The sequence below is a fragment of the Centrocercus urophasianus genome, unplaced genomic scaffold (assembly GCF_019232065.1).
Source record: "Centrocercus urophasianus isolate 14NV4802_14NV808 unplaced genomic scaffold, USGS_Curo_1.0 seq_46, whole genome shotgun sequence".
NCBI classification, from domain to species: domain Eukaryota; kingdom Metazoa; phylum Chordata; class Aves; order Galliformes; family Phasianidae; genus Centrocercus; species Centrocercus urophasianus.
This window is the reverse complement of record NW_024885044.1, coordinates 1,760,339-1,822,591: the sequence shown is the minus strand read 5'-3', so window position 1 is coordinate 1,822,591 and position 62,253 is coordinate 1,760,339. Positions and strand designations below refer to the sequence as shown.

Here is a 62,253-nt window from a genome sequence, read left to right as displayed (position 1 = left end):
TTCTCTTCTCTTCTCTTCTCTTCTCTTCTCTTCTCTTCTCTTCTCTTTCTTTTTTTTTCTGTACAGAAATACTTTATTTCAACTTCCAGCTTAAGGAATGTACGCAGACCCAGGAGAAAAGAAGCAGTCCAGCATTGTGGGCTCGGCTGCGGATTCGATGGGGGATAATACTGCAGCAGCAGCACTTGTGTGAGGGCTGCGTGCTGAGCATCCCTAGGTGTCACCCTCGAGTTGAATTTAGCTTTGTGGTCTCGCACGCTTGTCAGTTTTCATTTAAAATCATTAATCTTCCATTCATCTCCCCACCTCCTTTATTTTCTTGCACGTAACGCGCAGGGGATCTCTTGGATCAGGGGAGCATCATCTGTGTGCATAAATATTTTTCTTGCCTTAAAGCAGGATCAGAATTGGGTCAAATAGAAATACCTAAAACTTGTCACGCCACCAATTTCTGTGCTGGGTGCTCACTGGGGAAAGAGGAAAGGACAAAAAAAGCTTAAAAAAATGGTTTCCTTCTGAAATGGTGGGTTGGTTTTCCAGTTTAATTCAGTGCTTTCTGGCACAGTCTCTCCATCACATCAAATGAAGAGGAGAAACACTATTCCACAGGAAAAAAAAAAGAAAGCACCACTTAAAAAAGATAATTTTAGGCTGGTTTGCTCATCCCTGTTGGTTCAAAGCCCTTTTCTGTACTGTATTCCTCCTCACTGGAGAGTGGCTTGTTTAAGTGAAGGATGTTCCCATGTGTTTGCTGCAAAACAGGATCCTGGCATGTTCGAATCAATTAACTTAGAAGAAAGAAAGAAAGTTACTCCAGATCCTTTATTAAAGAAAGGTGTAATTAATGACTTCAGATTAATTAAAAACGTTTGCTCTGAAAGTGGCACTGGGCTCTGATCTGGTACTTTGTAACCGCACAGAAAGTGCTGTTCAGCAGAGAGCAGGGAGAGCAAGACTGCCCGGTATCTCTGCAGAACCTCCCAAAAGAAACCTGCCATTTTCCTATTCTAAAGTATTCTGCACTGCCATAATCCCATCATATAAAACAAATTCCTCAATTCTTTCATTTCAAAAGAAAATGGTCGTTCCTCAAGGACTGAAGTCTCTAAGGGGGAATAGGCTGACATTACAAATTTCATTTTGGATGAATTAGTTGCTATTTTATTTTAACCAAATGGCCTCAGATAGCTGTCAAAGAAACTGCTTCCCATCATTTCACTTTCCAGTTTAGTGGAAAATTTCCAATCTGTCATGCATGGCACAAACCAGTCAGAACTGAAAGCATCAAAGGATTCACAGTCCTTTTTGGAATATTTCTTTGGAAGGCCTGGATGTAGTTGAGCTGTGCTACTTTTTTTGCCCTTCATTAAGCTAACATTCTTTCAGAGAGTAGGATGTATTTTTTAATTAGTTCAAATGTTAAAAAATTGTTTTTATTACGGCGTATTGACCTTTCTTTTAATTAATTCTTTAATTAATTCATGCAGTGATGCAAGTGCTGGGACAGCCTGGATTCACAAGCAATCTCTTGGCAGCCCATTCTGAGCAGAGCATCTCAACTTCCTCTCCTCCTGCTTCTAAGGTTATTTCTAGCTCAGTGCAGAAAAGTGAAATGAGACCCATCATCAGAACAAAACTTCTTTTTTCGGTTGCTGGCACAATTTTCAACATATAATTTGTTATATATATATAGATAGATACAGATATTTGATTTTCCTTTTTGCCCGCTGTTAGAGCACAAGCAATTCCAAACTGTGGTGAATCTCTCTCTCTGCTGTATCTACTCAGACCTTTTAGCCTCTAAATTAATTTTCATATTTCTTGTGTCTGGATAGAAGTCACCACATAGAGGTGGGGAAACCAATGTGCATTTTGTCTGTACCTGCTAAGCAGTGCCTGTCGGACGTGTGGTAAGGTGCCAGGAATGCCTTCCTGATAATTCACTCTTCCAATTGCTAGATTTTCCCCTCCAATACAGATCACAAAGGCATAGGTTAAAGTGCTGCTGATTTTTACAGCAATCTTGTGAGAGAACCTGCAGGTGTGTTTGTGCTTGGATCCAACACGCATGTATTTGTGCTGGAGTTTGAAGATGTATGCTGATGGTGACTGCTGTGCACAGAGATATGGCTGTGAAGATCAAGGTTTGTGTTTGCAATTCTTTGGGCAGACTTTTTTTCACTGAGTGTGGAATTTGCTTTGGTAAGGAATGTGTTGGCTGTTCAGAGAGATGCACCGTGCAGCAGTAGATCAGAACGTTGGCGTTCATGGCTCAGCAACTTCAGGAAGCCCCTGGAACGTAAATATCAGTTCAAGAAAAGCAAACAACTTCTACTTTTTTGTCCTTTCACAGAGCTGCTGTAAGGAAGTAATGTTTCTTTCAGTTCTCAGCACAAAAGGAAGTAAGGCTTAATAAAAACTGTGGGCTGCAAGATTTCATGAGAGAGGCAGAGAAAACAGAGGAGAGTGGTGCTGGGGAAAAGCAGGTGTGGTTAATGAACAGTTTGTAACCCAATGGGATGCTGGTGAAACAAAGAGAATCTCCACAGCCATGGATAACACCAGAACACAAGATGCTTTTTCACAGGTAAAGGCAGAAGCGGTGATGGCTCGTGTGGAAGTGCTCTCTTGTGCATAATGGATGAGATTTGTATTTTGTTGGTAGGAAATCTGTAGTGATTGCTCAGTGTAACTGATTATGATGTGGTTTGAGCTTAGGCTGGTTTAATAGCTTGGAAAGTGTTTGTGGATGGTGGGTACAAAACAGTGTGCTTTTGGACTGGGCACATGTGAAACGTGCAAGGGTTTTCTGATGTGAAAAGGGGACAAAGGGAGAAAACCAGTCTCTCTGCTGCAGTTAGAGAGGATTTATTAATACTGTATATTCTCTGCACTAAGAATTTCCATAAGATAATTGGAGAGTGGGAAAAAAGTGTTTTGCATTGTAGGTAAAAGCAGTTTTTGATAATCATATTGGTATTTGATAAGATTGATATGCTAGAACTGAAAATACATCAGATTGCAGCACTGCTGAATTTGTCACAGTGTTCCTGCATGATTTATAGTCTCTGTAGCATTCTGCTTGTTGCAATACTTGTATGTATGAAAGTCTGCTACCTGGTGAAATAAGTGGTGGAAAGTTCTCCTTTCAATGGGAAGACTGATAGCACATACTGGTGGAAAGTCCCTGGGGTAAAGAGCAATTGGTGGAAGGAATGTGTTACGTGAAGGCTGAAGGTGATGGAGTGCTTGGTTCTGAGCAAGTTCCTGTGTGCTTTGAGAAGAACGGGAAAGCTGAAGAGAATCCTGTCCTGTTTGTACAATCCTACTTTTCACTGAGAAGTGTGAGATGTTCAGGGAAAGATTTGCGAGATGAGGCTTGAGAAAAACCCAGGGCATAAATGGCATAAATGAGAACAAAGCCTTTTTATTGCTCCCGGGGCTCTCACAGAGGAAAAAGGGCACAGGCCAAGTTTCTGCATTTGGTTCCCTCCCTGCAGCATCAACGTGGCTTTGGAAGATTTTGTAGAGGGCAGTGCAATGGGTCCTGCAAAGACTGAGTCATGTAGCTTGACAGATATTAGTGGTTTCACCTGAAGTAATAACAACTGAAATGCAATAGAATTGCATGTCCTGTCTTGCACTGCTTGTTATACTGACATGCAGAGGGACTGGGGTCTATCTGGAGAAGCTGTTGGTGACAGTGGGGTTGAAAGGACACAGATCCAGTCCTTTCCTCACTGTCTACATACCCACGTATTTATCCTTTAGCACTCATGTGCTAAGCACAGTCTGAGGTGCAGCTTACAAATCATTGCTTTTGTTTCTTACTTCAAGTACTGCTGGGGGGATCAGAGCAGAAAATGGCCAAATATTTGCTACCAGAAAGGGCTCACATCAGTGAGAATCACAGAACAGGAAACCATAACCAGGTGTTGCTACTTTTTCCTTTCCTTCCCTCCACAGTGGTTCTACGTTCACCAAAATATTTGCAAAGCCGAACTGAGCCTGAGAAAAACATCTTGAAGGGTTTTTTTTTGTGAAACCTTTTTAAAACTTGATTATACATCTCCCCTGAGACTTTTCATCTAAGTCTTCTGAGGGCTGATAGTTCCATGGAACAGTTGTCAGCCCTTTAGATTTTCCTCCTCACTTTGTTTTTATCAACCACCTTAAAGTTCTTCATCCCCACGGCTTTCCATCCAATTTGCGTTAGAATTTTAATTAAGGGCCGTCTCTCTTAGACGATGTTTTCTTTTTCAGGTCTTTTCTAAGGTGGCTTAAAGCAGATTTTCACTGGCTATATACATACATATTTGTCAACAGATCAATTCCATTTAGATAAGGATTCTGTATCTTCTGATCTATTTATTCATAGACATGTACACAGGCTCAGGACGTGCTCCTGTAGCTTTGGGGATGGGCTATTTTTATTGGACAACAAAAAGGAAATCTGATTTTCTCTGGACCTTGTAGGTCCTTGAAATCCGCTCCTTGCCATGGCAGTGTTGGTTGGAGCAGAGGATTTGCAAGGCAGTTCAGCGTCCTTGGTTCTGTTATTTTGAATTAAATGCAGGTTCTGCAGAACTGAGTGTTGAGATGTGCCAGTTTGTGTTGCATGCTGTACTGCATGCATTTCACTCCATATATTCATATTCTAGATTCCTACACATTTTTGAGGCTAGCTCTTTAGGATTTTTTTTTGTTAGGGTACTTAATCACTAATGCATAATATAATAAATTGAATTAAAGTATGTTTGAGCTCCTTTATAACCTACCGAAAGTGGCAGAATTTCCATTTTTGTCTGGAAATCAAGCTACTATTTGATTAATACCTTCCTTGAATAAATGTTGACAGATATTATTCAGACAGCTCTAGATCTGAACAAATAATGCAGAACATTATTACAGATGCATAATTTATTTGATGGATAGCAGCGCTGTATGACAAATAATATTAGTGTGTCGCTATGACTGGCTACAAAAGAAGGTATTGCCACACATAAATGTCACATCAGTCATCTTTATTGATACTGCGTGGAAATTACAAGTGAAGGTTTTTTTGGATAACCCCAGTTATCATAGAATCACGGAACGGCCCTGGTTGGAAGGGACCTCAAGGACCATGAATCTCCAACCCCCCTGCTACATGCAGGGCCACCAACCTCCACATTTAATACCAGACCAGGTTGCCCCATCCAACCTGGCCTTGAACACCTCCAGGGATGGACGGGGCATCCACAGCCTCTTTGGGCAGCTGTTCCAGCAATAAGAGGCCTGTTCCAGTTGCAAGAGACAGCCACCCCCCTGCAAACACATGGGACCACATGGTACATTTTGGGCCAAGTTCGAATGTGGTGAAAGTGAATCTGTAAGGCGATGAAAGTCTGAGCTGGAACTCTTAAGGCAACCTAGATTGCGTCTGCTGTCTTTACAATCGTGTAAGTGACACGATCAGCATGCAGGCAGTGTTCTACATGGGATTGTAAAGAAGGCAAAATGTCCCCAATAAAGTAAACCAGTGCCTTTGATTTAAATAGAAAAAAAAAAAAAAAGCAACCTGTTTTCTTTAGAATCACATCTCAGAGAAGGAAACTGCTGCTTGAAATTTCATAAGAGATCCATTACTGCATCATATCCTGGCACTTATTAAGTTTCTCCACTGTATTTGGTTTGCAAAAGTGATGTGTGCTATAGCTGGAAGGCACTAAGTGAGCAGAAAGCCCTCAGAGGCTTTACCTCTGAGCCTCTTCAACCTGCTTTTGTAGATGAAAACCAAAATCTGTTATTAAATTCTACGTTTAAAAACCTAAACTTCAAAATGAATGAAAATATCACTATGCTGGATCAAAAATACATCAGGCATGTGAGTTGAAGCTGCATGTTTCTTGTGTGGACAAACGGCTTTCAGTCAGATGAATGCCAAGAAATTCATGAAATCTCTGTAAAGAAATACACACAGTCATGACTTGGATCTCCCTCCTCGTTCTGAGTCCCCTTGGCTCTTGGAGGGCTGATGTTGGCAGTGCTGATGGAGTGCTGCTTCTGTGCAGTGCAGACAAGGGCCCTCAGTGCAGCAGCAGCCACAGCTGGTTTGGCTCTTACTCCTTGTAACAACCAGAGCAGGCTGTTTCACAACGTTAATGTTTAATAAGGACAAGTGTAATGACTGCTTAGCAATAGCAATGAAAAGCTCGACTGGGTTAGAATGGAAACATCTCCTCGTTTGTACCGAGAGCAGGATTTCTGCATGACTTGGCTGTGCTGTCACGGGAAGTGATAGAGCTCAGTGCATGTTAGGTGTGACCTCCACCTAAGTAAACTCACAACAAGGTCTCACTGAGTCCTGTGTGTATGTAGCTGATTGACAGCATTGCATCTCCATGGGTGTTTGAGTCTTCCTGCAATTCCTTAGATTACTACTGTCATATCATTGAGATTCGGGTAGTATGGTCCATGGAATAAGAGTAAGCTGAGCAAAAATCACATAGCACACATTCCTCTATAGGTAACAGAGAAAAAAGGTAGGTCTTACGATGTGCTGAATTGCCACCTACAGGCGTCCAGGGGTCTCTGCTGGCTGCTCAGGAGTCATAGTGGCCCTCTGGTCAGCTGGGGGAGGTGTGTATGTGCACAGCAGGGTATCAGCTTGTCCTATGCCTGAGTGGTTTCCCATGCTCTGCACGACTTCTGCAGATCTGTTCAATGAGCTGTAAATGACTCCTCACCGCGTGGCTTTAACCCCACTTTCTCGGCTGATGCTCGGGAGATTTGGAGACCTTTCTCAAGTCTTTACACAAATATATGCTGTGGCATTCAGACTACCTGCAGCACGTTCCCCTTAGGGCCTCCCTGAGGAGAGGAGTGGCAGGAAGACCCAGAAGGGGTCAGTTAAGTACTGCAGGGGCAGCTGCCCAAGAATAAGCTAGAAATCTCTTATCTTGCCACTGAACACATTTCATACTGTATCTGGGCCAAAAATATGAACACTTGACCCTGCAGAGTAATGGGTGTGCAAACAATTCCTGGAGCCCCACACTCTTCCTGCAATTGTGGGCACTGATTTTTCTTTCAAAGCAGCTGAGTGGCCACGCTGAATTTTGGGTGAGTGATGAAAATTTAATCTATATTAAACAAACTACTTTAACCTGGCAGGCAAAAGAATATATTGTCAGTGCAATCCCAGGTATTTCCTTAACGTGAATGTTTTATAACAAAGAAGTAATTTTCCTTTTCTTAGCCTTGTTTTTTTCAGTCTAACCTCGCATAAAAGCGTTCTGTTTGGTTGCACCAGTCACCTTCTATTAGGCAATACGACACGATCTGACTTGGTGGCATTTTGGTGGATAATTTGACAAAACTTACTTCTTTGCAACAGAAAAAAAAACATCGAAAATGAACACAAAAATGAGCATTATAAAACTTGCGACGAGCTTAAAGAAAAGCCCTGCAGGCACAGAGCCGTAAAGGTCAGGATCTGTTGCTCGAGTCTCTCCACACGTAAAATACCGCGCTAACACGTGGCTGCCAAAACCCTGAGCAGGCCAGGCAGATCTCTGACAAGCAATTCTGACTGATCTCATAAGCTGAAATGTGCCTCCTTTATTTTTACCTCTGTCATCTTTTGATGTCCCCCCCGCCGCCCCCCATCACTTACAGATGTGCAGAGGGAGCTAACAGAGACAGTGAAACCACAACAGTGAAACTGTTGAAAATAGCCTGTACCAAGCACTGTGCTTTGTGAGCTCTCTGGGGAGTGCATTAACTGCCAGCAGTCACACTGAATAACCCACCTTCCCGAATCTGCCATATGCAAAAGGACTTACTTCACTTTTGCAAGCATTTATCTTCATGTATTATTAACAAAATTAAAAGATGTTAAGCAGAACTTCATCCTAGTGTGAAGGAGACCTTGGTGAACGGCAGCAGAATGAAGAGATGAATATTTTGTAGAGCTAAGAATGCGCTCATTTCGGCAAATTGTACGTGATAAGAAAAACCTTTTGAGAATTTTCAACAACACAAAGCAGAAACAGAGACATTACAAGAGAATGTCAGTGTTTGGGGCGTGTTGTGGCAAGGTTCCTTAGTCCAGGATAGAATATTTGCCAGAAAGATGGGCCTTGAAGTGCCCAGTGCCCAGTGCACTGCAGAATGGAGCTTGCTTGCCAGAGGACAGCTTGGAAACTGAAATTGCTGTGTCTTTTTGTCTTCTTAGGAATCATTCCCAAAGATACACACAATATGTTGTGTTGTTGAGCATCACAGTGAAATTCAGGTGAAAATTGTGCTCCTCCATTACAGTACTTGTGTGCTGAAGTGAAGGAGGTGAATTCTTCTCTTGTTTAGTTGAATCTGATCATGTCTTTTTTGACACAGGGCTATGATGTTCTCTTTGTGTTATCATTTTCATTGTGGTGCAAAGTCTTTGAGTGCTTTATCTTACAAAAGAGTCCAATGGTGGCAGAAAATACCATTCACCTTTCTGCCAGGAATTGCAGTCCTGTATGAATAGGATCTTGCACTTTGAAGCTGGCAGAATTTAGCCCTAAGGAAACCATATTTTCCAACTCGCATATATATCCACATTCTTGTTAGCTTACACAGAGCCTGTCCAATAGGGAAACATCTTGTTAAGATTTAATCATATACAGTGTAGGTGTGGAGCAAATATTTGGCCTGTTAAAATTCAGATACAGAATGTGGAGGTAACTGTAGAAACCTTGTGTCCCTCAGCATGCACGAAGGAATTAACAAACTGCTTTTTGGCTTTCCTAACTGTTCACATTGCAATTTGCTGCCAGGAGCTATGCCATAAGTTACCTTGATATTAGCAGTGAAAATTCCGAGGCTTTAAAAACAAAATATTTCTCCTTTACTCCTGGTTTTATCTGTAGGCTGTAAAATCATTCAGATTGATCAGAAACAGGTTCACATGCTGGAAATCGGGTAAGTTGAACTGTGTTTGTTGTGGTGCAGCTGGGAAAAGGAGAACAGAACGTGGACTGATGAGTCACTGATGGCAGTGGTGGTTTTTACATCACCCACCAGACTTGTGGCAGTACCTGGATGGGTGCAGAGGACCTTGTTTGGCTCCAAGGCTGAGGCAGAGAGCTCTGTGCTTGTGGAGCTCTAGATATAGGCAAAGTGTAGGACAGGCAGGGCTGTGTGCCACGGAGCTGCCTCCATTTCAGTCATCCCCTCATCCTGGCAGAAGGGGGGGCAGGGAAGACCTTTTCCCTGTTCTTGCTTCAAAAAGAAAGGGGAAGCATAATGTCTGCTTGTTAATATATTTAGATAAGTTCATGTGATGGCTGTACCTGGTAGTAGATATCAATTTCTCCCCTTTTCACCTTTCTAATTTCTAATCAGAATTTCTAATGGTCTGATTTTGTTTTCATGTTCTTTGCGTACAGTCCTTTATGCTAAGGACACTGAGACACTGGCAAGCATGCAAAATTGATGTTTTCACTTCTTGCCACATTTTCTAACTCAGATTTCCTCCTGGCAGTTTTGTCTCCAGATATTACCACCCATCCTCTAAAATCGTATAGGCCTCTGGGTATTTGGTATTTTGTGGATTCTCACCAGGTTTCAAAGGAAGATTATATTTACTGGGTAGGTTGTGGATGTAAAGCGCGAGCGAAATTGTAACTTTATGGCAGATGGTGCAGCTGTGACTATCACAAGCAGTCTGTGTCCTCAACAGCCAAATGAAAACACAGTCTCTAAATACATCTGATCGACTTTTTTCCAGTTAAGCCAGGAAAAAATCCTCAAAATCATGAACATGGTGAAAAACAAAGAAGTGAGCATTGAAGGAGCTTTGCATTTGGCACAGAAAGAAGTGTACACCGATAAGGTAAGGTCACTCTTATATTTATTTTGCAAGCCATTCAGATGTACAAGCATGTTCTGGAAAGCCTGGATGAATGTTAGGAGCATGTCTGTCCTGCTTGCAAAGCTGCAATCTCCCTTTGTGCAAACACTGCAGTTTATGACCAAATATGTCTGGCTAAAATCTGCTGCTGCAGTCAGGTTAGCTGTGTTCTATCCTGTGGATGTCTCTTGTAGGTGCTGTGGGTGCATTCATGCCATTACGTGGATGAAATAGTTTGAATCTACACCAGAAGTGTCCACAGGAGCTTTATTATCCCCTGAATTATAGTTCTGTACATTGATAAATCAGCCCTCTGTTTCTCTACTTATTCTCAGTACAGCATCTCTCTGGTTGCAATCTCTCTCCATCATCACACCACAGAAGGGTCAGCTGAGAACTCTTTGCAGAACTTTTCATTATTTCCTTTTCTAGCCCGTGTTTCTGAGCCACCCTCCTATGGGATCATCTCCTGCAAGGAGTCAAATCTTAGGATTTTTTTGCACAGTAGAAACTAGTGGTGATTTTGAGATAAATTTGGTGATTTTTGAAATTTTTGGAAATCTCTAAACTGCTCTTTAACTTCTTGGCTGGAAAGAAGTAGAAAGAGAAGCAAAACCGAATACAGATAAAGAAGTGGCTGCATTTTACAAAAAGGCAACAAAAACGTTAAGCTCAGTGGTGTAGAACTATGTGGGCATATCTTCTCAGGATAAGAAGAGGAAGGGTTCCTTTTCTATGTCTGCTGCTTTGATGTTTTTGTGATGATTAATCACAAGAAATAAACGCATTTTTATGTGTCTGACTCATAGCCCTCTTGTCATTGTGTTTTCCTGAAGATTAGAATTGTAGTCCCCATCCAAGCAAACCAGACAGCTAGTGCAAGAGATCAGATAACAAACTGGGTAACCCTCACACAATGGCAAGGAACAAAGATCTGCCATTTCAGTGCACCACATTTGAGGGCATGTAAATAAGTTTCTTTAAATCACAGACTGCCTTTCTTTGCTACTGCATCCAATAAATGGCTTACAGTCATGTATTTGGAAATGTCCCTAGTGCAACTGCATGCACGCTTTTCTTCTTCATCTTCCTCTTCTCTGCTCTCTTTTTTATTTTCCACCCAAATCTGTGATCTCTTCATTAGTTCAGCAGGAGCTGTGGGTATTTTTGTTTGTGAAATCAGACCAGGAGGATGCTTCCATCAGTCTCCACATGGAGCACTTCTACAAAGCCTGCTTTGAGCAATGCTCACTGATGGAGATTTCACCTGACAACATGATTGTATTTGAGTGGACAAAAATAATAGAGTATGGACCTCGTGCTGATTTCTGTTCTGCTTTTTCAGGACTCACAGGATTTGCTAACCGGCTCGCTGTTTAACTACAGTATCTACAAATACAAACACTATCGGTGGCAGAAGCGAATTTTGCAGGTAATGCAAATAATTCATACTTCTGGAGAAATATCTCCAAAAGAGATGCCATCCATCTTGTGTTCCTGCACCAGGGCCTCTGCAGGTGGGAACTGGAGAGGCTTCATCGACTTCAGTGCAGTCGTCCACTTAACTTCATTCCAGTTGAAGATGCAAAGCATTGTGTAAAGGATTTAATTTTAAAATAGCACTTAATTTGGTGTAGATATTTGCTCATCACAGACTGCATAGTATGCGTACTTCACAAATTACACCCTTCTCTTCTAGCAGGGTTATGTGACAAGACTAGCAAAAGGAGGATCTTCAGGTCTGCATTTAAAGCTTCTGATAGGGCTTTTAAGGAAACATGCAGTTTTGATCCTAAATCTGTACCTCTCTGGTGTATGGAGAGAGGACTGCAGTTTTCAGAGCTGACAAGTCGGGCTGTGTGGGGAGCACTGCATTTCCTGGTCTGGCTGTTTGCTCAAATGCAAACACACCTGGGAAGGTGAATACCTTGCTGACTGACTCTGCTCTCAGGATTTTTAGTTTTACTGTGTTGATGACTATCTTTCCACAGTTCTGACAAGCAGACTTTCTGTTTTATTGCTTCACTGAGGCTGTGTGAAGCATAGTAAAACATTTTTACAGGGAAAGTTTCATTTGGCAGACTGTGCATTTCATCTCTCTTTGCTCTGTCCTGTGAGTTCCTTTCTTCTTCTTTTTGTTTATTTCGACATTATGTACCTTCATATGAATGTGCTAAATGGTGGTTTTTTTCTTTTTTACTACATCTCAGCTTTGAAAGCATAATATTATTTCTTGCAATATCCACAAATGTTTAGAGCTAGAAGATGACTTGGTTAGATGTAAGCTGATGGAAAACTGGAGGAAGCTGTAATAGCCATGGAGCGTGTCATTTTGGAAACTTGGAGTAGTTTAATTGCAGTCCTTTAGTTAACCAGCAGCCTTGAAAAGTCAGAGATAATAACAAGCATGGTGCTGCTTTGGAGGTTTCCAAAGATAATGGAAATGGAAATGAGGACAAGGCACTAGCATTGGGTTAGCATGGTCTGCATGATGTGAATGAAAGATACTGGAAATTATTCATGACCACAGGTAAATGTCTGACTTGGGCAAGATCTGAATTTCTCCTCTGTAGGCCAGATGTGCTGGTGCAAAGCACAGAGATAATGTTCACATCTTATTGATGCACAGAGCTGTTTCTGCTCAGCAGGGATGACCACACAGAAAAGATACTGGATCTGTATCAACAAAGCTGCACAGTGGAGTGATGATAATCTTATTTAAACAACGAATTTTTAATTGTTATAGCTGTGGCAGCAAAAAAACCCCCACTTTATTGGCTAATAATATTGTTCCAACTCTGAATGCATGTGTATGTACAGAAGCACAGGCAAAAATCTTGTTAGATCAGATCTCATAACAGTAATGTTTGTGTCAGAAGGTAATCTCCAAAGATTGCCCTGTTTGCCAGCTTTTGTAACAACAGCTCGACACAGAAGCTGTTGTTACAAAAATAAGCACCTTCACATCATTGAATGGGTCAGTAAGTGAGTCTCTGCTCAGATGCTACCAGTCGGGAAGCTTTTGCACTGGGGTTTATAAGGCAAGGAGAATTTACAAATAAATAGTTCAAAGTGATAAATTGATGTATATTCATCAAATGAAATAGGGAAACACAGTTACAGTGAGTATCTGTTTTGTAAATAAAAGAAATACAGTGCATTATCTCGGTAAGGCAATGCCATTTTTTATTCTAATCATTGGCAAAACAGCTATGTATGCTGGGCTAGTCCATGGCTTGCATGCCCTTGTGTGATAATACTTGGGATGACCTCTTCTCTTTCCAATGAAGAGAAGCAATGGAATCAAGTAATGAGAACTTTCTATTCCAGATTGATTTCAACACAAAGACAATTTTTAACATTGAAAAAGGAATTATTAAGAAGCAGTTCCCTTTCTCACAAGTCAAATCCTGTGAAGATGCTGAAAGAAGACGTTTCAGCATTGTGTTTCATGGGAGACAAGACTATGAGCTGGAAGCAGTGTCTCTTGATGACAAAAGGAAGGTAAGGTTTTTACACTGCCAGAGATAGATTGCTATAAATAACAGCTAATATTATGCTAGCACCTGGCAGGATCCAGACATTAATGGGAATTGTGTTGTGCATTGTGCAATCAAAGAAGTAGCATGTCTTTATTCTATAGATGGTGGTACATAGAACAAAGGAAATGTGAGTTCAGGATAAAGTTTGGCCATTGAAACTGCAGATGTACGGCCAGCCCAGGATGTGGGATGAAAACGGATGCATTTTTTTCAACACTTTGGCTGCAGTGGGTTTGAGACTGCAGTAAATTGAGGAAACAGAACTGATCCATACACAGTTGAATTTTAATTGATGTTTTCTGAGAAGTTTCATTTTGAGGTTTCAACTCCTTTAAATGTTCCAAGTAATTTGTGTAATTAAGTTCAATTGAGACTGGAGAAAACGAAGGGGTGAAATGAACATCAGCCTTCTGCACCAAGTGCAGGTGTTGCCTGTGCTTGGAGGTGAGCAACTCTTGGAGTTCATTTCATCCCACTGCTGAAGAACTGAAGTCATCTGCACGGTTCTGGTCAGGACTCTTAAATGCATGAAAGAGTTTGTGCCCAAGCTGCTGATGTAACCTACTTGTAAGAAGCTTTTTGCTGAGGGATTTGTCCTTTGGGAAGCTCAGAGCTCAACACGGGCAGGAACTTGCATTCCAGATGAATGGCACCTTATGGTTGATCAGATTAATTTTCAAAATAGATTAAATCTAGCAGAAGGACTTAAAAAGGGCACTTGTTCTATAGCAGTAGCACTCAGATAAGGCACTGTATAACCAGAGGGCTTTAAATTCATACTCGCTTTTATCCATGTAACTTTCAGACATAGGCATGCTTTCACTTTTCTGCTGGGTTCATTCCAGATTCCACAATAAATCAGTCAGGTACTCCTTGGGCTGGCACTGAGCTTAACAGTCTAGATTGCCTTAGATTGCTTTGTACACAAGTTCAAGAAGTAAAACTGTGTTTCACAGGAGCCTCTCCAGGGCAAGATGTGTTCTCCTTGCACTGATAGGGCTGAGGGCAAAACAACGACTTGCAGTTAAGCAGCTCAGCATCATAGAAATACCTATTTATTCTACATAAATGAATTTTGCCTGTTTGGGTGCTTGTTATAACACTGCCTATCATTTTTATAATAGAAAAACCCACCTGCTAATGTCTGATTAGAGGGAGTTAATATGGAAAATACACTCTCTCTGCCTCCTGTTCTACAGATAATGTACCTGTTGAGCAGAGTGATGCAGAGTAACTCATGCAGGAGGCCGGGGGAGCCCTGCTTGGAGAGAGCTACAGAGTATGATGTGGTGCATGAAGGAGTGCTGGATTTGCAGCAGAACGCTTTTATGTCCTCTGAATGGGTGAAGTATGAACCATATCTTCTTCTCAGCCACCTTCTAACACAGTTGCTCTGTTTGTCCGTGCTCTGACATGAGAGGAGAAAAAAAAGCACATCTGGAAAAAAAACTAATTAAAAAAAAAAAAAAAAAAAGGCCTTGTAATTATCTGCACAGAGCAATTATTACAAAAAAAACCCAAAAAACTTCACAGTTCACATATAATGATTTAATTGTTTTCAAAAGGCTACTGCTGTATGTCTTGTGAGCACTGCCCCCAAGTGCGTCACGGGATTTGTCGCCTTTCAACAGTTAGTAAGTTCATTAACAAAGAACAACTGATTTTTATTTATCTCATGAAGCAAAGTCCTTGTTGCTTTCCGCTTGGTATTTAGCCTCTCTTTTTTTTTTTTTTGGCAAAGTAAATAATGGTGGAAACATTTGGAGACGCGTTTGAACTTTAAGTCCCTGTTTCCAAGAAGGAGAGGTTGATATAATGGCCAGCTCTGTTAACAGTTCGTATCACTTTGACTGTGTGGGAGTAGATGCAATTCATATTGTATGTTTAATTGTTCTGGTGCTGCAAAACTCATTTAAATTCCTCATATAAACCTTAACCAACTAGCCACACCTTAGAGAGAGCGGAGGGAAAGGAAGGCCCGATGGAACTGCCAGAATGATAAAGAGATGCAGTAAACCTCAGGGAAAAGAAGAATGCAAATTCTGAAATAAGAATAAAATACATATATGGTAAAGCCCCACACTTGCTGAGAGTGAGGCCTTTGCCATAAACAGCAGAGCTGAAACTTAGAAGAGACTGAAGCAGGAGATTCTGCTGCAAAAGAAAGTGTGTGTGGTCTGGCCACTTCTGCAGGGAATAATTTAGCATTAGAACAGGTAATGCCCATGTTTGGGCGCTGTCACTTCTGATGGAAACATTTCAGTGGAGAGCATTGTGCCTGCTTTCTACTCAGTGAGATGTGGGAATGAGGGGGAGCAGGATCAGTTCTTCATGGAGGAATGTGACAGAAAAATGTGAAGGTTTACTGATGATAGAAAGGGCCTTAACAAAGACAATGACTGTATAAACAAGTAGACAGCACCAAATGAACTGTATATTCATTCCCTGCCCTTCAGGTACTTGGTACAACTACGTGAAGGAGAACTGACTTTATATTGCATAGGGCTTGGAGCAGAGAGCAAGAATGCATGCCCTGCGATGAACATAATTCATTTGTCAGGTGGTAATGTGAGTGTCAGCAAGGAGAATGAATGTGGTACCTTTTCCATCCAGACCAAAGGACACAATTATTTGTAAGTATAGTTGGTAATTAATATTTTGATAAAGCAGAACAATTGAAAACAATGTCAGGCAACAGAGAACCTCAGTGCCTTGGAACAAAATACAGCAGGGGAGAAACAGAACCATCAGATTTTTATAGGTAACTCCTCCCATCGCCTTGTAGTGGTTTGATAAACATTTTAATGAGGAATCACTAGTACTACGTTGAGAAAATGCATTGAAACAATGTCCACAGACTCATCTAGTCATCTTGTCAGGAGCCAGTGGAGAACCACATCGCTTGATGGATTAGACAGATATGTGAGCAGGTTCTGACCAGCTTGTGCAGCAAGCTTGGTAAGACTGAGCACACTGTTCACCTTCCCCCAAGGTGGAGAAGAGGAATTAGGAGGTAACTGCATCGCAAAGTCAGTGTATAACAAAACTTCAGCTCTGTAACCTCAGATATGTAAGCAATTAACTCTGTCTGAAAAGGTCAGAATCAGCAGCACCGGGCTCCTTTGGCAAGTAAAGGTGCTGAACATCATTCTGCTTAAGAAATGTCTGTGGCTGTATTAGTCAGCATGTTATTTAGACTTCCGTATGTTTACAGAAGCCATTCTTCAATTTCAGGTTTCGAATTCCCTTTACTATCCAAAATTACAGGACACAGGATGTTGGCAAGCTCCAGAATGAATGGGTGTCTCTCATAGAAGGGTACTGTCAGCTGTGCAAGGGTGGCTTTCTGTCCCAGGAGGAATCCCAAGGAGATGCCTCCTCTGAAGCTGATTATGAGAATGTTACTGTAGCTCTGAATGAACAGAAAGAGGAGGCCCTCCATTTCGATGTGAGTGCTGCAAAACTCAGTCTGAACAAGCCTTCAAGCTCACAGACAAAGCCTGCAAAGGGAGATGTAGCCCCAGCATCAGCATCTACTCCAGTTCCCATAAGTAAGGTGGAGGTGCCACCAGCCCCACCTGCATTCTTCCAGTCCTGCAACCTTTCTCCCTTGGCAAAGAGAACGAAAGCCTTTCACTGGGATGTTGTTCCTTGTGATAAGGTAAGGGTGAAACTGACAGTAACTGCTTAATAATAATAATAGTAGTAGTAGTAGCCTGGATTATACATATAGTTAAAATTCAGCTATGCCAGAAAAGGACCTGAATGCCCTTTATACGCTCAGAATAGAACAAAGTGACCCTGTTCTTCTGGCTTTTTCTTTTCCCTGTCATTCCTATGTTCTTAGATTCAAAAATCCATTTGGGGTTCTTGTGACCCAGGCAAGAAAAAGATAGATGCATCCAGACTCTGTGAGCAGTTCCAGATCCAGGACGTGGCAGTGTTTTCAGGCAATGAACCTTCAGTGAATCAGCCCATCATGTTGGATCGAAAAGTTGCACATAACTTCAGTAAGTAAGAACTGTGTACTCCCATTTGTATGCATTTTCTATTCATAATTTTTACCAGTTGGTGGTAAAAGAGGTAATCTTGTGTCGAAATCACCGCTTGACTCAGTGCCACTCATTTGCGAGTGCAGACTTGGTTCAGTTCTCTAAATGTGATCCTTCATGATGCAGGGTAGAAATACCACATCTCTCTTCCTGTGTGAAACATCTGAGTGTGCCCTCCTGCTGTGATGCTGCTGTGATGCTGCTGTCTCAGGGCTGGCGTTTATCACCATGATGACACCTGTGAAATCACTGTTAGAAGTGGGACTTCAGCATCTAGTTCTGCTCTTACTGATGGCGTGATGTGAAGTTCTTTCAGTGACTCTAATGAGAAGTAATAGATACCAAAGAAGCAGGGGTAGAAAGACAGACTCATAGTATGATAGAATGGCTTGGATCGGAAGGAACCCCAAGGATCATTGAGTTCTGGCCCCTCTACCACAGGAAGGGCCTCTAAGAACTTGGTAACTGGTCTTCAATGACTGCTTCGATTTTTTGCAGAGATGGCTTTCGAAAAATGAACTACATAAAATAGTGCTGTTTTAAGAAATGTTACATGTGTAAAAAATGTGTTCATTTTGAAGCCATGTTGATTTCAACTTTATGAATATTGATAAGAAGGAATTTGGAGATTGTGGAAAGTTTTAACTGGGAACTGTAAATGGAAGTAACTTGTTGGAATTATTGCAATGACAGACTTGAAGGATTAAAAGGAAGTGAGTGATACAAAAGTCCTGTTTCAGATAAAAAGAATCCAGTAATAGCACTTCTCTCTGCAAAATTATTCCAGTTTCTTTCAGGAAATTTCTTTCATTTGGTTTGCAAATAGCACCATTCTCCCTTTTGATCCAACTGCTCTCACAGCTTCTTTCACTGAGACATTCTATGTCCATTTCTTAATCTTATCCTTAAAGTCCCATCAATGAGATTTTTGACATGTCCTTATTTCCGTGGACAGTTCTCAGATCAAAAGTTATTCCTATTCTCAGAACTCTGATTAATCTTCCTGCAAGAGCTGCAAACCACAGTTCTTAAACTAATGACTAAAAAGATGAAGCTCCAAGATGCCGGCTGGAGAAAATCTCTTCAGTATTCGAGTGGATGTCCAAACTCAAAAGAAAAATTAGAGTTCTGGGCACAGATCTACACACTAAGTTCAAACCTGGTGTAGAAGAGAAAGCAAATAAAAGCTAAGTTATCTCACACAGAGAACAATGTACCAGAAACAGAAACAAGAAAACACCTTGCCTTTAACAAAGGAAAAGATTTGGGGAGGTGGGCATTAATCCAAGACTGACTTAGGGATCAAAACATCAGCTCCTGTGACTTGATGGGTGCTTGTTTCTCTGTGTGAGAACCATTTTTTCCATGTCAAATCCTTATTTTGATAAGAAAATACCTTGAACCTAAGATGGCATGGTAATTTGGGGGAAAAAATTAAAGAAATGAGTAGAAATTGAGGAGTTGATGATCTTGCAGGTCGTTCCAACCTTATGATTCTATGATTCTTCCATGTAATACGAGGATCTTTTTTTCCCAAGGCATTTTTCTTAAAAGTTTCCGTATAAAACCAAAGGAGCTGAAAGAAAAGCTGTACATCATCCATGAAGAGAGTGGTGGACTTACAGATGAACAGATCACAACACTACGAAGGTAATCTTCTGGTTTCAGTTGTTTATTTACAACAAATGCCTTGTTTTGGAGAAAGCGAATTGTTCTGCAAATAACAGGAAATTCAGGAAAGATGCTATTGAGACATCAGATCTATCCTGACCACAGATAAAATGTGAGGGCTGCACACAGAAGGAAGCCCAACACGTGTTACAGAAACTTCACTGTAGACTATCAGTATTTCCGAGTGACCGAGGCTTGCAGGTTTGAAGCCACAATTAAAATTAATTAAATTAAATTTTGGAAACTTTAAGTTTAAAACCCACTACTGCCAAAATAATAATGATGCAGAAAGGAATCAGTTTCAGAGGCATGTGAAATTTGGATTGTATCTATTTGAATGGTCAAGAAAGGAGCAGCTCAGAGAGGTTTCCATTGCACTTTTAAGTCCCCCTGCCAGGCATGCGATAGCTATGCCATTTCATTGCATGCATTGTTATGAAAATATGGGGTGAAAATAAGAAAATTGAGTGTTTTGCTGAAAGGGATCTCAGAAAAAAAAGGTGATACTGGCAAAGAAAGTGAAAAAGCAAATATGTATTTTTTAACTGTTGATGTGCCTACTTGTTGTGGAGTGAGTTTAGTTCTGGCCTCACAGTTCTGGCCTGATCCTCATTGGTACAGTAGTGTTAAAGTTTGCAGAACTGTGTTTGCACTTAGTAATGAGAACAAGCGGAACAGATGTGAACATATGGAGTTAATGTCATTGTGTGCAATGGCTTGGGCACAGCTTGCCTTGAGCAAGCCACCCCATAACACATAACACAGCCTGCTCTTCCCTGCTCATTCTTCCAAAGTGTTATTGCTGGATTGAACACAGACAAAATTGCATAAAAATCTGCATTGTCACCAGGTGCTTCTGAAAGGTTGTCTGATGGTTGTTCATCCAATATATGAAAGGAAGGCACATATGCATCACACACAGAATTAATGAACCTCTTTGGAAGGTATAGCATTAATTCCTTTCTGCTACAGTTTTTCCTTCTTCAAAAGGTAAAGGTACCTTCTCCACGGCATTGTAAATTGTCTGTAGATCTGCAGATGAACACTGCTGACTTATTGTCAAGCCTTGTGCGTGTATAAATGTTTCCAGAAATGCAGATCTAGCTGCAGACCATTATTTCTATTGCATCTCTCAAATATCAATAAAGTACAATTGGCTAAAGAATAAATGCAATGTGCAATAATAACATGCAAATGTGCAATATGTAATACAAGGAACTGGAAGAAGTTCTGACATGTGGAGTGGGATGAGTGTTTGGCATTGTGGCATGTTCAAGGATGAGGACATCTGCTGTTTGTTTGCTGTTTTGCAGATACATGCTAACACCAAAGGATGCAGAGAAGTACCAGTCGTTCAGGGGGTGCCCCTCAGAGCTGCACATAGTTGATCAGTTTATGTTGGAGGTAGGAAGGCACAGTGTTAAAACACGTTACATGCTGTTTCTAACAGCCTCTTCTGGATAAATCACTACAAAGAACTGTTCTTGGGCACTGAAATTTAGTCTTACCAAGAATAATTATAAGAAGGTTTATCAGAGAAAGAATTGAGACAGTAAAAATGTACAAAGAGATCTGTAAAATCCATTTTGTATCTCCTACTAACATGCCTTCCACTCCCCCCAAAACCAGTTACTCTGAAATACGTTTCCAAAATCTCTAGACGTAAAACTGTACACATTTAACTGTTCTTGCTCATGAGAAATGCTTGTCATTAACTTTAATGGTGTCTGGCCCTACAAACCTTCTCTGTTCAATTTTGTGCAGATGTGTAAAATCCCCCACTTAGGCCAGAGGTTGGATCTCCTGCTTGCCATACGTGAACTCCCCGTGAGCATGGGAGATCTGGAGCCCGTAAGTAATGACAGCTTCATCATTCGTTAACATAATCTGTCAATTAAACATTGGAAGCTTCGGTGTGCCTTTCAGTGCCGTGTGACTGGGGATCTTTTTTTTCCACTATAGCAAGATATTTCACTGTTCATAATGTGAACAGTTAATAGTGTAATGACCCAGGCAGCCTGATTTCATGATACTTTTCAGATGTAAAGAGCAAAATGGCTAAAAAATAATGATCATAGACTTCTTAAAAATAGATCATATCTTTGATGGAAATAAATCCACCTCCTGTGTCTGTTGCCCCAGAAGGGAGGTGACGGTCTGGCTAAAGCAAAAGCTGATACTGAATTTGATTGCAGGGAAAATGTACCAAGAATTCTGATTAATCTTCAGCTGGTGTAAACAAGAGAGAGGTGAAGGACGGAGAACCTTATGCTGCGCTTTGGGCTATCTGCTTCCCCCGATGCTTGGCATTTGGAGCAATCTGGTGCATTCAAACAACAAAACACTTTTTCTTCTGAAGCATTTTGAAGGATGAGGTTGAAGTTCTTTTGGCAGGGCTAGTTTGGTAGCCACGGAGGATCTGACCTCCATCTCAGGCAGCTGTGCTAGCACCAGCTTTGCTTGCTTGGGAACAGAACCTGACAGCCCCTGGCCTTTCCCAGAGGAAGCTGGATGGGAAGGTAGCAATGTGACTTGCTTCGGGTGGGGACAATGAAGCATGGCAAAGAACAATTACAGGCGCCATTGTTCTACTTGCATATTTGTGTTTCAGCTAATAAACCAGAAAATCCAAGCAAGTAAGCAGCTGCATTCCAGCCAGAAATTTATTGCTGTCTTGGAGTACATTTTAGCCATTGGAAACCATTTAAACGAAAATGCGGGAAAAGAAAAGGCAAAAGGATTTCGATTGTCATCTTTGGCCAAAGTGAGTAAATATTTTTCTTTTCATTAAGTCATCATATTGTAATGTATGTTAACCATTAGCATTACCTCAGTTTTGCCCTGAGTGCGGAGAAAGGCAATCATTTTTAATGAGAAGCTAACATTTTAACATCTGCTCTTGGTTACACCAGAAACAAACTCCTGTTTAATAATGTATTCTGTAATGTGCACTGTAACAAGATGCATTTCCCCATTTCAGACAGTGGTGCTGGCTGGGTGGGGGGCACTGCGGTGTTGGATGTGTTGTTTTTCTAATGAGGGAGAACATCAAAATGCTGACGGCCTCGATATTGAGATCCCCTGCCTGGAAGAGACATCTGAACTGCAGGCCCTTGACTTACAGAGTGTTTTACATCTTCATGCAGTGCACTGTCATAGGGACTTTCATTATCCATAGGCTGTAGCTGCAGCATTCCTTCTGCAGTGGAGTGCTGCTTTCTGCTCTAATGTAAAGCTCTTCTGCAGCAAGTGGGCCCATGTGATTTTAAGTCTCTAAAGTAGAGTGTAAATAAATGAACAAATGCAGAGGGAGGGAACTTTGCCTGGTTTATGGTTCGGACACCCCCCACCCCACCACTGCTCTTCTGGATGAATGGATGGGGAGGGAGGTGGCTGCTGTGATCCTTTGTCTCTCCTGGCAGAGATATGCTCTGTGAACAATCGTCATCTATGCCTGCTCTGTAAGTAGAAGAGAGGAGGATTTTGTTTATTTATTTATTTATATGTATATGTGTGTGTGTGTGTGTGTGTATATATATATATATTTTTTTTTTTGGTAAGGTATCTTTTCCATCTGATCTGGAGACTTTAATATATGAGTGAGTGATTTATAACTCCAGTGGCAATTCTGAGACACAACCCTTTTTTTTCTTTTTTAATAACAGTTGTAGTGCTGTATCAATCATAATGAAAAATGCCAACGAAATCATTTTCTGCCACAGCACATCTTCCCAGATTCAATTAAGGAAGTTTACTGCCTTCATGAACACAGCACACTGCTTTTACATGAAAAGGAATGATGACTCTGTTTGGAGGACCAAAATGAGTTGCAATCACTTAGGACACCTTAAGTTATTACGAATGTGTGAATAAGAAAACAAAAAAGAACACAATGAAGGTGAACGGATATGAAAGCAAAAAGTTTGATCTTAATCAAGAATGTCTGAGAAACTGCAGATTGATAAGGAGATATTTGATTTCACTGCACTTTCTATTCTTGTCAGATCCATCCAGAAGCTCTCAGCATCTCTGCTGCTCCTAAATTTTTTAAAGAAGTGTAACAGCTCAGTCTGTCAGTTACTGCTCCATTCTATTTGCAGTTATCCCTGCTGCGGGGCAAGGAGAGGACGTTCACCTTGCTTCATGCTCTTGTGGAACAGATCTCCTTACATGAGCCTGATCTGGTGAAGTTTTCTCAGGAACTGACAGAATTTGAGGCTGTTCCTGATGGTAAGAGGAGGGAGGGGAAGAAAGCCACCAAATAATGGAATCCCTCAACTTCTGTTGGAACTTCCATCCTAAAGTGCGAATGATATTTAGTGGCACGTTTTTCCATCTCTCTTCCTTTCCAGCTTCCATGAAGGGCCTAAGTGCTGAAGTTGATGGTATGTAAACGTGGTTTCTAAACTCAGAGAGAGATTTTCATACTTTGTGCAGTCGTTTGGAACAGGTTTTCATTGTACTTCTGTAGTTTGTAAAGAGAGGTAAATATACAAATATTGAGGTAAGGTGTTGCTATGGTGATATTTAGCCTGTCATTTTACTATGAAGAATTTTAAAAAAGAAATAATAAAGTGTGCCCAGGTGGTTCAGAAATACCAAAAATATATACTGCTCGTGGTAAATAGAGTTTATTTTAAGCTAGAGATGTTAGCAATATGAGCACTCTGTCCCAGTTACTGCAGTAAGATTGTCTCAGAGCAGCCAGTGCAGCAGGAGGAACCTTTGCACGGTTCAGCAGAGAAGTTCAAGAATGTCTCTGAACCAAACTGGAGTCCATCTCCAGAAAGGAGTCCTACACCACTGAAGTCAGTAGGAGAGAACAGAATAAAGTCACTCAAATGTAAGACAGATTTTGGGAGACATTTACAACTTTGAACAGCACAGTAAGGTGACCAGCAAAGCCAGTGGATTTTAGAGTGAGCTCTTTGAGAGCTGATAGAGAAGGTACCTGCATGGATAAAAATAACTTACATTGTGTTAAACATTTATAAAAATCTGTCTTTTGAAAATGTGGCATGGACATTGACCAAATGTCACCACAGACTAGTAATTCCCATTTCAGCTTCTTGTAACATAATTTAATGACCATTGCTCTCAGCTTTTGGCTTGAAAAACTCTTGTTCCCATTTTGTTGGGCTTGGGGAAGCAGACAGGCATCTAACTCAAGGCTATCAAAGACAGTATTTTACTTTGTTCCGAGAAATACCAATTGAGTTTTTAGGAATATGTAAGTAGCTAGATATATGTACATACAATCACTGTTTACCTTCAGTCACTCGTGTTCTCCAGAGACCACGTTGGTACAGTTGAGTAGTGCAACAGGCATGGGAGCTATGGTGTAGGTGCTGGGAGCTGAGCTATCAAAGGAGAGGAGTTAAGAGACCTGGAGGAGACTGACAGTCCTCTTTCCTCCTGGATTTCTGATGGGATCACTGTGGAGCACTCTCTTATCTTCCAAGTACTGCTCTCCAGAGCAGACAGGGAAAGAGATTGGACAAAATGCTTTTGATCCAGCCTTTCACACAATGTTGTTCAAGACATGTCCTGGGACTCATGCAGAGTGTATATGAGCAGCCTGAGTCAGTTCAGGACTGAGTCACTGCATCCAAAGCTGTGTCCTCTCCTCCCATTCCATACAGCCAAAGCTCTCATGATGGCAATCTGCTGTAGGAATTTCTGCCATCTGAGAAGATTTCTTATTCGTTATAAAGAGAATTTTTGTTCCTTTATCTTTAATAGAAGCCTGAATTTTCTGTACAAAAAGGTAGATTGGAGGAATGTTATTTTCACAGATAATTCCTAAAGCCTAAGGAACATCAGATTTACAGTTGCTGCATAACCACTCTATTGACCTCTTCATTACTCTGCAGTTGCTTGTGGAGTGATCACATACTATTTCTTTCCCGCAAAATCCATGCTTCCTTTAGGATTTCTATTTTAAAACAGAAATTAAATATTCCTAGATGAACATATTATATAGATCCAGAGTCTCCTACATTTTATGTCTCTTATAAATAAGACATTTGCATTCCTTTGGACACAACTGCATGCTCATGAAATTTCTTATTTTCTTTCTCCTTTGTTAGTTCTAAAAAAGGAATTGGAAAATGTTACTCAGTGCAGGCGTCTTATCAAATCCAGGACAACCAAGGCAACACCCCAGGAGTCACAGTTCTGCAGAGAACTAAAGGTAACATTACCCCAACCTTATCGTGGGCTGGAGATAAAAGATAAGTAACCTCCTTGGTTTGTGCTGAATCCTGCCCTGACAAGTGGATTGGGAGCATCTGAGGAAAAGCAGACTTTTATTTCTCTCTGACAGCGTTTGATGAGGCATGGGAATGCCTTTTCAGAGCTTCTGTATCTCTTGCTTTTGCTTCACAGGCTGGAATGGATGAGGAGCAGATAGCTTCTCAGTCAGCCGCAATAAGCGCTTTGGAATAACAGCAATTTCAGAGCATGTATGGATTTGTAGCAACTCCTTCTGCCCTCAGACAGCAGGGAAAATAACATGGAGAAACAGCATCCAGGAGCTAGACTGAACTGTGATTATAGGTTGGCCTAAGATGATTCTGCCCATGCTAATGGCAGAGTGAGGTGGGCAGGGGAGCACTGCAGAAGGCAGCTGAGGACGTGCTGGTTGCTCAGTATGCTTCTTGAATAAATATACATCTGAAATGTGTGTGATACAAAGGAGTAGTGATTAAGATTTTTTTTTATTTTTTTGGAAGCTTAAGGCTTTGTTTTTCACTCAGTGAGAACCGGTGAGTGGCTGCCTTGTTTAGAATAAGGCTGGGCAGTGCCTAATGGGTTTTGTTTTTTTGTCTTTGATGCCTTCATATTTGCAAGGCAACATATGTGCTTGATGTGTGTTTATCTTCTGTGAAGCGTGAAATTGTTCTGATGTGAAAATTTTGACTTAAATTCTTTTATTTTCACTATTTGATATCTGCTCTAATATTACACTCCTTTGCCAAATTAAGAATTTTTACTTTATTACAGGATTTGATTCAGAAATATGAAGGGGATCTATCCCAGCTGTCAAAAAGATGTGAAGAAATGAAGAAGCTTTATAGCAGTGTGCTGGTACGTCTCATTGTAAAATGCAGTGAAAGAAATCTAAATTTCTTAAGAAAAGAAGAAAAATGCAGAAGTTCCCATGCTCCCATGTGCCTTGCAGTAATACTGTCCACATGATGTGGATGTGGATGCAGTGTTTTGAAAGACATTGTTTTTTTATTCTTAAGGATTTATAATTCACTTTTTAAAATGTTGATTGTCCGAAAGTACAAATGTGAAAAAGTAGATGTTCAGAATCTCAAGTTTTCTCCCAGCTGCTTTTTCACTCACTTCCCCTTGCTTTCTGAAGGTTGGCATTTCATATATTTTCTCCCACTTTGAATGGATTTATTTCTTCCAAATAATGCTCTTGCTGGGCAGATCCTTTTGTATATTTATGAGGCAGCACAAATGTAAAGCAAATATAAAACAGGATGGGTGATCAAAGCCCAGACCATCAGCTGAACAGCGCCAGGAAGGAACGGCCCTGCTCACCTGGGATCTGATGTGGAAACGGGCTGCATGTAGCCATGGAAATCACACTGCTCATGAAACAAAATCCACAGGCCTACCTTTGTGATTTCATATTCTGCTTATAAAATCAATAATGACCTTGGCATGTGATGCTTCTATGGAATTAACAATGAATTGGAGGTAACTGCCTGTGGAATAGCTGTGGGCTATCAACTTCTCATGGATGGTCGTTAGCTCCAGGAAATGCTTCTCTAATTGGTGTTTAATTGACGGTACGCCATAGGTGAGTGTGAGGTGTGCCAAGGATCAAGAACTGGAGCCCCCAGGAGGTGCAATTAGGAACACAACAGGCCAAACCATTAATCAGGTATCGCTGGTTAATGTGCAAGTTTTTGTGGTTGGATTATATGTGAGTTTCCAAGTTCTCAGCAGAGGGTTTGCTCCCAAGAGCATGTTAGGTGTGCAGGTAATGATGGATAGCTGTCCAAACCCTGTGGAAATACAACTACACTGCTGCTCAGCCTTGGGAGAGCTGTACCTCCTGGTTATCTGGTAGCTCTCTATTACGGGCAAGACAAGAAGCAACATAAGGTGTCTTTTTTAAACCTTTCATGGAAACCTTTGGAGCACGTTCTCTATGTCTTCTGCTCAATTAGAAAACCGTTTTAAATGCAGTTATGTTCTTTAACTCATTGATACCATTAAGGAGGACCTTTGGAAATGTCGACAAACCTTTTGAATTAAACCTCAGCAACAATTTTAAGACTAAAATTACTTTTCTGTCCTAGAACCGGAAAATACACATGGGAGTGATTTTAATTAATGCAGAAATCCCTCTCCTAGCAATTAACTTTGTAGTATGATTGCCTTTCACCTCTTGTTTTGCAGCAGAGCAAACGTGATGCCAATATTTGAGTTGCTTTTGAAAGTCTTCCAATCTCTTCAGCTTTTTCGGGTAAAAAGAAAAGAACAGGGAAAGGTGACTCCTCTGTGGATTAACTTTTCTTCCAAAATACCCATAATAATGTAAACATGACATTTTTTGTTTGCAAAAAAAAATGCCAAAGAATTAAAGCATTTGGGCTTAAATCTGCTGCTATCATGTCCACCATGATTCCATAGTGGATAGAAACCATTTCCCTAATGTGCTTCTTTTCTTTTATGGATGGGTTCATCTGAAAACTGCAAACAACCTTGCCATTGTAGGTGTTTTCTGCTCTTTGGTGGTAGATCTGCAGTCCAGCCAGAGAAGCTGCTTTGTGCAGAGAACCAGGAACCAGTTACTGCAGTAATTTAATTACAACTCCCACTGCCATTTCTGCTTCAGGTGTTTCGAATCCCAGTTTAATGGATGTTTTGTCCAGCTCTAAGTTTACTGATTGATCAATAATGATAATGAATGTATTCAGCCTTTCTCCTGCTCTTCTCATTACATTACAATCCTGGACACGGATTAATTTATTTGGATGATACCAATGTTAAATACATTTCTCTTTTAAATTTAAAGGTAAAATTTGGGGAACCACAAGACCTGGACTCTCAGGAACTGTTTGGATGGATATCTACGTTCATCAGTGAGTTCAGGAAGGCCTGTGCTGAAGTCATGCAGTAAGGACAACACTACTCATAAAAAGGGGAGAGTGAAGTGTATGAAACTACATTCAAGTTAATTGTTTTGAAAGTTGCCCTGCTAACAAGGTGCACATTCCATACAGTTTGTACAGCAGTATATTTTGATTTAAAGATATATTCAATTTATGATGTGTAGTTTTGCAACTGGTCTCAGACCTGTGGGATCGCAGGTCTCTTACGAGACTCACTTTGTTCTGTGTATGCCCCTACAGATACCTGTACATTTAGAAAGGAGACACTCTTGATGTTTTTTATTTTTCTTTTTATTTTTGTCTTTGACATCCAGTCTTCTGCCTGAATTTCAGCTGTTACTTACAGTGAATAAATTTACATATGGTGATCTAATTTTTAATTATTCTTAGTTATTATTATTTCTGTAGTTCTTCTTTTTTTTTTTTTTTTAATACACTTAGCTAAAAATCTTGATTGTCTTCAGCCATTAAAGCACTGCAGCTTCAGTATTTAATGGAGAAAGGACCTGGCAGGTGGCTCCCCCCAAAGTAGTACAATAAAGCATTGCTTTTTTTTGCATAAAATACTGTAGAAGCCAATCAGTGTGTGAAATTTGCATTGGTAGGAAGAGAACAATATCAGAGAAGTGAAATAAAAACATGAGGCATCTAAGTAATGCACAGTGAAAGCAATTATTGATGGTTTTCAAAACTGAAAATACTTTTGTTGCATTTGTTGGCTTTCCATATTTTCAATTAGTATAATTACTTGCAGCTCGAAAATACAAGGAGAAAAGGAAGGCTGTAAATGCATAAACAAAAAGGGATGTGTTGAACACGGAAAGCAGAAAATTGTCCTATGAAGCCATTGATAAAACATTGCCTTTTTCTCTACCAGTCTTACAGCATTGATTGATAAAATGTGTGATGTGTGTTCTCTGACTCATGTTACATCTGCCTGCCCAATTCTCTCGGCATTTTGGCTTTTACAGAAAGCCTAACAGGTAGAAATGCTGAACAGTCTCCTTGGCTTCAATGCTGCAAGAAATTAGAACTATCCTATCTGAAATGCTTAGAAGCATCTAAGCCTAAAATTGCTCTATTAGAATGCTCTCTCCAGTACCATGTGAGATTTCTCCCTATCCAGATGCCAGGTGTTGTGCAGGTGTGCTGATGAGCAAGGATGCAGCTGTTCTTCCAGCTGTGTTTGGTTAAGAGACAAACCTGGAGCCTCCTGTGAATGCCAGCGGGCATCACTGCTTAATTCATCTGCTTTAAATCCACTTCTCATCTCAGGGGAATTTTAAAAAATTGAGGAAGAGGCTCAATGGACTCAATAGACACCTCCAAACCACCCAGCCAACCGAAAAAATGAAAGAAGCAAATGGAGGGCAAATTTTGTTTTAGAGTAAACAAACTTGTTTTCTACAAAGTCAGCATTGGAATAGTGACACTTGGCTGGCACTGAAGTCAGCAGTGTCTGTATATCAGGATCTATAGCATCTGTATGTGTCAGGAGCTGAAGATTACTGTTTTTTGGCTAGAAGAGGAAAATTCAGTTCCTCTTCCAGCACATGTGTACATCATAAACAACCCTTGCAGTTTCTGATGTGTGTTATTCCCTCTCCAAAATCAGAACCATCTTCATTTATATGTGAATCGTGTAAGATAACACTGCCTACCAGTGCCATTTCCATGGTATCCAGATCCCTGCATCCCTGAACAGCATTCGTGATGGCCATGATAACTTTTATGTTTTTCTGCCATTACTTTAGCTCAGGAGTCCTGGGAAGTCTATCTTAACTAAGTTGTTTTCTCTCTTTTTTTTTTTCTCCTGACTCACTTTTCCCCTCAGTCTCTTTTCTCTCTTATTATATCTAACAGCTTGTACTTGTTTTATAGCTCAGCTGGCATGGCTTCTTCCAATTAAAAATATATTCTACACAGTAGTTGATATCTGTGTCTTTGCATGAATATCCTGCAGCAATCATTTGAAAAATTAATGACCAAATACCTCCTTGGCAAGAAGCTCTGCCCCTCCAGAGGACATGAAGCTTTCCCAAGGAACGGGAGCTTACAGAGGAGACACGTTTCCATTTTCCCAAACAAAGCATTTTTTCTGTGTCTGTGAGTGTCAGAGCTCATCTGATTTATATGTAAAAAGAAACAAATGCAGCTCATTCCCTTCTGCATTCTTTTTTCCCCCCAAATAATATTTTGCATCATATTGGTGTTTTTTTCTAGGTCTCTTTGAGCCAACTCTCTCACTCTGTTTTAATGGCATTTGTTTGTACAGAATAATAGTTGTTACACCTCAGTGTTTATATAGACAAGCTCTAAATGTCTCTGCAGACAATTCCTGTGGAACCCTTCCTTAGCAGCTGACAGCAGTACCCTGCAAACCTGCAGCCATAAACGCCCATGTGTGAGGTGAGGCTCCAGGAGTGAACCCAGATGGAGCACTCCTACAAGGAGCTGCCTTCCAGATTGGTAGTATTTGTAAGTTTGGGCTAACTATTGCCCTACAAAGGCACCAAGCTTACTTTGGCGTATTATGAAATGTGAAATCTGAAGGAGGATGCAGTCCTGCTTGTTATTATAGATAGAAATTTGCTTGACTCATTTCAAAGCAGAAACTTTTCTCAGGCAGTAAATACTTCCCGGCTAATATCCCTGCTAGGATATTACTGCTGTCAGTACAGCTGACATTAAACTTTGTTTTTGGGAATCCTGCCATCCAAAACAATCTGACGTCTTCCTTTGCTGTTAGGAATTAAGCTGATTAAGGAAATTAAAAACAAACAAAACCATTTTGATTCTGGATTTACTGGACTTGCCCTACGCAAGCCACCTGTGCCGCCTGCACTGTGCGAGCTGAAGTACCGCTGTCAATGGAGCAGCCCTGCGGAGCTGCAGAGTGCTGGGCTGACCAGTGCTTCTCTGTGCTGTACCAGAACAGACATCTTGGGGAATGAAATTTACACATTTAGAAAAGTTACTGGGTTTTTTGTTGTGGTTTTTTTTTTTTTTTTTTTTTTTTTGTCTTCTTCAGTCTCTCCCCTTACAGCCGTGCAAAATTAGTCAAGGGCTGCTGAGCTGCACGTGGAACGTGATGGCTGGACGGGGAGATGGAAGTGACAGACACAATTTCAAGAGATGTTTGTGTATTTTTTATGTGGAAAAATCATTGGCTTATATAAAGAGAGGCCGTTGATATGGAAGGCAGAGTTCACACTGCTTCTGTTCAGGACAGAGCTGTGCACCCATAGGGGCTCATTCCTAGAGAGACAGTGGCTGCTCATGGCTTTTGTAGTCCTTGGGGTATTTTGCTTCTCCAAAACACTGCTAGGAAGCAGTTTCCAGGGGTTATCAGCTGAGGACAAAAAGAAACACAGAACGTGAGCTGAGGAGCCTCATTTCTCCCTAACAAGAGTTAAAAAAAAAATAAAAAATAAGACAACAGTCTCCTGGAAAAGACATCTACAGTCCAGGGAGAGAAATCGGTGAGTTCAATGGATTTGACTCCTCAGCTGTGAAATAAACGTATTACTTTCTTCCTTGTATCTTTTTAAAGCATTCACTACCACAGAGAGATATTTATTGTTCTTGACAGCCTTTTCTCTTCTGTTCGAGTTGGCACATTTCAATAGATGGCACTAAAAATCCTAATGCTGAGCCCTTCTCCATGACTTCCATCATCGTCATGAGTCTTCCAGTACAATCTCTCCCTTCTGAAGATCAAACAGGCAGTGAAGCCAATGGACAGACTCCTAATGCACTCTCTTAGGCACATCCTTTAAAGCAAACTATTCCCTCATTGGCTTTTGCTATGGAAGCCACTCTGTGAGCAATTTCGCTGGGACAAATTCTGCTGAGGGGAGGTAATCTGTGAGCTTCTGTTGATGTCAAAGGAGATGCACTAAATTGCACCACTTCACTATCTAATTTTCTGTGGTTTTCCTGACACGGTGCTGGCAAACTGTATCAACAAAATGTGTTCAACAGTGTAAGCTAAATTGAGTGCCAGCAGATCATTGAATCCTTTGCAAACTCCATCCTGTGCATTCTGTGCCTGCATTGCTTGGGGGAACAGGTTCTGAAGATCAGAGCAGGCAGCAAACTGAGTTCCTTCCTTTTCCCTCCTACTGAAAAAGAACAATTTTCCTGCCAGGCTATTTGTTTCCCTTATTTGCTGACCCTATCTGATTTTATTCCACCTTGGCAAAATGCACACTTCTTGTTTCATTCAAACACAACTGAAAGTCTGAGACCATTGCATAGGTCAACAGAGTGCCTCAAAAGTTGTTTATTTCCTAAAACTGCACTAAATGTATCAGGTAACTTAGCTAAAAACACAAAAATGAGGTGTATTTTTTTTTTCTCCTTTCTAGACATGAGCTGAAATGTAATAATAAACCAAGAATTTAATTTACTTTCTTATGAGTTATAGGGCTTTGAGTACCTGCTATAAAGGTGTTAATGTCTGTACGTGCACAAGGTCATTTTTTGGTCTTAGTCCACAAAAACTCTTTTATGAACGTTTTGGGAATACATATAAATTAACAAGAGATGTTCTGGATAGATTTTGAATAACAATTCACTCAAGAAAAGCCAAGCTCTTTGTGGGCTGTCCCCAGCTGCGACTGACAATGAAATTTACCATCATATTGATGTTGTGAACAACTGACCTATGAAGGAGTAGAATGAACTGGCAGGGTATCAGCTACTGATGTAAATCTGGACTAAGTGTATTGGACTCAGTGGATTATTTGCAGACCTCCATCCAGTAGCAGCAGAAACAAACAGCTGGACGTGACAGCAGAACCTGCCCAGGAGCATCTGCAGCCCTGATGTGCACTCTGTGCTCAGGTCTGGCGTGTGCTCAGGTCTGCAGCACTGAGCAAACAGAGGGTTTGGCTGGGTGAGAAAGCTGAATAAAGACCTGAAATGCCAATGCTGTCAGCAGAGCTGAACGTTTGTACCCCCACACACAGGCGGACATCCTGCTGACTTCGTTTTGTAAATCGCCTCTAAGATTCACACACAATTTCTGAATTCCATTTCCAGTCATCAAAGCACTATTATTTATTTATTCTTATTTTGTAACAGAATACCAGGGAAATTAAACAAGTACCAAAAATAGGAGCAGACAAATATTTTTTCCTGGTATCCTTTCAAAAAGAAATACTCAAAGATGGGATGGTGTGATGAGAGCAAAGTTCGAAACAGACGAACAGAGGCAAGAAGCTTAGTAAGCCAAGCAAGGCACCAGAGATGGAGCACACACACACACACACACACACACAGAGGTCTATGAAATAGATTAAAATGAAGCAAGGAAAACGCCAGCTTGGTTCTGCATCTGAAGACTTCATGGGCAAAAGCTTTTGTTTATTTTAGCCATTCCAGCCATGTACATGTATACGTTGCCATACACTTAATGTTCAAATTGGGGGGAACTTTATAAAATAATTATTGAATCTTCTTAAGGCCCATTAAGCTCATTATCCAGGTGAGCTGGTTTTGCATTTAGCCAGCAAACCAGTAAGCTAACTGCAGGTCCTGGGGCCAGCTGTGCAGGAGAGCAGTTAGCTGTAATTGGCTGTATACTTAATTACTAATGTGTTCGCACAGCTGAAGTAACCTGTGTGTACAGCAACGTGTGCACACCACTGGGATAAGAGCACAGAAGTGAGCAGTGCTCAGCTGGGGGGCTGTGCTGTGCAATCAGCCCCATGGCATGCGAAGGAGTGGGGTGGGATGGCAAACAGGCTTAGTGCGTGCAGCTGCAGGCAGAGAGATGGGGAAGTCCTGTTCTGAATCTTCATCATCCTGCACCCATTTTACATAGAGATGATGTCATTGTTCACAACAAAAAGATGCTGAAACAAATCTGGCTGAAATGACTGCAAAATTCTGAGTTTTGGACAAATGATGGAGCTTTCAACAATGTCAAAAGTTTAAAATTCCAGTCAGAAGGTGTATCTATGCCATATGTATATTAGCTGTGATTGGTGCACAGCTGAAAGGCTGTGGAGCAGCATGAGGTAAGAATGAGATGTTAAGGGGGAGATGTTAAAACAGCGTGGGATTATTTATACATGTGTATTTATCTACAAAACATTGTGAAGCAGAATCTTGCTGTTTTCACACAGTTCTGCTTTGCAAGGGTTCTCCAGACAGGTGTTTCTGTGTGTGGGCATAAATCCTTTTATCTGCAGATCCAACTTCTACAAAAGAAATAATGTTATGATGCAAATCTTTGTTTCCTTTCTTACTTCCTTTCCTTGTTTACAGCAAGTGCCTCTTCTCAGTTTGACTTTTCATCGCTGTTGGTGTCACTGGAAGAAAAGGATATCAATGCATTCCTAGAAAACAGTGCAATTTCTTTCTTAACTCTTATCTGAGCTAAGGGATTCCTTAAAATTTGCATCTGGTTTTCAGAATTTGGCAGAAGACTTATTGTAGGCTAAGGGGACTTTGGGGCTGCTCTACGGCTTCTTGAAGGTGTGGGCAGTGCTGGTGGCCACAGCTCCAGCAGCTCCAGTTGGGTCTGGCAGCTCCGGGAAGGGGTTGCTGGACGAGAGGTGAATGAAGGCTGCTCGTAGCGGTTGACACGCTCTGCTGACAGGCTCTGAGCGCCCCAGCTGGGCAGCGCCGGGTCCGGGTGCAGTGCCAAAACAAAACCGCCTAGCAACTCACAGGGAGGCACCTGCAGGTTGAGATGCTGCCTCCCAACCAGGCTGCAACTCCAACCCCCGCCTCCTTGTAAGAGGCGTTAAGAGACATTGCACTGATTTGTTGCTTTCCCTTCGGCTTTGCAGCTGCCGTAAAAGTTGGCTGGGAGGACGAGTGTGTGTGCCTGTAGGTGGCAATTCCGAGAGGAACGTCCATCCCAATGGAGCCCAGCTAGGTGAGGGACGGGCAGGCTCGTTGTGACATAAGTCTTTGGGGACTGTGGCAGAGAGAGAGAGAGGCAGAGACAGCCGGAGCCCGCAGCTGTACCGGACCCGGATCAGACAGCGGGGTGAGCGCCCGCATCTCCAGCTCAAAGCAGGGACACAGAAGCAGAAATCATGGCAACGTGGAGTGGTTTCATTTCTTCGTCACCTGTCTCTCATCAATAATTCACCTGACGGTTTTTTGTTTTTTTTTCCTCCCCTTTCCTTTTTTTTTTTCCCCCCTACCTACCACTCTCCTCATTAATCTCTTTTTTGATGCGGAGAGTGAGGGGAGAAAAGCGTGCACCGGAAAGTCTTTATTTTGCTCGGCTGCTTTTGTAAAGAGCTCGCGAAAGGACCAGGTAAATTTAAAAAAAAAAGAAAAAAGAAAATAGAAAAAGGCACCAAGTGGTGGCGGGCGGGAGGAGGAGAAGACGGAGAGGTAAATAAATAAATAAATAAAAGAAGGGAAGAAGCCGGCAGAGGGAAGAAGCCGGCAGAAAGAAGACTTTCAGAGCGGCTGCCGCTGCTGCCGGCGGGGAGCGCCGCTGTGCGCGGTGGCCGGAGCGGGGCGCGGAGCGGCCGCGAGTGCGGACCATGGGCTGGCGGCTGCTGCCCGCCGTGCTCCTGGCCCTGGCGCTGGGCGGCCCCGCGGCGCGGGCGCAGAACGAGACGGAGCCCATCGTCCTGGAGGGCAAGTGCCTGGTGGTGTGCGATTCCAACCCGACCACCGACGCCAAGGGCTCGTCCTCCTCTCCGCTGGGCATCTCGGTGAGGGCGGCCAACTCGAAGGTCGCCTTCTCGGCGGTCAGGAGCACCAACCACGAGCCCTCCGAGATGAGCAACAAGACGCGCATCATCTACTTCGACCAGGTGAGCTGGGGGCCCCGCGGGGCCGCGCTGCGCGCAACAGGTGCCACCGCCTCCCCCCCCCCACCCCCCCGTGTCCGCCGTTATTTCCCACCGGAGTTTGGACGGCAGCGGCGCAGCCCCGCACAGCGCTGCGCTCCGCTGTTCTCCCTTTGCCTCCCCGCCCCCGGAGACGGGGCAGCCCGCGGAGTGGGTGTGCACAGCCTTCTGAAGGGGAAAGAGGAAGGATTTGTAGGGAAAAAATCATTGAAGTTTTCTCTAAAAATCACAGCTTCGTAGCCCAGCCCCTCTCATCTCAATCACACACAAATATCAGCACGCGTTTGATACCAGCTCCTGCCCTAGGGCAGGTAACTGAGGCTGATGCTCGCTTTAGTCTCTGTCTCCAATCATAATGAACAGTAAATTGTGGTGACAGCTGGAGCCAGGCTTGTAGCACAGCTTTATGCTGTTTGCATCATCCCAACTTTGTGGGCATTCCTGATGGCTTTGTGTAAAAATATCAATTAAAAATAGAGTATAATTAAGTGGGATGAAATAAAAAGTAGGAACTAAAGGAGATATTTATCATACGGATGATGCACTTATTTGGTGTATTCCCCTCTGTTCCTTGACTCTGTTTAACCAGACCCAAATTATAATAAGTGCTTACATAAAGAGGGCAGCAAAGGCTCCTGGCCAGATGGTGCTCATCCACCAGGCATTCCTGGAGCTCATCTGACTGAGCACTGAATGAACTGTAGTGTTCCCATACATTCTTGCTTCCAGCTTGGTACTTCCAGGAAGGTGTAGAATTGGCCATTGCTTTGTATCCCAAACCGGTGTGCCACCCCCAGAATCAGTGTTTTGATGTCATTTTGGGGGGGATGATGAACAAAAATGACTTTTGCCAATATCCTCTAAATGTGTAGAATAAAGGTCATGTAGGTGTGAGATGTAGCAAAGTAAGAAAGATTTCCCCCTCAGCTTATTTATCATAAGGCTGAACTGTAGATAGAACTAACATCCATTTTAAGTGTAATATTTCCATGTGAGTTGATAGAACAGTAAATAAAAAAGATAAATGTGGATGGAAAATTTTCCTTGGGTGAATCGTTTCTCCAGTTGAAAGTCTGTGTTTTGAGTAGTGCTGAATGCCTGTGCTAATTCCCATCTGTACTTTTTGTTTGTAGATCCTAGTAAACGTGGGCAATTTTTTCACATTGGAATCTGTCTTTGTGTCACCCAGAAAAGGAATTTACAGCTTCAGTTTTCATGTGATTAAAGTCTACCAGAGCCAAACAATCCAGGTACGCCTATACAATCTTCTCATTGAATTGTTTATTCTCAATAGACTCTAGCCTGAACACAGGAGTGTTTCGTGCGCTCTTGAAGAGAAATAGCTGAGTTTACAGCAACCTGTGGTGTACAGCTCCCAGCAGGGTGAATATATTTAAATCGAACAGCTGCAATGAGGCAGGATCCTCAGCTGAGATATTGGACAGCTTTGCTGTGAGAACCAAATATCTGGGTGTGTGGGGTATGAAACAGAATGGACTGAGTAAAATATATCTCTAAATTTCACTTGGTTGCCTAAATACTATTGAAAAATGGTATTTTGCTACAGGAGTCAGTGTGGGGATATGTAACAATTCTGTCTGTTCTGGTAGGATCTCACCACCTGGCTGCCAGGTCATGGTGCCAGATGGATGCTCATGAACCCAGCCTGCTGTGTACCAAGGCTGAGGTGGTTGGTTTGTTCTGCAACAACCAAAATGTTATATCTCTGTAGGGAGCCTTTATAGCAGTTTAAACTTGCTTACCCATTCAATACATAAAAGATGCCTCATGTACTAAAAAATGGTGTAATTCTACTTTTTTTCTGTAGCTTACTAGCAGCTGATTCTAAGTTCCTGAACATTTCCTTGCTGAGCCAAAAGCAAATTGCTCAAAGCCTGTTCCTTAATCTTTGCCCCAGGTCGTGCAGTGCTTGTGATGTTTGTACTGGCTTTCTAGATGCAGAATAACATTTTGTTTCCACCTATGAGGCCACTGGATCCACAGAAGAATCTGATGCTTTTCCACAGACCTGTCTTGCCATTGGATATGTTTTTCATGTGACAGGGCTGAGACAAAGCTGATTTCTGCAGGAGTGATCCCTGTGTGCAGCCCTGGCTTTGGGCTGCCAGTACTGAAAGGTGTGAATGGTGGAGAAGGCAGAGAACCTGGAGGGCCATCCCCGCTTATAGCTTTGAGTCTTTGTTTCATTCAAGACAAAGATAAAATCTGGGATGAAATAATGGCATCACCAACTCCCCTGTAATGGGCTATTTAATAAACTCTGACTTGGTTCCTTTCACTCTTCAATACCAAGCATTGAAATGGTCTGGAATGATGGATATCAGCCCTTGTTATTGGGTTTAAATTACATGTTGCCAGGAAAGACATCAGGGCTTTGGTTCTGGAAGTGTAGGGCAGACTTTGGTGTTTCGCTGCCATGTACTCAAACCTGGGAGCTGGGGTGTGTAACAGAGAACATCATGGCCTGCCATGTGACATCTGTACATCTTTCATCAATGAAGTTTTTCAGAAGTGATGGATGGGTTTGGTTGGCTCTATTTTGGCACAGTTCACGTGAGACCACCTGGGGCAAAGCTGCAGTGTGCATCCTGACGAGGGGCCCTGCAGGAAACCAGCCCAGTAGAGAACAAAGAAAGCCAAGCCTAGCCATGAGCAAACTCTTGGTGTCCTTTTGTGCACAGCATGTTGTGATAGCAATAGGGAGGACTGAAAGCACTGCCATGGAGCAAACCAGCTTGAGTTCCAGCCATGTGCAGCCTTAAACACCGCTGACTTGGCAGAAGGCTCCTGTAAGTGACACCACTGCGCCCCTGAAACATCTGTTAGTGCCATTAAGTATCATTAAGCTGAAATTGGTTCCCTGGGGACATCTGATTAAGTGGATTTCCCCGATAAGTGAATCCCAAATCAGTGCCAGATTCTGCTGCCTGACTTTTGCTGAGCAGTAATTTATTCTGCTGCGACTCCTGTTAAAACTGGTGGGAATGTGTGCAAGGCCAGAATACTCCTTTTGAACAGGCATTTCACCCCTCTGTGACTGCCTTATTGCTGTTTAAAAAGAAGAAAACTAACATTTGCCTCTGGGGAAATGGAGGTGTGTGGACCTGCCCGGGCCCCTGGCCCTGCCTGTGGGTATTTACACAGAACCTGTGTGATGCACTCGGGGCAGGGGCTGAGCTGACTTCAGAAGTGTTCTGTGGAAGAATGGGTTCACTATCAAAATGCAGCTTCTCATAAAGCTGAAGGTCTGTTCTAGACTTTAAAATGCAGCTACTGATAGAAGGGATGTTTATTTTACTCTCAGTGGAGCGTAAACTTCCACTCTACTATGGGACTTCTGAAATGTAATTAGGTGCCTATAGTGCATCTCCAGGTGCCTATAAAGTCTCATGCAATTGTTGTCTTTACTGAATGTGTCTGAATGACCAATGAAATGGGTGAAGTGGAGCAAAACGGAGCTCCCAGGTCCATGTTACCAGAGAGTGAGCACAAACGGAGCTGCCTGGCCAATAACTAACAGCACATGCAACCAGTTATCCTTCATACTGAGCCCCAGGCTTGCAGTTGGGATGGTGTCCCATTGATTCCAGTCAGCTGCAGATCAAGGCCAGGAAGCAAAAGGGCTTGTCCACAACATACCTGTGGCACTGTAGTTAATATTCAGTGATATTTGTTGATTTTTTTTTTTTTGCTGTTAATTAGAGCTTCTCAGTGCTTTTTCTCATGCAGGTTAACTTGATGCTCAATGGGAAGCCAGTCATCTCTGCTTTTGCTGGGGACAAGGATGTCACTCGTGAAGCTGCCACTAATGGAGTCCTGCTCTATCTAGACAAGGAGGATAAGGTTTACCTGAAGTTGGAGAAAGGTAATCTGGTTGGTGGATGGCAGTATTCTACATTTTCTGGCTTTCTGGTCTTTCCACTGTAAAGTCAATTTTCCTGTGACGTTTGTCCGGTTGTGGAGTCGTCATTGCCCCTGTCACACGAAGATCATTCTGTCATCGTGGGATTGATGTTTCCTTATTGGTTTTTCATGGGTGAATATGGATTCTCTTTATGGATTTTGGCCTCATCTGAACTACACAGAAGTTTCACAGAATTTTGTGTGTTTGAATACAATATGTTTGGATTGAGACTAAAGCAGACGATAAATACCTGTGCTTAATGTTACGGTCTAAAGCTGCCTGCACATTTTATTCAGATTTCGTTTACTGGACTTATGGATTCGTGAGAGAAGTGGATTTTCTTTAATTGTGAAATGACTGGAAACCAGGTCCATAATTTAGCAGAATTTGAGTTCATTCTTCAATCAAGAGTTAGTGTGTTGCTGCCAAAGAACTGTATATTGGTATATTGGTCATACATGTTTCTGTCACTGGGACTTAGCTAACGTGACTCATTCCATTGTCTTGAGAAAGGTAATTATTTATGCTAAGTGACTGACTTTAATTCTCCTCTGCTGTAGTGTCTTGGATGGTTCACACATACATTTATGCTCTGTCTCTGGCTGTGATTGCATCTTGCCTGCAGAAAGCTAAGAAGGTATGGCTGGATTTTAGTGGGATCTGTAAGTTTTCCAAAAACAAAGAGCAGCTGAGCAGCCGTTAAGAAAAACACTCCTATCAGGGTTAGAGGTGATCATTTTCAGAACAGCTTTGCTCTTCAGGAAATCTCACAATTTTCAATTTTAAGTAATGTGATTGATAATAACTGCTATATTGAAAACCTGAGGGATCCCTTCCTTAAGACACAGATGCTTTATTAGCAGGAAATGTGTCCCCCTGTTTGTAATTATGCCCATTTTCCAAACCTTCTCTTGTGTTACAGGTATCATCTGGCTTTGCCTTAACTCCACAACTGTATATAATGTTAGATTGTATGCGTAACAAATCTGGAATCCAAATAGGCAGTACCTCATTTGGTGCAATATCTTTTTTGTACAGGTCATAAGAAGCTCACAAACTCATTGATTATGTCATTGTTACATAATAAAGATTAATATATGTTAGCTGAATTTTTGACCTTTGGATGTTGGAAGTCACTTCATGCTATTTTTTTATAGGATATAATTATTATATGCAAGATATGAGCTTTTGGGATTCACAGAAAGTGCCCTGGGAGGCAGGCGAGCTGTCCTGGTTCAGTCTGATGGAATCCTAGAGGTAATCAGAGTGATCTAGAAATAACCTATGCATTTTATTTGAAAGCAATTAGGCAGAAATCCTGGCTTTGAGGAAGTTAATGTTAAGAATCACATTGATTCTGAAGGATTTTGGATGAGATCTATGCTTTAGGTTTTGCCGTTGGCATTAAACTCTGGTGCAATTAAAACTGAATATCAATTGAAAATGATTTTCATGAGCTGCTAATGAAACCTCCCTTCCTCTTGCCCTTCAGTGATACGAAGTCTGCTCATGGCTGATGTTTCCATTACAATTTCTGAGCATCACTAGCAAAGAATTGTGCCCAAATTCCTATTTTGTGTTTTGGCTCTGTGGTTTTTTTTTTTTTTTAAATTTCAGAAAGCGAGATGGGTACGTATGGGTACATTCCTATGGATAGGTCAGATGAGGAGGAGGTCATTTGGTTGAGACTGTATAGTCTCTGCACAGAGCACTGCAGTTTGGGTGGATGTGGAAGGACGTGGCAGGAAGGCAAATGATTCACTTCTCTAAAAAATACATTTGAAAATGTCCATTATGAGAGATCAAAATGTAAGACTGCTACAGCAAATAAATGTGTATATATGTATATACATAAAAAACATTCTGTGATTGCAGCGCATAACATGCATGCCATTATGAAAAATTTATTTTCCATAGGAGTTGATTTCAGAAGGGAACATCAGCACTTCTCTATTTTGTATAAAATCAGTGAAATCTCAAAGCTCACTTTAGCCATTGATATCTGTGAAATGTAACTGAAATGCTGCTCCTGCACAGATGGAAGAGGAATGGTACTAAAAGTGTCTGTATACTTTTTGGAATGATCAAATGTATCCAACTCCTTCAGTCTGTAAACTTATGATCTCTTAAAGCTGCCTTCAGCAGTAATACTCAGCTCTTAATATACTGTTGATTTCCCCTTGGCAAAACATTTCCTCTTGCTTCTGAGTTGTTAACAGATATTTAAACTTGAACCAGAGTCTAGGAAATTATTCGATTAAGAGATGCATTTTGATAGAAATGCCCTACATTTTTCTCCTCTGCCTCTAAAATGACATTTCCTGCCCAGTTCTGCTGCTGATGAAGGGGAGAAGAGCAGAGCAGTGGCTGGGAGCAGCAGGGTGAGGTGTGTGAGGTCACAGCTCCTGGTTAAAGGTCTCAGCAGGAGCAGCAGTGGCAGTCTGTCCACAGCTAGAGCTGCCTTGCAAAGCTCTCCCATTCTCTGATCCCACACTGCTGTTGTGTTGATAGGAGTTTCTCCCAGCAGAGCTGCTCAGAGGAGGTCACCTCGTGCAGAAGGAGCTGGGCTTGGGAACTGCTACTTTTCTTCTCTGTGCATTCCTGTGCATTCCGCTGTCTTCCTGCGTCTGTGCTGCAGCATCAGCTCTGTGGCTGGAACAGAAAAGCATGAGCACATGACAAAAGTTTCTGGCTGAGTGTGGTGCATACATTCTTATTCTCTCCTTAAAATGAGATCTCTATTTATTTTCAACTTTTTCTCTGTATTTCATTTATTTTGGATCTGTATTTGATTATGAAACTGAGGGAGGGGAAAAAAAAAACAACTTATTTCCCTGCTCAGGTGATGTTTTGTGGCAGAGGCAGGCATTGCTCTGTTCCCTTGCATTCACCCTTCATCAAAGCAGCTCTGCCCTGCTTACTGGGAGGCACAGAGCATGGAGGTGGCACATGGCTGTGGAGCCTGAACTGGTGCTGTTTAAAAGAACCCAGGTAGCAGAAAGCAGATTGAAGCATTTCCCAAGCAGCTTTTTCTTTATGAAAGAAGGAAAAGCTAGCTTTGAATTATGGAGAAGGAAAATGTGAGGGTTGCATTTTATTTATTTATATGCATTTGTTTTACATTATGTCAATTTCAGGTAGTGCTGGAGGTGATTCAGTCCCCATTCCCAGGCCCAGCACTGTACCTGGGCTCACACTGCCCCTCACTGCTGCTTGCCCCATTCATTCTGATGAGCTGCTCTTTTTTTCTGATGTAAGGCAATTGTTGAAATGGTGTTTTGGAATGAAGGGCATATTGCTGCATCTCCTCTTCCTTACTGTTTAGATCTTCCTTATTATTTAGATCTGTTACTGCATTCGTTTTCCTAGAAAAACTAGATGGTTTTTAAGTGTCCTGAATCTCAACCTTAGCTATCAACTCTATATATTCATTTTTAGCTTAACTTTGTTTTTGTAAGCCCCCAGAAGGGCAGGTCTGTGGTACATGCAGTACTTTTACAAGCAGGATTTAGGGTAGAGAAGATAAATGCAAGAAGCAGTGTGTCACAATCACAAGAAGGCACCTAAACCATTAATAGGAAATATGGGCTGAGGCAGAGAAGCAGATCTATTTCCTCCTCCTTTTATAAGGGTTTCTGAGTCAGTAATATGCTTTACCTTAGCAGTTCATTACAGTCTCCCATCATATTGCAAGAGCTCTTTATAATATTAAAACTCTTTGTCTTCTAAAGACATTGTTAACCAGCTGACACAAAGTGCGTACAAGAAGATCCCCAGTGACAGAATGCAGTGGTTGGCACATGCCACAACATCGTATTTTTTGTGCTATTGTTGAGCAGATGGAAATGGCTCCTTTGAGGAAAGACATTGTCTTGGATGCTGAGCTGAAGTTATTTATCTGTTGCTGTTTGCCAATGAGGGGAAACCTTTCCTACCCAAGAGCACTAAGGGAAACGTGCAAAGAACAATGATAAAATCAGTCCCCATTATGTAAGTGATGATGAGGATGATGGAAATGTGGCTTAAACAGTCTGCTTGTTCTGCTGTGGTCTAAGGTGTCTGATGGAAGCAGTTGCTGTTTTAATCTTTGCAGTTTGGGGAAGGGAAAATGCCACTTCCCTCATTTTTAATAGGTTATTTCCTTGACCCCCCAAACCCTTTTTTTTCCTTATGTCTTCTGGTTCAGACTAGCTGCAAAAAAATACGGAATTGGAAATGATCTAAGAAAAGTTCATTTCTGAAGGGGGAATGTAGTTTGGTTTTGTCCTTATTTCTTGCGGTGTTTGATGTGGGGAACAAATAACCACAAGGGGGGTGGAAATGTTACAAAGCTGGCTTCTATGTAACCTGAGTTAACCCAAACGCATTCTTGAGCTGCTGTGCAGTTTGGTGCACTGCTTGACCTGTTCTGCTCCTACATGTGATACTTTTTTACCATGCATGGTACCGACCTGTCCTGTTGAGGCTACAGTATTGAAATCTGATGGCCTTCATCCTGCTGGAGGAATCTAGATGTAGAATCATAGAGCAGAGCACTGGAGACCGACTAATAAAGCAGCTTTGTTTCTGTACCCACTTATATGCCAGAATTTACTGCTACCCTTGGGCTGTTTGTGGTGCAGAGGGCAAATGTGGGTATGAACGTTGACCCACGCAAAAACGAGCTGAATTCCCACTGGCATAACAAAACTGTGCTCTGATGGCACTGTGGAGACCTGATGGTAGAAGGGAGGTCTGTGCTGGGCCACTGCGGGGGCCCTCTGAGTAAGTTCTGATCAGTTTATGGCAGCTGGACATGCTCCTAGGCCCTCCTTAAATCTTACTCTGTTAAAACATACAGACTTCTTTTTTTTTTTAATCTTTTTTCCTTTTTTCTTTTTTTTTTAAGTGAAGCTCTATTTACAGTGAGCATATTCTCAAACAAAGGCAGCCTTTATTAACATTGTCTTGACAGTAAAGTTAAGAAAGGTTTTCTGAGTAAATAGCAAGGCTAAATTTCTCAAGTTGAAGGCATGCAATTATGCGGCAAAGCAGACTTAAAATCAAGGCACATCTGTGCTCTGCAGCTTTATAGCTAAAAAGGGAGAAGATAACCTGATGTACACGTTTAAAGAAACAGCACTGCTCATTTCTTCGGGAGAAATAGATTCTGGTTCATTTCCAGAAAGCAAAACTGTGACCCAAATAAAGAAAAGACCTGAAGAACGATTGCGTAAAACATGGGAATATTAAGGTGGTCAGTGCTGTAGAAGAGAGGAGAATTCTACTGCGCCATCCTGCATTCTGGTTTTTGTTGCCCACTTAATTGGATTCCTGCAAGAAGAATAAAGGTTTCTGGAGAAGATAGCGCCAAGACCATCTATCTTAGCTGTACTGAATGGAAGACAGCTAAGTCAGATAGTCTAGGCTTAGTCTATTATAAACAGTGACTCACCGGGTGTGATTCAGCTGTCATGTACATTTTGAACGGGAATTATTTAACTGCATGAGTATGGAAGATACTTTTCTTTAGGGCTCTTAGGCGGCTGAGGGTGTACGACTTTGAATGAGAATGTTAGAAACTGAGAAAAGGCTGAGTTCAGTATCCGGCTTGCAGACTGTAATCCATGCTACCAGTTTGTGTAGGTAAGTTGTATTGAATTTTATGCACGTACATTTGATGGAAAAAAGCTGTGAGATTTTTGTTCCTGTCAATATCAGTCTTGGCTAAGACATAGAATTGGCTTGAATGGGATTTCCAGTAAAGGTGGCATGCAAGATAACATTTGTGAGCATTTCTAAGCTCTGGTGATTTGTCAGCAAGTCACCATTACGTGAGAATTTTGCTGAGCATACACCCTAAGGATTTCAAGATGAGAGACCTGTTCAGTAGAGCTGGACAAAAGGTAGCAAGTGCCTTTCATGGAGGAAAAAAACGAGATGGGTCAAAACTTTGTTTTCCTTCAGACATCTGCAAGCTTCAAAAAGCAGCAAGAAAAAGCTTTTCAAAAACATTCTTGCCTATGGGAACACCATGATATTGCATCAGCTTAGAGCCATCCAACTTATATTCTGCTTTCCATTGGGTTTGTGTCTTCTAGACTTCGCTGTTATCCTGAAAGGCACTTGGTCATTGGGTGGTAGATAACGAGGGGATTATCTGTGGAGTAGCAGTACCTGTCCAGATCAGCACAGCACTCAATCCAACATGCATGAGATGGGTACAGGAGGGCTCAGTGCTTCCCTCACCTATTGGGGTACACGTGTGTTACTGGAGGTCTGCACTGAAGGTGAGAAATTAGTCTGTCTTGTGCTGTTACGAGAGGCTGTCAGTAGAAATGTCATCTCATACCTTCCCAGTGGCAATGGAAACATATTGTAAATGAATGAGTAACCATTTGGGCATTGCAGGGCTGTGCATCTTCAGGAGCAAGGCAGGGTTGCCTGTGAGCCCTGTAAGCTCAGTCTTTTTGCCTATAGTGTAAATCTAAATGTAAGGTGTTCAAAAGGCATTGCTAGTTTTTTTTTCTTTCTTTTTATTCTTCTGGAAACCTCAGCTAAAAAATTTGGTTTTCATGATGCCCCTTAGGATCACCACAAAGTAATAAGTCAGCATCATTTTCTAGCTGCAGTTGATAACATTTATTGCTAATTCTTTAAACAGTTCTTTAAAGGAAAACAAGTCTGCAACCTGCATTGCACCCACAGGAATAATCTTTATTTTCCTCAGTTTGGTAATTCAATTGTGGCTTGTAATCTTGTGCAGTTGTAGCAAAAAAAAGTATACAGTCAACTCCAATCTGTCATGAGGAAAGTAAAAAGTGCTTACCACTACCAGTATAGTAAATCCTGGCTGCTTTATTAAATAAATGTAGAATTCCACTCAGAAGCCTTAAGGAAGAAGAGTTTTAGAACATACGAACAATTTAGCACATTTGAAAGCTGAATGAAGACTGATTTAATTTTAGGGTGAGATTTAAACTGGTGGCATACCAAATCCAATTTACTTAAATTAACTTAAGAAGTGTAGGCATTATTTACGTCTTCTGAATTGTGAAAAGTGATCTGGTCTACCAGATAAATTCTGGAGTATCATAATCTTTTCAGTACTGCAAAAGTAAAGACTGTAAGAAAGATCCCTTGACTATTTAGAACTGTAAGTCGGAGAGAGTGAGACTGATAAAAACCATTACAAGAGGAATTCAGTGCTTGGGTGGAATGGTGCTGCTAATGTTGAAAAATAGCCCTTTAGTTCCAGCAGCAGCACTGCTGAATTTCCTTTCAGCATAAGGTGTGCTGGCTGTAAGTGGTGTGGGACAAGGCCCACAGGCACAGCAGAGCCTGAGGGCTGTGCCTGTAAGAACTGCACTGTGCTGGCAGTTTGGTTGTGCCTGAGGTTGTGACCCTTGTGTGAGTACTGCTGTGTGCATCTTCTTGATAGTACCAAGAGCCATTCAAATGTTGCACTTAAATACAAGCCCCCAGCAAACTGCTGGCTGTGGAGAGATGCATGCATGAGAAAAAAGCAGGGATGTGAGGGGCTTTTTCAAATCAATGTTGTATGTTTTCTTGGTAGAATGTGCAATTCTCTGCTTCTTGTATTGTGTGTTGTAGTTGTGCCTAGTTATGAGAAACTAAACTAAATTTTATCGGTTTGATTTACAAAAGGAAGTATTTTTCCAGCAGCTAGATTTAGTAATGGTTTCCAATGGAATAACTTTTGTTGTGTTTAACCAATGATGTCAATTTCCCTTTCAATAGAAAGATTGCACAGTTCAACAGGGGATGAAGGAACAGTATTTTAAAGATGAAGTGACTGCGTGGTTTGCTGAGCTCTCTTCTCAGTAAATCACCCTTTGTTTTACAGTTTTGTCAGGCATGGATCTTCATGAATTAGTGGCTTTCAGTACTCAATGATAAAAGCCTTATAATATGTTGAAACAAAGCTCTTAGCACTTTTCAAGGTCTCAGTATGCATTATAGGTTATTTTTTTCTAGTTAACTTTAGGTAGCTATTTAAAAGCTAGGTTTCTTTTGATTTTTGAATATAAGAAATGTCAGAGGGAGGGGACTGTGTACCCCAAGTAAGTAATTTCCCTATGTAAGGAATTGAAAGGAATGAAGTATTTAATTGAATTGATAAGGCTGGAATCCAGCTGAAGGATAGAGGCCAATTTAATCCTGGACTGAGACTTCAGAGAAACCTCTAATGGAAAATGTTGGAATGGATTTTTAGCACCAAAAAGAATTGTAGGAAGCAGAAAGTGGAGTGTCTGACCATCCCCAGCACTGAAGGTTGGATTTGATCTTTTTGTCCTTCTTGCAAAGAAAGGCTGACATCTCAGGAGAGCTGGGATTGGTTTCCGCTCCTCATGGCTGCTGCATGCTGCTTGAAGCTCAGCTCAGAAATCTGGAAGGTTGGTGACCTTAAGATCATTTGTATTTTCTAATCTAAATGCCATTAATGCTTTTGCACACCTTTACTTCTAATAGGAAAGAGGTGTGAAACACAGCTATTTGTCATAGCCAAAAATATACTGAAGATTTTCACAGCCACTCTACCTAGTGAGTATAAGAAAATGAAGATGTGGGGAGCAAAGAGACCCCCTGCTTGAATCTTTGGAGTGAAATTTGCTCCTGGCTGGAGTACTGAGTTTAGTGGGGATACAGAGACTCATAAGTACTTCCTCTGGTGCTATGGAGAGGAGTAAAATTAATGATGGAGCAATTAGGAAGAAACTGGAGCAAGAATTGAACTAGGGAATAGGAAATCATACTGCTAAATGTCTCATGAACAATTAAGCTCCAGATGATACATCTAATGTAAAAAAAAAACCAATAAATTTAAACCTTGGCAAAGGAACCAAATACCTTTTTCTGATAGAGGAAGATATTAATAAATCAGTGCAACAATGACTTTGAGTATTTTTGCAGGAGCTAAGGAAGGACAAGCACAAAGGTGGGTTGGACTGTGACTGTCCTGTGCTCTATAGGTATTTGGGTTTGCTCTGTGCTGTTCTCTGTAGAGCCGTTCATAACATAACACATTTGATGGCCTATAGTTCAGCAGCAGTCAATTGGTGTACCTCTGCAATCTGAATTACATTAAGAAAATCATTATAAAATGAACACGGTGACATCCCGGTTCTCTCAATGATGTCCCACTGCTATTCACATGCCACTGAAGCCAAGGAGAAGGAAAGGACATACAACTGCCTTGAAGGCTTTTGACAGCCATATTGCACAAATATGAGAAAATCCTTATACTCTTTGTTCAGTGTCACAATTAGTGAGAATCAAAGTGTCTGCAGCTCCATTTAATACAATAAATTATTAGGTAATTAACCCTAATGCACCCTACTCAGCATCTCTAGCTTTCAAATGTAGCTGAGAGCATCTTTCAAATGCAGCATTACATATGACTGCATTACTGCTTAATTACAAACAGAACAAGCCTCTAATGCAATGTGAGGGATTTTGATGGTGCTAAGGGAGAATGGGGGAGGAAGAGGGAAAGAGAGAGAGAATGAAATCTTTCATCAGAGCAGAAAGACAAGGGTTCATATATCGCAAGGATGCAAATAAAAAAACACCCAGACAAAGGACTCCTTGCTTGCAAGCAGATTCATTTTATTATGTTTATTATCTTCCACAAGGGATTGCGTTTGTTCTCTTTCACATACAGAAGTGTTTTATGTTTAATAAAACAGGGATAATAAATGTTTAAACCAGCCTGTCTATAAATAAAACTGAGATTTTCAAAATCCCTATTGGCCAAACCTCTTTTCTGGGCTTAGGGCAGAGGCTGGCCCTAGCAATGTCAGGGACTGCAAGCTTGGAAACATGGAATCACTAAGGCTGGAAAAGACTCCCACAGGATCACCCAGACCAATCATCCACTGATCACCTCTAGTTCTCACTAAACCATGTCCCTCAACATGAAATCCAAACCCCCAGGGTTGGTGACTCCACCACCTCCCTGGGCAGCCCATTGCAGTGCCTGACCACTCTTTCAGAAAAGCAGTATTTCCTAACATCCAGCCTGGCACAGCTTGAAGCCATTCCCTCTGGTCCTATCACCAGCTACCCGAGAGAAGAGGCCAACCCCCAGCTAACAACCTCCCTTCAGGTAGTTATAGAGAGCAATAATGTGCCCTCTGAGCCTCCTCTTCTCCAGACTGAACAATCCCAGCTCTTTCAGCTGCTCCTCATAAGGCCTGAGCTCCAGACCCCTCACCAGCCTTGTTGCTCTTCTCTGAGCCTGCTCCAGGGCTTCAGTGTCTTCATTGCAGTGAACCTTGAAGCTGATACAAGTTGAAGTATGTTCACAGCAGCAGCAACACAACTGGGATGGGCAGAGGATCCAGCCTCCCCCCAGACAGTAAGAAGGATTGGGACTGCTTAGATTTCCTGATATAGTAGTGCTGATGAGAGAGAGGGGAAAAAAGGAAAGTACACACATTAATAACATATTACTGGCCATATGGCTTCTTCAAGAGAGCAGCTATGGACCATTCTCATATCATTTGAAAGTGAATGAAAAAGATAGGAAGAAGGAATAAGTCTGATGTCAAAGATGAGATCTGCTATTAAACTGCAGCTTTAGAAATATGCTTCAAGATTCCTGCACAAACAAAAAGCAGCAATAGGGCTGCTAAACCCCTCACAGGCGTGAATAAGACCTGTTGGCAGTAATGTCATGGGTTTGGTTTCCACTGAGCACAGCTCAAAGGATGGGGTTTATTGCTGCTAGTGAAAGTGGTGGCACTTACTGGAGGAATCTGGATAAGCTAGGAGTAGAATCTGCAGCTCCACATGCTGCTGGCCATGCTGGGCTGTACCAGCTCCCCACAGCTGAATGAGAGTTGCAGGCTTCTTAAAACAGGGGAGCTGTTTTTGCAGTTCCCCCAGTGCAAGGGCAAGTATAAATGCAAATCAGCACAGGAGTACAGGGTTGTGAGAAAATTGCAGGAAACAAGGCTTCATGTGGTGGATCATTCATCTCCTGTGCTGCAGCTTTCTATGCTGGCATAACTGCAAATACTGCACTCCATACACTTAAAAAATGCACTAAATAACATTTATCAAACTGTCAGAGCTAAGAAAACAGTTTTAGGAATAAAACTCAGGGCTGTAGAGTCTGGATCTTCTGGGAGGGGAACGCAGGCAGATCCCCACAAGCCAGATGGAGGCACCCATTTTCAGTGGGAATTTTCTTTGTAGTTGCAGGAAGATTTGACCCTAAACAAGCACTGGTTTAAAAGGACAGAAAAAGAGAGATGGATGAGTTCTGCCAGCTCCAACAACTCGGCACAGCTGCTACTACTCACAGGACATCTCTCAGGACTCGACAAGAAGTGATTATTTTCCTCTGTAATTTCACTTGTCAGCAAACAGCAAAAGCCAGCAAGCACCACATGAATCTCAGCTTCAAAAATGTCTTGCTACAAAATGGCTATTCCTCCAGGAGCTGAGCAGTATAGGTCAGGTGCAGACACTGTCTGAGTCTTTCATCAGAAGGCAAGGAAAAAGGAATGAGGATTTTTCCTTGTGATCTTGACTCAAAGTCAGCTGGAATTTGGCTCTGCATGGGAACCAGTGCCAGATGTGCCATCTTCCCCTTCTCACACATCTTCCTCAGCTCCAACCACATGTAATAAATCAGAAGTTGTATTAACCTGAGATCCCTTCCTCTTTTAGCCCAGCTGAGCAGAGTGAAATCCCAGACCAGAGGCAGAGCTGGAACAAACAAACATTCTCTATATTCTGCACTTCACAACTGGTACAAACTGTTGAAGCTTCGTTGACTTGCTTTGCTTCAGGACACGTCCTCACTTCTAGAAAGGAAAAAAGCATGCTGTAGGATGCAGGCAAAACAACCCACCTGGCAGCCATGCCAGCTGGCCCTCCAAAGGCAGCAGCAGAAATTCCTGCACGATAAACATCACCTTCTTGTGGTGCAGATGATGCTCCAGTGGTAAGATGGTGTGTAGAAGAGGACCTCACTGTTTACTTGAGCCCACAGGGCCCTCCTGTGAGACTCGAGTTGTGTAAGGGCTTTCCTGTGGTTACATTTAGTCTCCTCTCTCATACAGTGAATGAGTCAATTTGAGCTCACTGAAGGGAAGTGGGGGAGGTGGAACACTGGTTTTTCTCTTCAGGAATTCCTGAGGACTCTGATCTTTTGCTCTGTCTGTGGTAATAGCTTTGGACGATTTAAAAGTGACATGAATTGCATCTTATGGGATAAAGGTGTAATACATGCATTCACAAAGAAAATCAAAGCAGATCAGTGTATGTGTGGGTATTCAGGGATCACTCTGAAATGATCATACAACTCAATGGCTATAAAGCAACAGAGTTGCTGAAGCAAGGAACTGGCTCTGACTTTACCTATGTGTTCTTACACTACTTGTAAATGCTCTCAGACGGACTCTTATGTATGTTGCTGAGTATCCCAGAGAGATAAACTCTCAACCAGAGCTCCACTAGGCTTAATGATACAGAGAGGGGTGCTAAAGCACAGTATTGCTTACAACAGTGAAGTTCTAGCTATTTACTAGAGCGTTCATTATTTAAATAATTACTAGGTGCTCGATCTGATTAATTTGCTCTATCTGAAGTCAAGTTGCACTTTAAGGTTTGTTTGTTTGTTTTAAACAGAATAAAACTGTGATAGAAATGCAAAGTGGAAAAACTTAACTCATAGCTTAGAGAGGGAAAAGTTATATAAAGCACATCAGCTGCAGCCCTGACTTTATTTTCACTTTCTCAGCTACAGAAGAGTAGCCAGTCAACAGGAAATGCAATTTTGACCACATGAAAGCTACTTTTTGCAATTCTAGGTGACTGTAACAAGTCTATTGAAGAATTTGTACTCCTGTGGTACTGTCCAAATGCTGGTATTTTTCAAATTACACACTGGATACAAATACTGCAAGGAACAGCCTTTTTCCAGCACCTTCAAATGGGCTCCTGTGCCCTTATCCACGCTGAATGTATACTTTATTGAAGAGCAAAGCTATTGACTTACTTCAGAGGTATTATTTACAGTATCAAGTTTTAAGACACTCAAATCACCCTGAAATTATTTTCTTCCCTTGCTTTCCACCAGTTAATAGACAGAACTGAGAATGGGCCCAGCATCTTAACACCCAGAACCGGATCGAGAGCTCCAAAGGCTTCAGCCTCTACTAAATCAGGAAGTATTTCACTCAGCAAAAACAGAGTTTTACCACTTTAGAAAGTCAGTACGAAAACTTTCACACTGACCTGGAAACTTCCTAGGTTGTGATTCTGGAGGTCTGAGGAACTGGACTCTGGTTGTGTTTTTGTGCCATAGCCAGAAAGACGCAAAAGGAGACCTGTGTTAGCTGTGCTCAGACCCACCAGGAACCAAGTCTTCTTTGCTTTACTGGGTCTAAAAATGAGAGAGTAAAAGTTGTACTGACTTTACTACCATTAATTAATTTCCTAGTTTTTAAAAAAGCTAATTTCTAATGTGACTAAGAACATGCTCAACTCCCACTGCATTCAAGAGCTGCTAAGAACGTATTCATGGTTTGCTGGATAAAAAGGGACTTCCCTCCAACCTAAGAACTATACATTACAGCTCTGCTAAATCAGAGGATTTCTCACTATCTCACCCCAAACTAGAAAAGCACCAAACCAGGCAGTGTTTTTGCATACAGTGGTATGCATGCTGCCCTGTAACACAATAGTAATGTGTTACAACAAAACAGTGAGGGCCCAGGCTGAAGCAAGTAAAAAATGGTGAAAAACATGCTGAAATACAACAGTCATTAGCACAGAAACAAAGGAAACAAGTTGCTTACCTTCAGAATGCCTCAAGTACACAGGAATTGCCAGGAAGATATGCTTGCCTTCACTACCAACCCTTATATGAGGGCTGGAAGGGGTGGATCCTGGCTTCAGCCCTTCTGGTCACTCAAGTACATTGCATGCAGCTGGGCTCCCTTGGGTTTGCCCTGCCTTCCCACCAGGTGTTCCATCACTAGTGCAAGCCAGTTTGTAGTCCATCAGCCTCATGGAGTGGTTCAGGTATTTGTTCATATGTATTTTCTTCAGAAGTTGAAGCTGTCCAGGCGAACACAGGGAGGCCACTGTGAGTGCTGATTCAGCAGGGTTGGATAGAGCCCCAAGGAACATCACTCTGCACCTTCCATGTTTTAAATCCCCTTATGCGCTGCCATGCACTCAGTTCCAATTGGCTCTCTGATAAGTGAAACTTCTTGCAGGCACAATGAGGATTTGGTATTTTCTTGATAGAAAACACTAATACTGAAGGAGCTGCTAGAGGAGGAGGAATTACCAAGAGTTACTGAGTTTTTATCTTGCAATCTGTCAATTATCATGAATTGTTGCCCTGGGAGGAAGGCAGTGAAAGAAACCAGGAAAAGAAATCAGAACAGCAGGAAGGGTGAGACCTGGGAGGAGAGGAGAGGAAAGGAGAGGAGAGGACCAACTTTTCTCCTTCTCTACCAGACACTTTAGGAACTGACTTACTAGTCTGTTTCTTTAGGGAAAAGCAACAGCAAAAACCAATTTGTAATTAATTTTCTTCCTAACAAACTTTGTAATGATTCCTAATAGCTATGTATTTTGGCAGTGTTACAAAGCAGCAGTCACTGTTCCACAGAGCTGAGGTGGTTACCATTGAGAGCACATGCCTGCACATCCACCAGGTGCTGAGCAGCCCATGCACTGATGGGCACTGCAGCTCTCCAGGCTCTGGTTTCCTCCCAAGGAAAATGAAGGGCTGCATAGAGCCCAATTCCCTCTGTGCACCCTGTCTGGGAGATGACACAGTGCAGGACTGCCATGAGGAGCCAGTGGGCTGCAGTCTGGACACCACCAAGTGCATTCACCTGTAGGTATTACTGAAGGAATGTGACTCATATGAAGCATATGAAAAAGAACCCTCCAGATTTCATCTTCCTCTATGCTAGCACAGAATCAGAGCCTGCTATGACTGGAAACCTGTTTGAAATAATTACTGCCTGGTGAGGGAATAAGGCAGAGAAATATACTGTGCCCCTGCACATACATTTTATAGAAGCCAAACAAAATTCTAGCTTCGAAGGATTTGGAATGTGCTGTAAATCTGGCATAGGAGGTCTGTGTTCTTCCCTTTGTGAGAAGCAGCCTCTTAGATCCAGTCTGACTCTGAAAAAATGAGGGAAAAATGGGCAGGTTGATGAGTGCTAGAACTAATAAATTCTGATTCCTATGGATTTGTATTGCCTGATTAAATAACTCTGCCTGAATTCTACCAAGGATTGCTATCATCTGCATCTGCCAGTTTCTGCAGGTAGCTACCATCTCCTGAGTTAGCCCTGCTGATATATATTGATCCCCTGAATATTTTCCAGCAGAAGGAGGCCCCTGGAGCCTAGCACTGCCACAATCACAGAGTTCTGAGCAACCTGCCTCTCATAGTCCCTGTCAGTAGTGATATCTGAACGCCGAGGACTGAAGCAATCCACCAGCCCATTTCTTTCCTCCAGTGTCCCCAGCACTGAACAGTCCTCAGTTAACTCTCCAGTTAGGGACCATGTATGGCCTCAGGTGCATCTCCTGCTGTGCTGAATTTGAAAGCTGTTTTCTCCCAGGTCACAAGTGAACTTCTGGAGCTCAGGAACATATATATCTATGGCAAAGATTTTTCAATATCGAGGTGTTTATAATGCTGCTGTAGATTCTCTGGTGTTTAATAAGCTGTGAACTCCCACCGCCACTTTTCTCACTCACTTTTTTTGCCTGAGAAAGCTCAAATTGAACAATGGCAGCTCTCAGGGAACATGGAAGGACAGATGTAGGCATGTAAACCTCCCACCCACTCCCAAAGCGAGGATTTCCTCAGGGAGTGAAGCTAAAATGAGAGAAAACATCCTCAAGGAAACTGTGTTTTAAGTATCTGCAAGAGACTGTAGTGCTGTGAATACGAAATGGATGTCTACCTCAAAGACAGAGGACTCTCAAGAGATTTAAAGGCATAACATACAGTGAAGGAATTTGTAGTAGTTATTCAGCTCAATACAACATTGAAGCATTTTTGGCAGAATGAGCTTTTCTATTCCTGCATTAAAAAGCATCAGAGAGCAGAACAATCCTTTAGCAAACGTCAGCAGCAAAAACACATCTATTCTGCTCTTTATTAAGCTACTCTGTGGTAATCTGTTTTAGACACTGGTTGCAAATTCCTTTTCCCAGAGTTGTTTTTTGTTGTTGAGAGCAGGATGGCTTGGCATGGCAGGTGCAGGAGAGTCTTCTGCACACTCAGACACAGTCTGAATCTCTACCAGCACTTGGGAAAGGCCCTGCAGAGACAGTGCTACAGGAAACTGCTTCTGAAGCTGGGGAGATTCTCATCCACAGCCCATGCAGATGGCTGGGGCTCCTCCATCTGACTTGTCAGCACTAGGCATTGTCAGCTGTGCACTCACCTGGAGTTTCCTGAGGATCAGAAAAAGCTGATGGACTACCTGGCTTGCAACTGACTATAGAAGGAAAATTCTTGACAGTATAACCCCTCTACCCTCTCATTCCCTTTTTTGAAGTGTGTGCATTTTTTCAGGGAAAGGGGTTTCGTGCCTCTCTGCAGCACTGACAGCAAATCAGCTGCAGATCATGGCCTGCACTGAGCAAGGAGTGGGCTCAGAGTGAAGGACTGCACTCCCTGGGAAGCTGGCATAGCTAAAAATACAAGGGTTCACTCCTTATTTCTCAAAGCTAAATTATTTCATCCAGGAGATGTTGTAGCAGTCTGCAGTGCTTCCTTTTCCAGACAGGGGAGATGATACCCGGAGCTGCATTGCATTCTCTTCCCAAAAGGCCCATTTGCTCTCTGTGTGACCCTGGGCAGAGGATATGAAGATCAAGACTTGGCTCTGAGGCTTGACATCTGTGACTCTTCATATAGATCAGATAGTTTGGCACATTAAAATACTTACCAGCCCAATACATGTTACCTGCTGTGAATATGCTAGACTTTACTAGAAGATTCAGAGAAATAACCAGATTTTTCCACAGTACATGTTTCAATACATGAAACAGCTATTATATGCAGTTGGCCTTTTATTTTTTTAAAGTGTCAGTCTAGAGCAATAATTTTGGAAACAAACATGACAAATCCTTAGCTTCTGTCAGCTAACAGCAGTTTACACTCTGGTATCAGGCATTTCTCAAATGCACCAAGAAATGCCAGCAGTGACACGGTCTCACTTATTATGTTTCTCAAAATCAGAGATGATACATCACATCTAAAAAAGGAAAGCCTTTCCATTTGCTGGTTGCTGTATTCCCTGAACACTGTTATTAAAGACTAAGTAAAAGCTTCAGGCATAAAACAACCTACCAAGAACAAATACTGATGGTACTTTTGTAAGCTAAATGATGGTACTTTTGCAAAACAAAGCAAACCCAAAAAAACCCTCAACCAATTCCAACCCCAATTTTATTAAAATAGTTGCATGAAATTTATATTTCATGTTTAATACCTGTAACTGGAAGACCATTGCCAGGACCTGTGTGTATCTGCAGAGTCTGCAGGGGTGGTCAACCTGTGAGTGATTCAGTTTCTCAGCAGTTAAGAGCAGAAGCTGTACTTTGTGAGCTGTCACCTGTTAGGTACTCTGATTAGTGGGTTTTCAGAAGGACCTGGGTCTGGCACCCAGAGCATTTCCTAAAGTAACCTGAGTTGGAAGGGACCTTCAAGGTCATTGAGTCCAACTCCAAATTCCCACTTTCAGTGCGAATGAACTTCTATTCTGCTAGTAGCCAATATTTGTCCATCACAACGTGTAGATCTTAGAAGAGTAAGGACCAAAAGTCTGCTTGGAAGCTCACTACTTACAGCAAATGTAGCTGCAATTTAGTACAAACTCTTACATAAAGCACACCATGAGGATCAAACTACTGAAATTACTTCTCTTTCTCCTTTTCTAAAGGCTTGGCTATCAAGCTGTGTTGGAAATGGCTAAGCTGTTCGGCAGAAGGCCCAGCAACATCAGCAGTGTACTCTTGAATGACTTTTGGAGATCTCATTTTCAGTAACCTATCCTTTCGTTTTCTCCATAGACCTGAAGGGCCTAGATTTGATTACATTCTGTAAATCTAATGCTTTAAAATGACCCTTCAAATGTAGTCAGTGTCTTAATGCCTGGAAGTTATGCAAGAAAGTAAAGCAAAAAGATGAAAACAGTTTAGAATTTTCAGTGAGAATGGTAGGTTAGAAACCAATAGTTTTTCTGAGAAAATATTGGTGTCAAAACTAGTTGATGCATCCGGCATCAAGGAAAGGGGAAAAATGGAAGCCAAAATGTCCTTCTGAAGTAATTTGAAACAATTTTTTTTCCCCCAGTAAAATTGGAAAAAATTCTGTTTTGGGGAAGGCTTGCTTTGTGTTTTGCTTTGTGGTTGTTTGTTTTTATTTCATTTTAATGTGGGAGTGAAAATTATATGTTCTGGCCACAACTATTGGCTGATTTCTTTATGTACCTTATTTATTTTCTGAGTCTACATTATTTCCACATTATTTCTTTTATTGCCAATATAGACACTGTCATTACTGTTGAATACAAACTAAATGAAAATCTGTGGTCTATTGTACATTCCCTTTTCATTGCCTAGGAAACCATGGGAGATCAGCAAGGCAAACTGGTGAAGACACAGAATATCCATCATCTGCATGTCTGCATGAAAATGTATCCCAGGCATTAATCCCACCTTGTGGGATTAATGTGACAGCAAGACAGTGGATTTCTATACCTAAGGCACAAAGATGTCAGCAAATCCCTCCTCAAACTGCAGAAGTGAGTAGTTCAGGGCACATGGCCTGGTCTGCCCCTGCCTTGTCCCTACTGCATTCGCCATGGCAAGCTGCTGCCTCAGCCTGTGCACGATCATCTCATCCTGGGGTTCTTTTCATCAACACTGTCATTCTGAGAGCTATCTGTTGCCTGCTTTGCTCTGGTACATGCAGGTCCTGACTGAGTTGCCCAGACGGCGCCGCAATATCTGAATGTGTTATTGCACTGTGCAAAACCCTGCAGATTTTTTTCCTCCTGATTTCCTTAAAACCTGCCTCTCTGCTGTAGTCATCATTTCACAGAAATTCCAGCCCATCTGCCCCAACACACCCTCCTGGTCTCACTGAACTCCTGCAGCTTCTGCCTTTGTTGTGCAGAGGATTGGTCCAGCCAGGCTCTGTCCCAGAGCAGCATTTCCTCTGCCCTGTCTTACACCTGCCTGTGCTGAAACATGCCATGGGAGCCATTAAAATCCCATCCTTTGCAGTATCTCCTTTTTTAAGCATAGGAATACATTACAATTACTGCAAACGCCCAAGGCAATGAATCCTGAGCCTTTAGCAGCATCTGTTGTATGCATGTCTTCAGTTCTTTTTTACAAGCCAAATATTTGATGGAATTATAGTTCTGGCATCATGAAAGGAACTGGTTATCTGTTACTTTTCCTTGTCTCCCAGCCTGGGGCATCTGTCTTTGCAGATGACAGCAGTAACACAAAGGACTCTTATTCCTGTAACCTGAAGTGCTCTGGATCTCAGACACACTGCAGATTGCCACTGACACTTTGTTCATATGCTCGATGAAAAGAACTGCAAACTCATCATTATAAAGAGATATGCAAATCCCTCTTTTGTTTTCAAAGAAACCATTTAATTGTCTATTTTTCATCCTCAAATTTTTCCCAGCAGTTTCATTAGCTGACGTGACAAAATATCAGCTCATTTCATATTTAAATATAGGACCAATTTGAAATAATTTATTTTCACTTTGGGAGCAAATTCATCTATTATTATTCTGTGAAAAATAATCCAAAAGAACAAACTTAAGCCCCTTTCTACTCTTTGCATTATACTGTAGAAATGCAGGGAGAGCTGACAGACAATTTATTTTTCTGTAATAAAAAAGGTGCTTTTTTCCTTTTTCTTTTTTTTTTTTTTTTTTCAATTGTAGGTGTTTAAAAATGAACAGTTCTCTGAAAAACTGAAAGAATCCCATGAAGTCCAAATATCTTCATGGATTGGCTGCTTCAATGGTCCATGTGAACAGCTTAAGTGTGTTAAACCTTAAATTTTGGGCCTCAATCTCCTCTTGAAAGATATAGGTAAGTATCTTTCTATATCCCTGTTCCCCTTTAACCAGAAAGTTCTTCTACGACTTAGTGACTCTGTACCTGAAAGCCATTTTTTTCTGCCCAGAAATGGTATTGCTCCTTTGCAATGCAGTCTCAAACGTTTATAATTGTTCTCCTTGTTTTTTTGTTGGGCCCTTCATTCCAAAGCAGTGTTTCCCACTGTCATCCCCACAAGCACTGTTCACAATGCCCTTAACTGTGGCCATATATTGCTATCAAAAAAGAATAATTCTAGAAAACTGCTTTGTGAGTAAAACCAGCACAGCTGTTGCCAAAAATATCTGCACCATAATATATTTGTGACACGGACTGACAGCAGCTCCTCTGGCTGCCATTTCAGAGCAGGGAAACTCCATTTTATATGAATGGTGGGGGTTGATGTTATCCTACTGTTTGACCCAATTTGATATTTGATCAGATGTATTTCTGCATTATATTTTCTGTTTCTGGGGGAAAGGAGCTTTGTGTTGATGGGCACGCACTGAAATTCATAGCTCATCATTGATACTGTAATCACTGCATTGCATTAATTGATCCTATTCAAGATGACTGTTACACACCGTGCAGGCTGTCCCGGAGCTAAAGCAGGCAGCAGGAGGCTCCTTGATACATTATCTTGGGCAGGGGAATTAACTCCTGACAATGCAAGTTTCGATTCTGGCCAAGTTTCAGAAGCTCTTGCTCGGGAGCTATTCACCAATACAGCAAAGCTTTGATCTCCCTTCTCATGGATGATGGAAGAATTCTTAGATTTATTGCCTAAAATTTCCACTTTATTAAGCTGTCAAGTTTTGCTCGCTGGCCTACTACAGAGTGAAATATTAAATTTGATTTAAAGGTCAGAGGAGATGTGTGGCACCTACAATCTGCCTTTGAATTGTTTTTTTTAACATTAAATAGAGTTTACAAGGAGAGAAAATTGGAACTGGTCAGCATAAGTCATCCCAATCACAGGGTCTTTGGAAAGACAGCACTGCTTTCAACTGCTCTACAGGAGATAAAGAAAATGGATCCCAGAGTCCCAGGCTAAAGCATCCATGAAACTGAGCAGAATTCTATGACTGCAGTTGTAACAACCGAGGAAGGGAAAAGCATCAGGAAAATGCTTTTGACCACAGTTAAAAGAAACCTTAATTTGGGGAGAGGTTTTAATGTGAACATACTGGCGGTCTAAATGAACTCACAACAATAGGATCTGGCCACTCTCCCAGCAGACCTGATTATCATTATCTCTGCATCTCTACATCTTTTATTACAGAAGCCAAATAAGGCCCCAAAAGAAATTGCTTTCTTTTAAAATAGTTTTACAACTGCTGCAAAATATATTAGCATTTTAATTAAATATATGAAGTATAACAAGGGCCAAGATATACATTTCTGGAAGAATGTAGCCTAATTTAATTTCCACATGTTATGTATAAAGCTCTTGACACATACAAACTCTTAACATTCTCATTTACTTCTTAGTACAGTCTTTTATCATGTAGATGCCATTAGTCACATAGATAGAAGAAAAGAATTACAAACTAACTGTGAGGTCTATGTGTGGCATTGCTGGGTAACAAAATTTGGTGGTACACTGCATGGAAATCTGTGTTTAAGATAAAAAGAGGGGCAATTTCCTTCTGTCTCATTAAAGAAAATAGAAGCTCACTCCTAATCACTATCTAATTCCCTAGAGGTGTCAGGACAGTTTCTGATTTTCTTGCTTAGGAATGTAGAAAGGAGTCATTCTTTCCTTAGTTAAGAATCCCCAAAACAAACACAATCTTCCAGTACTTATTCCCTTGCATTACTCCCCTGATCACGTTGGACAAGATTGAAACAAATGGAAATATTAGCATTCACCTGAGAAAGGAGCCAGGAAGTGAACTTGCTGTAAACTTGCTAATTTCAGCTCCAGACAGAGGCAGTGGAACACAAAGCCATGTGGGTTTGCTGCCTGGTAGCACATGGCTTGGGTTTGGCATGGCCCAGATCAGCATACAGAGAAATACAGTGAGGGCACTCCATTTCTCTCACCCACCATTTGGGTGGTGTAATTAATGCTTCTC

General features: G+C 41.7%; 2 protein-coding genes across 2 annotated transcripts; both read left to right on the top strand.

The window, feature by feature from the left end:
* Positions 1-2,414: 2,414 nt before the first annotated feature.
* LOC122168824 (formin-like protein 6) lies at positions 2,415-28,658 on the top strand. The gene is made up of 17 exons (XM_042834439.1): positions 2,415-2,587; positions 9,758-9,862; positions 11,226-11,312; positions 13,211-13,384; positions 14,622-14,770; positions 15,879-16,055; positions 16,657-17,083; positions 17,270-17,432; positions 19,013-19,124; positions 20,459-20,549; positions 20,910-20,996; positions 21,757-21,909; positions 23,246-23,375; positions 23,498-23,530; positions 25,235-25,338; positions 26,151-26,234; positions 28,189-28,658. Exons 1-17 carry the CDS (start codon positions 2,552-2,554, stop codon positions 28,291-28,293), a joined length of 2,217 nt encoding a protein of 738 aa, XP_042690373.1. The 5' UTR covers positions 2,415-2,551; the 3' UTR covers positions 28,294-28,658.
* A 7,144-nt stretch (positions 28,659-35,802) lies between these two features.
* CBLN4 (cerebellin 4 precursor) lies at positions 35,803-40,365 on the top strand. Its single transcript, XM_042834414.1, has 3 exons — positions 35,803-36,078; positions 37,248-37,364; positions 39,865-40,365. The coding sequence occupies exons 1-3, from the start codon at positions 35,803-35,805 to the stop codon at positions 40,060-40,062; spliced, it is 591 nt and encodes a 196-aa protein (XP_042690348.1). The 3' UTR covers positions 40,063-40,365.
* The last annotated feature ends 21,888 nt before the right edge of the window (positions 40,366-62,253 follow it).

Coding starts and splice junctions, on each gene's coding strand:
- LOC122168824 (XM_042834439.1), top strand. CDS start 2,552: ATGGATAACACCAGAACACAAGATGCTTTTTCACAG. Junction 9,863..11,225: donor AAGAAGTGTACACCGATAAG/GTAAGGTCACTC, acceptor CTGCTTTTTCAG/GACTCACAGGATTTGCTAAC. Junction 11,313..13,210: donor GGCAGAAGCGAATTTTGCAG/GTAATGCAAATA, acceptor TTTCTATTCCAG/ATTGATTTCAACACAAAGAC.
- CBLN4 (XM_042834414.1), top strand. CDS start 35,803: ATGGGCTGGCGGCTGCTGCCCGCCGTGCTCCTGGCCCTGGCGCTGGGC. Junction 36,079..37,247: donor GCATCATCTACTTCGACCAG/GTGAGCTGGGGG, acceptor TTTTGTTTGTAG/ATCCTAGTAAACGTGGGCAA. Junction 37,365..39,864: donor ACCAGAGCCAAACAATCCAG/GTACGCCTATAC, acceptor TTTCTCATGCAG/GTTAACTTGATGCTCAATGG.